Source organism: Eleutherodactylus coqui, chromosome 1 (genome assembly GCF_035609145.1).
Source record: "Eleutherodactylus coqui strain aEleCoq1 chromosome 1, aEleCoq1.hap1, whole genome shotgun sequence".
NCBI lineage: Eukaryota > Metazoa > Chordata > Amphibia > Anura > Eleutherodactylidae > Eleutherodactylus > Eleutherodactylus coqui.
The window spans coordinates 101,905,870-101,977,958 of NC_089837.1; the positions used below are offsets into that span (position 1 = coordinate 101,905,870).

The 72,089-nt window shown below is 44.9% G+C and overlaps 2 protein-coding genes across 2 annotated transcripts; both read right to left on the reverse strand.

The window, feature by feature from the left end:
- Positions 1-1,372: 1,372 nt before the first annotated feature.
- LOC136624980 (rab-like protein 3) lies at positions 1,373-2,942 on the reverse strand. Its single transcript, XM_066598932.1, has 2 exons — positions 2,901-2,942; positions 1,373-1,996 (listed from the first exon to the last, which is right to left on the reverse strand). Exons 1-2 carry the CDS (start codon positions 2,940-2,942, stop codon positions 1,373-1,375), a joined length of 666 nt encoding a protein of 221 aa, XP_066455029.1.
- A 15,041-nt stretch (positions 2,943-17,983) lies between these two features.
- KLHL6 (kelch like family member 6) lies at positions 17,984-59,897 on the reverse strand. Its single transcript, XM_066598237.1, has 7 exons — positions 59,586-59,897; positions 55,736-55,901; positions 41,581-42,030; positions 28,790-29,027; positions 26,148-26,350; positions 22,370-22,583; positions 17,984-19,234 (listed from the first exon to the last, which is right to left on the reverse strand). The coding sequence occupies exons 1-7, from the start codon at positions 59,843-59,845 to the stop codon at positions 18,933-18,935; spliced, it is 1,833 nt and encodes a 610-aa protein (XP_066454334.1). The 5' UTR covers positions 59,846-59,897; the 3' UTR covers positions 17,984-18,932.
- Positions 59,898-72,089: the final 12,192 nt, after the last annotated feature.

Genomic DNA, 72,089 nt, shown 5'->3' on the forward strand with positions numbered 1-72,089 from the left:
CCCAGGTGGTGGAGAGTCTAATGGGTTGAGGTAGCAAGTTCCAAAGTATAGGACAGTGGTGGCGAACCTATGGCACGCGTGCCAGAGGTGGCATGCAGGGCCCTCCCTGCTGGCACATGCCACCGTCAGAAGCTCATCACGGCAGTGAATACCGGCAGGGGCCGCGGCTGTGACGCAGCAAGGTCACGTGGGCCGGCGGCGAACCTAGAAGCAAGCGATGAAAGAAGAGGCAAAATTCTGCAATGAAGAATTGGTAAAACTGGAAATCGATGAAAGACGAAGGCGACAAAAGTAGAGGTATGACTGTATCTATAATAGAGGAATCTAAGTAATAAAACAAAAATACATATTTGGTATAATTGTATGATTTGCTATGATCCATAAAAGTCCAATCTATCAAAGTAACGCATTATTTATCCCGCACGATGAACGTCGTCAGAAAAAAAAATAAAGAACAAAAATTTGTTAGCCTGCCTCCAATAAAAAATGCAATAAAAAGCGATCAAAAATCTTATCTATTCTAAAATGGTAGCAACGCAAACTACAGGACGTCCCGCAAAAAACGAGCCCTTGCACAACTATGTCAACGGAAAAATAAAAAAGCTATTGTAGATAAGCACAGTACTAGTCATTAAACAGTTAATTATGGGTGACTTCAAGTGGATGAGGCCTTGGTGATAAACACCTGCAGTCACCATGGCAACTGTGCTGATGTCATCCACAGCTAGGCCTATGTCATAAACTGCCTACACAATAAAACTCCATGACGGAAGGGGATACGGCCAGATGCAGCGTGGTGCTTGGTGTGTCTGGAGACCTGGAGCTTCACCATCTGTGAGGGAGGAGGGGACGCCCGCCTAGCCAGCCAGATCAGCCATATTTACCTAGCCAGCCCAATCAGCCATAACTGCGCAGCCAGCCAGATCATGTATATGATCCCTAGCGATCCATGGGGTGACAGATGCTGCAGCCAGATCTCCGTCATATCCAGTATCCGCTGCCCGGAGAGGTCACATTTGGATATCTCCATTAGGCATCACACGGGGCCTCTGCTTTGCCCTCGCCTTGTTTACTAATAACTGTCATATGTTCTGTTATAGGATGTATTACTGTAAGTATGATGAAATGTATAAACTCTGATAAAATATGCTGTTATATATTGGCATTAACCCCCTAAGCCCGGAGGGAGGGCCGTCCTCCAGCCATGGCTCCCCAGAGGTTTCCTCCACAGGGGGTTTTTCCTCTCCTGAGTGCTGGACGATGACTCTTCGTGAGTCGGAGGTGCGCCATTTTCAGTGTCTTCTTATAGCAATTGGTCTGATCTTAGATTTGAGACTCTGAATAAAAATATGTTATTTCAAATAAAATGTTGTCAATTAAACACCAATGAAAGTGTCCTGTGTATTTGTTTCACAATCTTTGGTTTGGGAGAGGTTGTTTGGGACTCAAGATGCATCACATATGACACAATGATGAAGCCGGACATCCAGTGGGGGCATTTGTAATCCAGATTTATCTCCTCTGAGTTGAAGTCCTTAGACAAAAACGCAGTGCGGGTCAGAGCCTCGTTCTGTTTTGCCTCTGGGATCTGATCTAGTTTGGTGTCGATCACCAGCAGAGGGATCTGGTTGCTTGCAAACTGCTCCCGGTCATAGTCCCTGTTGGTCACCAGCACCCCTGCTGGCAGTAGATGTCGATTCAGGTCTTCTAAGGACAAGCAGTTCAGGTTCTGAGATGTCTTCTTGTTTGTGAGATCATGAACGAGGACAATACCGTTAACACCATTGTAGAACACGGCTCTGGTGCTTTTCATGCTGCTTGCACTGCCCACCAACCCTCCAACGTGCCACAACTCAATATAAAATGTCTCCCGTCCCGTGTTCCTCTCCCGATACTCATGCAGCCAGGCATCCACCGAGCAGCCAACTGTCCATGATTGGTTTCCCAGGACTTGGTCATGACATAGCAAATGGACCAAAGACGATTTTTTCAATACCTGAGTTATCTAGCACCAGTTATTGCAATCATTTTTAACCCCTTAGTGACCAGCCCATAGTGTTTTTATGTCCTGCCTAAATAGGCTTTAATCCCTGAGGACGTAAAAACATGCATCCTGCAGGGATTAAAGCCCCATGGGCTATGGACGTGACAGCTCCATGCTGTCGGTGCCCTGAGGTAGCTGACAACATGGAGCAGTCATTCCATGCTCCGGGGAGCCCCCCCAGCAATGGTATTGGCGCTATCCATTGGATAGCGCCGATCACAATAAAGTGAAAAAAAGTTTTAAAAAAGCTAAAGATTCAGCTGACCTCATGGATCGGATCCATGGAGGCAGCTGAGATTACTCACCCCCATCCTCCGTGCTGTCCCCCGCTGATGTGGTTGCATGCACAGAAGGCCAGGAGCTCTGGCAAATTTGAAATCTCCTGGGTCCCAGCTCCTGAAGGTAGCCGGGAGGTAGGAGATTTTACCGATAGCCGGAAGTCAGGATAAGTCACTGGGGACCACATCCACTGGATAACGGCGATCACGGAAAAGTAAAAAAACGTTTTAAAAAGTTAAAGTTTCCCCTCCCCTCATGGATCAAATCCATGAGGGAGGAGAAAATACTCCCCCTTCCCCCGTCCTCCATGATGACCCTCGAAGATCGGGACCTGCGGCGGGCTTGCCAATGTGGCGCAGAATGCTGGGTCGCCTGGCAAATTCAAAGTCTCCCTGCACCCGTCTGTCAAAGATAGCTGAGTGCAGGGAGATGTGACCGGGGACCGCTGTATGCGGTTCCCGGTCACATGATCACCGTTATCCATCGAAAATAAAAGTGTAAAAAAAAAAGTTTAAAAAGTTAAAGTTTCATCGCCCCTTTCGGATCTTAAGCCATGACGGGAGATGAAATTACATACCCAAGGTCCCTGGATTTGTTCCCCGATGGGATCTTTATCCATGGACCTAACCCCAGCTTCACCGCATGCGCCCGTCAGCATAATGGCGGACGCATGTGCAAAAGTCAGGGATTGCCCGGGAAATTAAAAATCTCCCTGCTCCTGGCTGCCAAAGGTAGCTGAGAGCCTGGAGATGTCACGGGGAGCCACGGTATGTAGTTACTGGTCTTGTGATCGCCATTGTTCAATGGATAATGGCGATCACGTAAAAGTTTTTTAAGAAGTTGAAGTTTCATCTCCCCTCACCGAAGCAATCGGTGAGAGGAGATGAAACATCCCTTCGGAGGTTTCCGCATTTTAATCCAGATGCGATCATCCTCCATGGACCTTTCCAGACACATTCACGGGAGCCCGGGAGATTTTAAATCTCCTTGCTCACGACCACCAACGGTCGCCGAGTGCCTGGAGCAGTGACTGGTGGTCTGGTTGAGCGGTCCCCAGTCACGGGATAAAAAAGTAGTGATCTACCATTAGGCCGGTCTCACATAACCAGATAGAAATTGCAGATTCTGCATGTGTTTGATCAGCGGTAATACGCAGATCAATCGCATTGGATTGCACAATTCCGCTCAACTTAGCGGGTCGGAATTACGTAATCCACTCGCAGAAAACAGAACGCAGTATGTTCTATTTTACCATGGATATCTGCGACATAGAGACTATTGTGCTCCATTGTATATAGGCTGCGGGTGCTGCGGGTACCCGCCTCATCGCTAAGCATCGGCGCAGGAAATATAAACAAATAAAGGTGTACGGCGCATGACTGCCTGTGTGAGTACGCAGTTATGTGCAGTACGCTGCCGTATGCAGGGCCATGGCCGGGCTCAAATCTGGTTAAAAAAAATGAAAGCTTTTCAAATGTGCGTCCAGAATAAAGTAAACAGATGTAAATATATATCTTGTACAGTATTTTGGCACATATTTGATATATTACAATTGAAAATGTGAAAAAATGACAATTTTTATACATTTTTCCTAATTTTGGCGCTTTTAATGAATGTACACAAATTCTATCGGACTATTTTCACCACCTAAATGAAGTACAACATGTGGTGAAAAAACAATGTCAGAATCACTTGGATATGCAAAACCTTTACAGAGATATTCTATGTTAAAGTGACACGTCAGATTTCCAGGATTTGGCCTGGTCATTAATGTGTAAACAGGCTTGGTCACTAAGGGCTCAGTCAGACTAGTGGCGATCCGCATGTATTACCGCGTGGAAAACGTCTGCACCGATTGCGGACGAAAATCCGCATGACCACGTCCATTGCCTCCCACATGTTCTTTCTTTGGCAGGTGCAGATTTTCGTGTGACCGAGTCCTAAGGGCTTAAGTGTTATTTTATTCTTTTCGGACTCCACAAAGTATGGAAGTTTAGCAGTACTTTTTCACAGTTAGGGCTTAAACAGATGGGCGTGATTTAGTCCCGTTATGCATCTGCGTATCAAGATGAAACAAAACCATTTATTTCAATGAAGTCGTTTCCACTAGCGGTATTCTCAGGCGTTAATGCTACACCTGAGTAAAGATACTATGTGCGAGAAAGATAGCGCAGGACCCACATTCCAACCTTTTTTTCAAACTCAAACGGAATAGCGCAGAGTTTGCAAGTTAAAAAAAAGATTTTTACCATGTTCATGCACCGCCACGCTCTGTAGAGGCGAGCGTAGTTGCGTATATGCAGCATGAAGAAGCCCTTAGGGCCCCTTCACACGGCTCTGTTTTCAGAAGCAAAATCTGTGCACGCTAAACACAGAGAATAAAACCGATTGATTTTTATGGATTCGTTCTCATCAGCGTGTTTTGCGCGCGTTTCCTGTGTGCACAAAAAAATAGGACTTTCTCTATCTTCCTGCATTTTGCACATTTATGGCCCCATAGAAGTCTATGGGAGATGCACAAATACGCAAGGGGAAGGGTGAAACACTGCGCAAAAGGCCCGAAAAGAAGCCAGCTGGACCTTATTAGGCTTTAATAGCCAATCAATTCCACGGAAATGGTGTGTGAACTGACCCTGCATGCGCAAATATTACAGTAATATGCGCTGAGATGTGCGCAACAGTCTGATTACGTGGCTCTTCAAACTTTGTTCATGCGCAAATATGCAGTGCTGCGGCAAGTGTATCTGAGCAAACATCTGAAGGAGTGCTTACTAGTAAATTTCAAAAGCTTATTTATTAAGGACTCTTTCAGTTCTTAAATGGATTTTAAGAATCTATATATCAGAAACCCAATTTTAAATCGCCCAATTTTAAAAACTGCACCCCTCAAAGTATTCAAAACAGCATTTAGAATTTTTTTTAGCCCTTTAGATGTTCCACAGGAATTAGTACTTGATCAGCAGGTCAACTCCTCCCATGTACCTATTGTAGTCAAGGGCTCAGTCTGGGGTCTCTATACTGGTCACTGGTACTGGACAAGGGGGTGGTGCTATGGGTGTGCGTTGTGCTCAATATCAGGACATCCCACTTGTCCTTATACTTGGCACATAATACGTTGTTGCTACATACTACCCTGTTCTCACACTTCCTTAGACTTTGCCCAAGCAGTGACTTACGGGGGCTTTTCTGTTTATTTATAATAGTTCCACATGTCACAGTTTTTCTGGAAGCAAAGCTCTGGATTAGGTGAACACTGGTGTAAAAATTATCCAGGTACAGCTGATAACTCTGGTCCAGCAGTGGGGGCACCAATTCCCATATGATTTTTCCTGCAATTCCCAGGAGGTGGGGGGGGGGCATATTTGGTGCTACTCCCTTCATTGGGGTGCAGTATAAGATATCCCTGCTCCAATAGGCCCTAACGTTCGGCTTCTTTGGAACCCCTATAAATAATGCAATGCCCCCAAATTTTGTGATTTCTGATACATCCACAGGGGTCAACTTGTAGGATTTTGCCTAACTGGAGTCGGGTTTTTCTTGGCTGAAATTCTGGGCACATAAATTGGTCTGGGTAACAATGTCAGAAATAAAATCATCCAAAAAAAAACTTAAAAAGTCCACTCCCTCTGCACCCCGCTGTATTAAATTGTACCCCTAAGTTTCCAGTAGAATCAGGGATCTAGGGTCTGAAATTTTCTGTGGTAATCTACTAAGCATCAGATGAATTGGGATCCTCTGACGTGGCATTGGTCACCAGTTCAGACTCACTTGATGAAGAGGATAATGCCAGAAAAGTGGGGTCATCCTTACTACCGTAGCTGAGTCTGACTAAGACACAATAATTGTGTAAGCCGCTCCCACAATTACTGATTGGCTGCTAACTACGTTAGCAGCCATCACTACAGTTTCACCATGATTGCCACCGTGGCAACATTTTAAGCACAAGATGTAAGTGTATACCCTGCTGCTATAAGTACCATGCCCCCCATGACAAAAACTTGTGTCCTGTGTCATTGAGAAACTAAAGGGGTTTTCTGGGACTACACTATTGATGACCTATCCTCAGGATAGGTCATCGATAATTGATCGACTGGGGTCGTCTGCTTAGGATTCCTATCGATCAGTTGATTGAAGAGGTTGCGAAACTTGGTCCTGTGGCCTCTTCTCGGGCCTATGATATCACTTCAATCCGTCACATGGCCGAGAGCAGCTCAGTCCCAATCAGGTGAATGGGACTGAGCTGCAATACCAGGCACAGCCACTATGCAATGTACAGTGCTGTGCCTGGTAGGGACTGAAGTGACATGGTTCTCACCTGAGTACTGCTGTCACTTCAATCAGCTGATCTGTGGGGATTCTGAGTGGCAGATCCTCTCTGATTAACTATTGATGGCCTATCCTGAGGATGTTATCAATAGTTATGGCCTGGAAAACCCCTTTATCAACAAACAATGAAGTGATTGGGGACAGAAGAGAAGCTGTAAGCAACATACAGTCAGCTTTTCATTGGTTTTAGCATGTAGTTTCCAATCAGCAGAGATTAGAATATAGATTATAAACTTGTAAGGGAGAGAGAAGTAGAAAGTTGTATACTGTTACAATGTGTATAATAAAACTGCTTATTGTGCAGATAAAAGTACATTCACATGTACACTTTATTAGTCTTCTTTGTGGCATGGTGTTATCATACAGCAGTGGTTGCGAACCTATCGCACACGTGCCAGAGGCGGCGTGTAGAGCCCTCCCTGCTGGAACACGCCGCCATCAGACGCTCATCATGGCAGTGAATACCAACAGGGGGTGCGGCTCCCTGCCAGTATTAACTCAGCTGCGCTGATCCTGGCGCACACTGTGACTTCAGTCCCCCATCCCCTGATGTCTCCTTTTAGGCTCCGTGAGAGCAGGGGGAGGAGGCGTCTGGCAGCAGACTGATGTCACAGTGTGCACCTAGGATCAGCGCTGCCAGCAGCGCCGAGCAGAGGAGCAGCGGCGCTTCCATGAGTGGGCCTCTGTGGAATGTCACTATTACTACTGGGGGCTGCTGTGGGATATCACTATTACTACTGGGGGCTGCTGTAGGGTGTCACTGTTACTACTGGGGCCACTGTGGGATGTCACTATTACTACTTAGGGCCTCTGTGGGATGTCACTATTACTAGTGGGGCCACTGTGGAATGTCACTATGACCGCTGGGCCACTGTGGGATGTCACTATTACCACTGGGGCCGCTGTGGGATGTCACTATTACAACTGGGGGCTGCTGTGGGATATCACTATTACTACCGGGGGCTGCTGTGGGGTGTCAATTACTACTGGGGCCACTGTGGGATGTCACTATTACTACTGAGGGCCTCTGTGGGATGTCACTATTACTACTGGGGCCACTGTGGAATGTCATTATTACCCCTGGGCCACTGTGGGATGTCACTATTACTACTGGGGGCCGCTGTGGGATGTCACTATTACTACTGGGGGCTGCTATGGGGTGTCACTATTACCGGTAGGCCCACTGTGGAATTTTACTATTACTGCTGGGACCACTGTGGAATGTCACTATTACTACTGGGGCCGCTGTGGGATGTCACTATTACCGCTAGGGCCACTGTGGAATGTCACTATTACTGCTCGGGCCACTGTGGAATGTCACTATTACTACTGAGGCCACTATGGGATGTCATTATTACTACTGCATCTGTGCGATGTCACTATTACCGCTAGGGCCACTGAGGGATGTCACTATTACCACGGGGGGCCACTGTGGGATCTCACTATTACCACTGGGGCCGCTGTGGGGTGCCATTATTACCACTGGGGCTGCTGTGGGATGTCACTATTATCCATTGGGGCTGCTGTGGGATGTCACTATTACCACTGGGGCCGCCATGGGGGTCATCATTACTGCTGGGGTATGTTTGAATGTGGTAGAAATTACCGTGGCAAATTCTACAGCATTTCCGCATCCAAAAAGCAGTCAAAATCTGCACGCTATTTTGAAGCGGCCCTGTCCTTTTTATAACAATGGAGGTAAAAATCATACATTGTGATAAGCCCCCTGAGCTGTTGGCACTTTGTGAAAAATAAGTGGGTTTTGGGTTGCAGTTTGGGCACTCGGTCTCTAAACGATTCGCCATCACTGGTATAGGAGATGCATGGAACAGCAGAAGAGGCAGTCTTGAGAAGACTGACAGTTATGTGTAGGGAGGTATCAGAATATTAGAGATAGCAGAGATGTATAGAAGGGGACATTGTAATATAGTAACATAGTGTGTAAGGCTGAAACAAAGACATATGTGCATCTAGTTCAGCCTATTGTATAACAGGTTGTAGACAGCCTTGTATGTAATTGATAGTACCATGCACTGGATTCTATGGACAATATTCAGCCAGTAAAGGGATTGTCAGAAGGGAGGAGCAAGAGAGTAACGGGGAGCGATGGATAAATTGGGCAGCAGAGTAGAGGATGGATTGGAGGGGCACAAGAGCATTGGGTGGGAGGCCACAGAGAAGGATGTAGCAGTACGAGTTGATACGAGATGAGAGTACGCACTAGCTTTTCAGTCGACTCAGGGTTAAGGAAAGCTCTTATCTAAGAGATGTTTTTCAGCTGGAGATACATTTTGGTTAGAAACATATCATCATTTTTATCACAAAACAGAATGCTCCAATTTATTTATAAAGAAGTGATTTAATTAAGATTCACCAAGTTAGATTTTTCCATCCAAAGAAGACTTATTGCCTTGTGCCAAGAAAGAAATGTGCCGTGTTGTAAACTGCATAACTATAAAAAGGCTTGTTATATTTGTTGCCATAATAAGTAGGATATTTTAGGCCATGTTCTCCCATCCTAAACTAGAATCTGCAATAATCTTAAAGTGATGCTCCACCTTGGAGTTGCTTTAAGTAACCTATTACAGAATTGCATTATCTACTTATTTTGGCTGAATCACCAGGAGTAATTTGGGTACTAGCGACTGACAGGAGCCATTTACTATGCATGAATTCTGTGAATCCATAAAGTAGAGGAGCTTTCACAATGGAGGGCCCCTCTGTACCCAAGCTATTGGGATGTCAGCTTGTGAATAATGTGAACTCCCCTGGGCTGCAATCCTTTAGGATCCTTTCACATGTGGCAGGAACAATTTCAACGCAAAATCCACATCTTATATTTGGTTTTTGATGCAAATTTGCCATGGATTTTGTCATTTGCAAATCTGCATCAAAATCTGTAAAGCAAGACATAGGGATTTTAAAGTGAGACTTGTCCATGATGAGTTTTCCTGCAACATGTGAAAGTACCCTTATACTCCAAATCACTACCATTTATAAAGAAATCATCATGGAGAAGATATATTAGGATATCCCTAGTATTGTAGAGTTTAACCCATTCCCGCTGCAGGGCGTAAGTTTACGTCCTGGCAGCGGGGTACTTCCCGCAACAGGACGTAAACTTACGTCCTGGAGATAGCGCGGGATCATATGTGATCACAGTCAGTCATAGCCGGCGTCCCGCTGCAACAGCGGGGGGACATCGGAGATGCACCCCCCGCTGTTAACCCCTTCCCTGCCGCGATCTAATTAGATCGCGGCAGGGAAAGAGTTCACAGAGGGAGCGGACTCCCTCTGTTTCTCCGGCCGGCTCTCGCGATGTTATCGCGAGAGCCTGGCCTGTCGCCATGGTAAGAGGACGCCAGACACTGGCGTCCTGTAGTACCTATGCCTGTGATCGCTGTATAAGCGATAAGGCATGGCAGAGCAGTAGCTCTGCCATGCCTTATGACAGCGATCATCAGGGCAGTGGTCAAAGTCCCCCAAGGTGACACAAACAGTGTAAAAAAAGCAAAGATAAAAAAAATGAATTAAAAAAAGTAAAAAAAGTAAAAAAAAACATTTTTTTATGCTTTTTGTCAGATTAGCATAAAAAAAGGTAAAAAAAAAATAAAACCCCACATATTTGGTATTGTCGCGTCCGTAACGATGTATACAATAAGATGCATATGCTTTTGACTGTGCATGGAAAAAAACGCAAAAAAACGCTAAAAAACTGAGGCAAAATGCTAATTTTTAGCATTTTGCCTCACTAAAAACGCAATAAAAGTGATCAAAAAAGCCATATGTACCCCAAAATGGTAGCAATAAAAACTACAGCTCGTCTCGCAAAAAATAAGCCTTCACAGAGCTCCGTACATCAAAAAATAAAAAAGTTACAGGACTTTGAATGCAGCGTTTTAGAAAAAAAAAAAGATTTCCAAAAAAAGGGTTTTTATTGCAGAAAAGTGGAAAAAAATTTAAAAAAATGTAAGAATTTTGGTATCGTTGTAACCGTACCGACCCGCAGAAAAAATGGAATGTCTCATTTATGCTGCATGATTAACGCTGTAAAAAAAAAAAAATCTAGGGCAGAATTGATGCGTTTTCTCTTCCTGCTATCATAAAAAAAATAATAAAAGTTTTACAATATAGTTAATGTACCCAAAAATGACGCCGATAAAAACTACAGTTCGCCACGCAAAAAACAAGCTCTTATACGGCCACGTCGACGGAAAAATAAAAAAAGTTATGGCTTTTGATAAACGGAGAAGAAAATCCGCCAAAAATTGTTGCGTCCTTAAGCCCAAAATAGGCCATGTCATGAAGGGGTTAAAGCGACCCTCTAATCCTGGACAAACAAGGATGGCCACATCAGTTTCCTGACTAGCTGAGGCACTCCATGCATTTGTAGTGGCCTGAAAATAGGCACTATATAGCACTGTTTAGCTATGGGGACCAGTACTATACCAGGGTTAATCTGAGTCAGTTTACACAAGGGATGCAGGTAACCTAGCAACCAGTTAGGACGTTTTTATCCAGCTGCACAAGACAAAAAAAATGCATAGAGACTCAGGTGAGGCAGGTAGGCAGATAGTTTGTGATTGGCTCCAGACAAACTGATCAGGTGACAGAGATGATAAATAGTCAGACCATGGTCGCAGGAGCCAGAGTGAGACACACCAGGCAAAGCAAGTGCCAGCGAGTAGAGGCAGGATACGTTTAAGCAATAAGTAAAGATAGTCAAGAGTAGTGAGAAAAGAGGGGTGATAGGCAGAGGAGCGCCAAGAAGAGGAGCACCAGGCAGAGAGGGTGCCAGAAAAAAGAAGCGCCCAACAGGAGAAAAGAAAATGCCAGGCAGGAGAGAGAAATGAAAAGAGACAGAGATCAACCGTGACAGAGAGAGAAAGAGAGAAACAAGAGAAATCTGAGAAATCGGGAGTAACTGCCTTATTTAATAATACCAGTTTTACAACAATTTAAGCAAAATATCTGGCTCCATGTATTATTCCACACCTCACCACTCACAACTGCAAATTGTGCCCAAGGACACTGGCGTCCGAACAAAACAAATCCCAATCAATTGCCAGCCACAAGTAATAATAATAAAATTAGTGCTTTGTGGCAGCACGACACATTAGTATGCATCATTAGTCTAAGACGCTTCACCTGCCTTGATTGGCCGGTGTTGCCCATGTGAGCAGCGTTGGCCAGTAGGACAAGCATGTAGGGTCGTAGACTACCAATACATACTAATACACAATGTGCATCAGGTAGTCAGAAAAGCTGGGTCTTCTTCTGTCATTGATCTGTCCAAGCAGTATAGACTTTTCTTGTTATTCTGTTCGCATTATGTGGCCAAAATGCATGAGCCGGGCCATCTTGTCCTCCAGGAGCCTGAGCCCAGTCATCTTGCCCTCCAGTGATCTATTGAGTCTTATACGATTCAGGACTTCTCTGTTTGTTACTCTCGCCATCCAGGGCATACGCAGCAGCTTTCTCCAGTACCACAGCTTGAGCGCATCAATCCTCCATCTATCAGCTTTTTCACAGTCCAGCTTTCACATCCATACTTGGCTATGGGGAACACAATGGTTTGCACTATCCTGTGTTTAGTTGCTATGCCGATATCCCTACTTTTCCAGATTTTGTCCATGTTTAGCATCACGCTTCTCCCCAATGCTATCCTACATTTTATCTCTGGCATAGATTCTCCAGCCTGGTCAATTTTTGAGCCAAAGAAGATGAAGTCTCGTACGCATTCTATGGCCTTGTTGTCAATTTTTATTTGGATTTGGAATTTTTTTGCAGTTGTCATAATTTTAGTCTTCTTTAAATTCAGGTAGTGGCCAATTTTTCACTTTCACTTTTAATCTTACATATCAGCTGCTTCTGTTTCTGCAACAGAGTTGTGTCATCCACGTAACGGAGATTGTTGATGTTCCTGCCACCTATTTTCTTCCTGGTTTCCAATTCATCTACAGGAAAGCACCCCTGTAGAGGTTGTCCTAATTGGAAAACCCATCTATACAGTATTCCCCAAGATGTCATTAAAAGTTTGAATTTCTATTTTGGATTAAATGTAGAAGGCTGGGTTCTTATGAATGTCTTTTTAATAGGTAAGCAGAAAATATTTCTAAGGAAAAAATGGATTTGTGCACTAAAAACATTGTGCTTGGTTTTATAGATGTCTACCACCCTGTCCCAATGAACAAGTCTAAAGTTCCAAGGAGTCCAAGTCACCAAAAAATGAATAGAAGCTTTATCCCATCATCAAAGACAATAATGCATAGGCCCTTGTATTATTTTTATGAGTGCATAAAGCCTTAACTATTTTATTCAGTGCCTTGGACTTCTTTGTGCTTTAAATGTGTTGGATGTTTACAGCATCGGTGCCAATTGGATACTTGTCCTATTGGATCATTGGAATTCATGACTTGCACTGCCACAAGAAGCACAGCTCTGGTATATTTTATTGTTGAATTTTTTTTTATATCACATAACTTTGACATAATTTATAATAATTTGTGATTCAAGTCCTTAAAGCGGCCATGAATACCCTGCGGCCTGGAGAAACAAAGATGGCCGCACCAGCTTCTCTAACCACCTGCTGCTGCACACTGTGCACTACTATGCATCATTAGTCTAAGACACTACACCTGTTTGATTAACCAGTGTGCCCATGTCAGCAGCACTGGCCAGTCAAATCAGCATGTAGAGTCTTAGATACCAATGCATATTATACTTAATGTGCAACATGTAGTCAGAGAAGCGCGTGCAGCCATCTTTGTTTCTCCAGGCCCGAAGGGTCGCTTTAAACATTTTAAACAGTACCCTACAGAATTAATGAAAATTCACGTTCCTGCATGTCTCTAAATTTCCAGGCAAAAATAACAATAATTTTATGTGAACTGTTCCATACTTGAATATCAAATGAAACAGCCGCCTCGGGGTTGTACAGAGCCGTAATACAGCGCTCTTAGAAGTTTATTATAAGTCTGATTACAGATTTATTTCCCTTTTCCATATTAATAAGGCTGCCCAGAAGTCACATTCAGCTCAGAAATAATGTAGTAAGTAACATAGTATATAAGGCTGAAAAAAGACATATGTCTATCCAGTTCAGCCTATTACCCCGCAATGTTGATCCAGAGGAAGGAAAAAAAAAACCAATGAGGTAGAAGCCAATTTTCCTCATTCAAGGACAAAATCCAGCAATCAGAATACTCCCCAGATCAACAACCAGTGACTATAACATATAATGTTATTACACAAGAAAGGCGTCCAGGTCCCTCTTGTACTCTTTTAGCAAGTTCACCACCCTCACATCCTTAGGCAGAGAGTTCCACAGTCTCACTGCTCTTACAGTAAAGAATTTCCCATGGCTGATATATAACATGGCTCAAAAGCACTACATGGTGGTGTGAAATATGTATATGGTCCAGCTCACAGCAGGAAATTCAAGCACAATCTAAAGAACCAATCATCGTAGTAATATAGTAACATAGTTCGTAAGGCCGAATGAAGACAATGTCCATCTAGTCCAGCCTGTCTATCTTCCTGTGTTGTTGATCCAGAGGAAGGCAAAAAAAAACCAAGAGCAGAAGCCAATTAGCCCTTTTGGGGAAAAAAATTCCTTCCCGACTCCCTAATGGCAATCAGACGGTTCCCTGGATCAACCCCTAATAGTTCCTACCTGCCTGTATACCCGGATTAACAAATAACCTAAGATTTATATCCTGTAATATCCTTCCTCTCCAGAAAGACATCAAGTCCCCTTTTAAACTCTTCTATGGATTTTGCCATCACCACATCCTCAGGCAGTGAGTTTCACAGTCTAACTGCTCTTACAGTAAAGAACCCTTTCTATGTTGGTGATGAAACCTGCTTTCCTCCCTATCATCTCATTTATGTGCAGCAAACCCTGTGTATTTACAGAATCATGCTGTATGTGCAAATATATGGAACTAATGGGGCAGGAAAGGGGAAGTTCCATGTTACAAAGTCAAATCCACAAATTTATTAGAACAACACGAATGACAAGCCAACGCATTTCAAACTTTTCATTTTCAATCATAGCCCAAAAGACCGGGTGAAAGCACCTACTATTTAAAATGAACTAAGCCTATGGGACGTTGGACAAATTGATTGGCTGAAACGTTTAACTCTCAATGTATCAAAGTACACATGAATAAAATAGCCTTGACATATGAGTGCTGACTACTTGTAGGTGTGAATACCCATAAAATGTATGATATGAGATCTCCTATGTATATTTCACAATTTTTGGCTAGTTTAACATTATATTGATATATATTAATCCCTAATGTGTAAGATAAACATCATAAGCAATTATAAACTCTTGGCCACAATTGGGGCGAAATGCCCCATTAAAATAAGTTTATTAAATGGATGTTCATGATAAGGAATGGATATACAGACATCTGTTTATGACCAAACTGAATGAACGCATTAATGAAAACAGAGCCTAGCTTGCCTCCAGTTCATACCGTGCAGCAGAGGCGTAACTTGAAGCTCCCGGGCCCCGATTCAAAACCTGTAACAGGTCTCCAACTATAATGCTTTATTCATACTACTGAGCTCCCTATATGGAGGAGAGAGGCCTTATGGGCCCCCTAAGGCTCCTGGACCCGGGTGCAACCGCATCCCCTGCATCCTCTATAGTTACGCCCCTGCCGTGCAGTATTCTGGTATTGCATTTCAAGATCCATGGGGCTTCATGAGTATACAAGAAGTGTTGCCAATCACTCCATCTTACTGGCTTGTTGACCCGTTCCCTGGCATAAAAAGAGAATGCTGTAACATCTTGGGCATGTTTTTCAATAAAATTCTGTGCCACTTCTGATGAAGGAGATGGTTGTTTAGAGATATCAGACAATGTTCCGCTATTCTGGACGCGGAGTACAGCCGATGTATTTGATGTTGCGCTCTCTGCAGTTGATACAGTAAACATTGTGGTCAGTTTTGCAATTCAAGGAAGAATCTATTATAGTTTTTTGGCCACTATGAGTTGTAAAAGATACTGTGCAATTGACGGCATATTTACAAGAACTGCATTGTCTTTGGCCACAACTATAGAAGCCTTCGACAGATAACCACATGTCCCATGCTTATAGAGTGCAAAAATCACTATTCGATAGGGTCTGGGCTAGCATTTTCCCGCTTTTGGCTACCAATCTACAACTTGCATTAAGGATAGAAAAGAACTTGTCATCCTAATATAATATGGGCAGGTTGTTGGAAATAAAATAGTTCTAATCTGATTAATGTTATCACTGAAGGCCATAGAAAGTATGGGAAGTGGCTTAGACTGTGGTTTCTATGTGACTGATAATAGACTATATCTAGTTCTTTTATCCGCCATACTTGATGTCCTATCTAGCATCCATGGTTTGAAATTCCTGCCCAGTCTGTATTTATTTAAGTGCTGAATATAGTGTTCATAAGTAGAAGTGTCTGAAGACGATCTTTTAACTATAAGGCCTCGTTCACACAATTGTGGTTTTAGTGCATTAGAGGCGCGTGAAAAGATCCCGTCTAAGGCCTCATGTCCACGGGGAAAATCAGGCCCGCTACGGATTTTACATGTAGAATCTGCAGCGGGTCCCTCCTGCCCCGCGGTCATAAGCGCTGAAAATAAGAATTTAAAAGAATTTACCCATCCGTAGCGGGCGGGGAAGGTCTGCTCTTCCTCACGGCCGGATCTTCTTTTTCGGCCGGCGGATGAATTCGTCACGCCGGCGGCACGTCGCCGGCACGTCGTCGACGTGCCGCGCGCATGCGCCGGGCACATCCGCCGAGCCGAAGCAAGAAAGATCCGGCCGTGAGGAAAAGAAGACCTTCCCGGTCCGCTCCGGATGGGTAAATACTTTTAAATTCCTATTTTAGGTCTCCCGCGGATCCGGACGGCTTCCATAGGCTTCAATAGAAGCCCGCGGAAGCCGTCCCCGCGGGAGACCCGCACGAAAATGGAGCATGGTCCAGATTTTTTCATGCTCCATTTTTTTTAAAATCCCTTTTATTGACCATCCGCGGGTATTTATCTACCCGCGGGTGGTCAATGCATCCCTATGGGATGCGGATCCGCATGCGGGAGATCCGCTGCGGATCTTAAATCATATTTTGCCCGTGGACATGAGCCCTAATAGAACCAATGGTTTCCTATAGAAACGTTCAGACGAAGGAATTTTAGAGGCACAAAAAGCTTGCACCTAACAAAGATAGGATATATGACTGCAATGCGCACATCTAAGGTCTGTGCTGCGTGAAAAGATAGGACCTGACCTAACTTTAGTGCACACTGCGCAGGAGTCTCCATTGTCTCCTATGGGAGCAGGATAACACGCACCATGCAGCTCCCAATCGTGTGAATGGGCAATGTCACTGCTAATTAAGCTTGAGACTTAATAGCCGGAAATTGTCTGTTCGCGTTATTTTTCCCTGAGCGTTATGTGATTTTTTTTTGTGATGCTATTAATGTGAAAACAGCGTTTGTGTGAACAAGGCCTAAGGTATTCACCTACAAGGACCAATCTCATGATGTGCTTTAGGATGACTAGAATTCATGGAATGGTATTGGATGAAAGAGATTTTCTGTTTCGTACTTTGAGAATTTTGGTCAATCAATATATCCAATTTCCCATAGGTGCCGTTTGTTTTAAAGAGTAGGTGCTTTCACCCGGTCTTCTGTACCACGATTAATAACTGAAACGCGTTGCACTATATTGAAAGTGGAGGTCTGCCGACCATCATTCATGTTTTTAAGATTGTTTTAATAAATTTGTAGATTTGACTTCGTAACCTGGAACGTCTCTCTCCTGCTCCTGAGTACCACACCCAAGCCAGAGTCTATCCAGGTTGACGTCTATCTGGAAGGGAAAATTGATGCCACACGAGTTGTACAGGTACTTTAATTCTACTTTTAACGAATGGTCCTTCTACATGGGCCAATTTTTCAGCCCAATGAAATGAATCCCGATCAACACGCATGTCAATAAGTGTTCATTTCAGTCCCTTTTACAAAGGTTGAGATGAACAAACTCTACTATGATCATTCAATCCCAAAGGTCAGCTATACATCCCCCTGTCACAAGGGGAAATGTATCACCGATCACAGAGCTGGCTGAGCATTGGTTCCTATAGATGACCCAACTGTTGGGTGAACAAGTATTCAGAGGAACATTCAAGCTCCATAACTGGCCCATGTAAAAGGACCTTTTTTGTAGTATTAGCCTATACTTTCTTACCTCGGATGAACCGAAATGCAAACTCTATGTCTCAGAGTCTGTTTTTTATAACATTAACCACTTTTATTGTTGTATTCCTCATTTTTATTTAATTTTAATACAATATAAAATTCAGTATAAAAAACATTACAAAAAACAAAAGTGAACATTGGAGAAATAGGAAAACTTCTATGATACAATTGTACAATTTTATACAAAATACACATTTTTGTGTGAGCAGATGAAACCATGGACATGACAAGTGTAATAGAACAAAACATATCTGTGCTCACGAATGCCTGTAGATACAGGAAGTTACAGCAGCCATTTTTGAAGCTAAGGAGGTATGTTTTTCCCTCTCGCTCTCATCTCACCATGTCAGTGAATTTACATATCTACATGTTTCTTCTATAGAACACCCCAACACAGTACCCTTTAGGTCTATCTGGATTCGTACACAGGGGGAAAGCACTCCTACATTCGGAATTGAAGTAAACCACCAGAGCAGCAGGCGATCATCCTTCGGCCCGGACTCTGACACAACAATATGCCCCAAAGATCTAGCAGAAGAGCTGACCTGGAGTCAGTCACTTACCATCAGAGTCTATCTCTTATTAGTTGATTCACAGATGATTTGTCCTGTGAGTACAGCGATATCAAAGTGGGCATACACCTATGCTGTATAATATAGGGCCCAAGGAACCAAAGTCTGACACTGCCTACATTATCCACATGATCACCCATATGTGTTTTGGAACTATTCCCTTTCCTTAGCATCTCCGTTGATTTCAAAAAGTTTCAAAAACTGGAAAACAGATGCTATAAAATGGAAAAACATATCCAATTTCCAAATAGAAAACATTATTTTGAGCAAATTAATGGAAATATAGACAAAAAATAAAGCCATCGTGGCCAGTTCTTGTGACGAAGCATTCAGATTCCAGTATCTAAATAACATTTTATGCCTTGTACTTCGTGATACTAATGTATCAGTGATTACAATAAATTAAAAAATAATTTAAACATTAGACAGTGCTAGAACAACGACCCCTCGGAGATCAGACAGAAACAGCTCCCGCAACTATCCTACGAATGTGAGTGTACGATTTTCTTATCGTGACGCTGCTATGATGGGAAACCCCTCGAGGGAGGACACATTCCTCAGTCAGTTTTCCTGCCTCCATGTCCCAGCACAGAACAGTAGCGATCACCTCGTTCCTCTCGTCTCGGCCGCCCGTGATGAATATTTTATTGCAGCATGCAGCAATCCCGCAGCTTGCTCGTTCATGGCTGAACTTTGTTACTAAACTCCAAGAGTCTTCTAGAGGGTTGTATGCGTATAACGCCTTCATCGCTCCACCTGTACAGACAGAAGGCAGATATTAACAGACAGGTAAAGCCACATTCCCATCTGCGCTTGCTTTTTCATTTGGAGAGTCGATTTCCTGATCCATTATAGCGGGAAAACAAAATCCCGGAATCCTCCCATGGCGAAATCAGACAGCTGTTTCTGGCATTGCAATGAATCGGGATAAGCTGTAATACCAAACATGGCTAAATGACAAGAGAGGCACAGTTTGGCCGCCTGCCCACGGGTAGGTCAGATTCTGCATGCCGAATCCCACAGCGGAATCCGAGGGCCGCACAGCGATCCGTCGGAAATACTCAGTATATTTTTTTTTTTTTAAATCCTGGCTTTTCCAGCAGCGGTGCTGGGCGATAATGCCAAATCTGCGACCTTTCCACAATGTCATTGCGGAAGGGCTGCGGATCGGACGGCTTCCATTGACTTAATTGGAAGCCGTTCATGCGGAATCCGCACAGAAATGGAGCATGCTGAGATTTCTCCTCCGCGAGTGGAAATCCGGGGGCGGACGTCTGCCCGGATTTCACAATGCAAATCCACCTGTGTGCAGCCAGCCTTTATTAGATCCTTTTACTAGGCTGATAGAACCCCTTTAAGATATTGTCCTTCACCCTCAACCAAACCCTCTTTCCTACTATCGTGGGAAAAGGAGTTAAACATCACCCTCTCCTCAAGCGACACTCAGTCAATTCTGAACACTTTGTTCGGCTTATCTCCTTGTGTATTGGCTCAAGAAAGCCACTACAAACTGCTTGTCAGGTGGTATAAAACGCCACAATGGCTCCACGCTTACAAACTAGCTTCGCATGGGAGATGCTGGAGATGTGACAAGGATCCAGGCTCATACCTACATATCTGGTGGAGTTGCTCAGTGTTGGCACCCTTTTGGAGGGAGGTGGAGGGGGTCGTGAGGAAACTTGCCCCGGCTGTGCACCTCTCCCCCGAGATGATTTTCTTATGGAGACCGTCTCCTGCGTTTCACCCAAAGAAGAATAGGCTCATCGCCTTCCTGATAGACGCCGCCAAAGCCTTGATACCTACTCTGTGGCTCCAAAAAACTACCCCTTCGGCAGCTCAATGGTTGGCAAAGGTGGACGGTATCTGCAATTTAGAGGAACTCTCTAGTTGGTCCAATGGAGCTTACGATAAGTTCCTTCACATATGGGGCCCTTGGAGAGAGCTGAGACGTACCTCGCTTGATCTAAGTCACTAAACAACCCAGTAGAGCATTCCATCTGGCCCGCTATAAGGAGCTCTCCGCTCCCCCCCTCCCCCCCCCCCCCCCCCCCCCCGCCACGGGAGGGAATCCATACCGACTCCGTCTTTCCCGGAAAGACATTAACACAGGTCATTACTATGAGCAGGAACCCCGGCTCAACCCCTGTTTACAAAAATATAACTGCATGCACTCCGCGGGACTGACTATCATTCAGAGGACGGACCCACCCTGCATAGACTGGACGATTACCCCCCCCCCCCCCAGTCTCCCCCCCCCCCCACCCTTCCCCTCATGTCTGCTCACTTTGCTTTATCCCATCTCGCTATAATATTTCTATACTGTGCTACCCTTCCCTTTTGTGTCGTATGTCTCGTGTCTGTTATCATAGGATGTTAATGTTTCATTGGAGCGCAGACCTCGGATGGGGCTCCTGCTTTTGGGACCCCTGGTTTATAAAGCTATCAGATCAGTCTCTGATGCTTCTCAAGGAGGGATTCCTCAAGGTTACCTCCAGAAAATGTTACAGTACAGGTTGTATCTGCGGCCTACGACAATTTGTTTGTCTGCCTTCATATGTCATTGTTGCTGTATTATTTGTGAATTTACTCAAAAACCTTAATAAAACTTGATTTAATAAAAAAAAAAAAAAAAAAAGATATTGTCCTTCAACTACTGACAATGGTTTTCCTTGTGTTGGATGCCAAATCTGTAGATGAAATTGAGACGGATCAACTCCATGATCATGCATCTATTAGAAGCACAGCATGAGGACATTCTAATAACCCAGAGAGCAGTGTTTCTCAACTCCAGTCTTCAAGTCCCCCCAACAGGTCATGTTTTTAGGATTTCCTTAGTATTTCACAAATGATCCCTTTATTACCAATGCCACAGGTATTCTCTCCACAGGATATGCTTAGATCATGACCTGTGGTGGTACTTGAGGAGTAGAGTTGAAAACCACTGCTCTAGGGCACATGTACTATGGGTTGAGAACTTAGAACTAAGGCCCATCCCCCCGGCACAAACGTTTTGCGGATCCGAAAAACGTATAATGCATTTTAAGCGCACGTTTACATTTTTAATCCCTTCTTGATATGTGATGTACAGGTAAGGTGCAGAGGGGCAGGAATTCCTGCACTGCGCTGTACATGTATGGTGCGTATTTCAGTCGCGCAAAAAAATGCTGCATGTTTTATTTTAATGCGCATTGTGGACAATAATAGCACATACTAAACTAATTATACTTAATTGCCCATTGAAATCAAAGGGAGCATGCTAGCGTGTTTTTTTGCATGCGCAAATATGCAGGCCATGCCCATGCAAAAATACAGTAAAATAGGCACACATGCGTGCAAAAACGTAATGCCCAACGATCAAATGAGCACTTAAATATGCTTACGCCCTGGTGATGCCGGCCTAGATTGCAAGCCCTGTGCACTCTATTGAGGGAGCATCCGCACAGTGTTTTGTACTACGCCGTGGGATTACGTTTGGGGGCTCCATCACAGCTGCAGACAACAGTATTGTTATGGTGGAACCCCATACAGTAAAAAACGGAACCATTCCCATGCATTAGTGAAACGAACATCACTTTGGTTTCCGTTTTGCAAGCATTCCGTTCATTTCCATTATAGTCGGAGTATAGAATAGTGTAGTGATCTATGTACCCAAAATGTGACGGAAATGAATGGAAGCCATGTAAAATAGGCACCAAAGCCATGTTCGTTTCACTAATGCATGTGAATGGTTGCGTTAGTTTGGTTCGGGAGTTCCGTTTTCGGCAGCTGTGACAAACGCCCCTGGCATAATCCCATAAAAACGCTGTCCCTAAGATAGACAATGCCAAGGTGAGATGACCTGCCCGACATGTTGCTTTGTCCTAAAGACCGTAAAATGATGAAACGACTTACCAACGACATAGAGGTGATCATGGAAGCTGACAGCATTGATACATTTAGCCTCGACTGGCATTGGTGACTTTAAGCTCCACTTGTTGGTAGAAGGGTCGTAGCACTGAGTTTTATCCGTGGCCAGTTTCCCATTGGGTCCACCCCCAATAACATAAAGCTTGTTTTTGTGATTTGCTGCAGCAAATGAACTCACGCTGATTATTAATGGCGCCACCTATAGGAACACAAGGAGAGTGGATAGAGATTGTAATGGGGTGTAGTGAGGAAATGTAAAATGTTACAAATTATCTTGCATTACTATTAGAGATGAGCGAGTATACTCGCTAAGGCATATTACTCGAGCGAGTAGTGCCTTAGCCGAGTATCTCCGCACTTGTCTCTAAAGATTCGGGGGCCAGCGTGGGTGACAGGTGAGTTTAGGCGGGGAGTGGGGAGGAGCGGGGGGGGGGAGAGGGAGAGAGAGATCTCCCCCCCCCCTTTCCTCCCTGCTCTCCCCTGCTGCTCCCCGCGGCCCGCCGGCCCCTGAATCTTTAGAGATGAGCGGGGAGATACTCGGCTAAGGCAGTACTCGCTCGAGTAATGTGCCTTAGCGAGTATACGTGCTCATCTCTAATTACTATCTATGAGTATTTTTAGTCTTCTATGCAAGGGCTTTCCAATTTTACATCCAAGTCTATGGAGCCATACACTATCTCCCTGGGTGCTACAGAAGTCAAAGGCAGTGGTCACCCAGGGACTCTGGGGTACACGGTTCTCATGATCCCGGGGGTCCAGTGGTCAGACTCCTAACGATCAAACATTTATTACCTATGCTGTGATCGCAATGCCAGTCTCTTAAATGTTAATGACCCCATTGCATCAGAGTGACACAGTTGGATCTTGGCGTTTGTTTGCCGTAACCCAGCAGTTACAGATATGCAGAAGTCTTCAGATCACTGTAATTCTGTATACTCAATCCACTCATGCACGAACAGCAAACATCACCACTGCTAATAATGGCCACTAAAAACCAATGAATCTTTGGACATTATTATATAATACCGGCATGCGTTCTGCTTGTTTGAAGCGCCGATCATAAGCCTATATTTCATCATTGCCACTTTAATATGTCTTCACCGGTCTCCTTTGAAAAGAATAAAGGATGGTTTCACATCTGCATTGCGGATTTCACTTTCCTGCTCCATTCGGGATCAGGAAAGGGGAATACCCACGGCCGAACGGGTCAATCTCTGGACGGAACCAAACAGTGGCAGTCGGACCCCATTGACTTTAATAGGGTCTGCCCGCTTTCCGCGCAGTGGCCCGCCTTTTGGGTGGACAAAAAAGTGCTACATGCAGCGCTTTTTCTTCCAGTATTTTCAGCCGGATCAGCGATGGAACCTCCAACCGGAGTTTCTGATGCAGATGTGAAGCCGGACTAACTTACTGTGCTTTGCTTTCCATTGTTTAATGTTCAGATCTGTGGGGCAGATACACTTAGAGAGACTCTGTCACCATCTTTTTGGACCCCTCTCTGAGATCATCATAAGGTGGTGCCAGTCACACTGATTACAGCGATATGCCTGCTGTATGAATCTGTGCAGTAGCCTTGGAGAAACTTGCAGTGTATCAGTAGCAGCTCATGGATAGAGGACTACTTCAAGTAGTCCAGGATATTCATAAGCTGCAGGTTAGCTACACCCCCTGCCCTCCAGCCAATGACTGACTGCTATCTGCCTATTACTGTATAGAGAGAGATCTGTCAATCATTGGCTGGAGGGAGGGGTGGGTGTGGCCAGCCTGCAGCTCATTAATATGCAGGACTACTTCTGTGCCTGGATGCTACTAATCAAATGAAAGTTTCTCCTAAACTACTGCACAGAGACATACGGCTGTTGAGCAAGCTGTTTTTGCCTGTGAAGCAGAATGATGATGTGTATGGCGCGGCAGTGACAGACGGAGGTGGGGCAGACATTTTATAAAATTAACTTTTACTGAAACGAAAACAAGGGTTAAGTAATACGAAAACTCAACCGGTTTCACATTACAAACGTGCCTGGACCTCTGACTGGCAAGGCACTTCAGTCTCTCTTATAACTCTCCATCATATTACTACATACTTCGTTGACTAAGGTCCGTGGCATTACTCTATCTTCGCGGCCTTAGTGCACTGCAGTTGACAGAGTAAATCATATTCTTGGAGACCCGTGTCAACAAGGACTAAATGCCCCATAGGTGCAAGACGTTTCCATTTCAGCGCTCCTGTCTCACGTACACCATAATAATTGTGCATAACGCTGCTCCTCCAATGTGCCTTGTTATCCCCGGTTTAAAGCATCACCGCGTCACATCATTATTTATATATGAACCCCTATTGCAATATACTTTTACACCCTGCGTCATTACACATCACACCGCTCACCAACTATACCACACACGGCATCGCTCACTAACTCAGTAAATGTCAGCATTACGTTATAACCCTGGCTTAATGCTGTCATAGTCCCTAGTCTGTAGACACTACATAGTCGTTGGATGGTCTTAAGTGTTCGGCAGCTTGCGCTGTCCTTGTCCCGGATCCTTGGCGCTGTCAGCTTCTTCTTCCCCTGTGGGAAGGGAGTCTCCCTCTCATTCCATGCAAGTTGTCATTTTCGGCCCCCAGTTCATCAGGGCTTTCTGGTCACTTGGTCTCTGGCCGAGTCCCTCCAGCATGGGTGAACGATCACACGTATGGCTTGTGGCGTTAACAGTCTCTTCAGACAATTCATAGCCTCTTAACTGCTCCTAGACTACTGCAGCTTTCTTGTCTTTTCCCTACTCAACAGTCCCCACCACATAAATGCTGGTTCTGTGCAGCCCCAGCTATCTCTCTTCTGGGCTACATCTTCCCTGTGCCTTTCTGTGTACTGCTAAGCCACACACCACTGCCATCCTCTGCCTGGTGCTGCCCCCCACTGGAGCTGTAACGTAGTTCCTTATCTTAAATACGACACCTGCAGAGCATCTGGAACATTCTCCAATATTTGAGGAGGTGGCTTTGCCATTGTTTATGCATATGTGTGCAATTAAATATTTGCACAGGAGCACAAATATTCGCCCATGCGTTTGCATGGTCCCACTTACACCTGCCCAAAACATACAAATAGCTAATGAATGAGCATTTTACTTGTTCATTGGCTGATTGCCTGCATAATCAGGTGGACCGATGATCAGGCAAACGAATGTTCATATGGACATCCATGCCCCATCATCAGACCATGTAAAAAGGTCATTATTGTTGGCTATATTGCTTTGCTATATAGACATATTTAAAGGGGTTGCTTTGCTGCAGGAAGCAGACAGCTCCGTACACTGTACAGTGGTCCGTATTGGTACTGCAGGCTGAACTTTATTTGCGTCAATAAGACTCAACCTGCAGTACCATCCTTAGCCACTGCACAATGTAAGGAACTGTCTGCAGCTAAACTACTAGAAGTGGGACGTCCCTTTTAATGCTAGCTATACACAGTAATCTAATGTGTATAGGAGCAGACGACTGTTGTCTGACAGAAAACCTTTTGGATCCTTCTCCTCTAGTGTAAGCGGTGCCATAGGTGCTCGGCAGCTGCCTCTCTCTATGCGACAATTAACATTTTTAAACTCACAGAATGTCAATTTCTCTTGTGGATTTCACCTTTCTCGATGTAGCTGCGTGAAATCCGCTGTAAATCCTCAGCAAAATCTGTATATTACATATATTTGAACCTGAACATCACACGGAAGTAATAAAGGTCTGCAATAAGTAATAATGGTGACACACCTCAGTCCAGCAATTGTGGAATGCATCATAAGCTTCAACACTGTAAATCCGTTGGGTGCCATCAAAACCACCAACAGCATACACCTTGCCACACAGTGCCGCCATCTTGTGCCTCCATCTGCCCACACTTAAATACTCGATCTGTATCCACTTGTTAATAGAGGAATTATATTTCCATACTTCATGCTGTGTTTCTTTACCACCTATAAAATAACATTTTTATGCCATTTTTCATCATTTACATACATTGTTTCTATTGGTTAGTATGACAAAATGTGTTTTCATACTGTATGTATGATGGTTGCTATTTTAGACATATATGGCATATCTATAGGATAAGCCCTAACTGTCTGATGGAGAGGTTTCACAGAAAGTCCCTAGACCCCTGTTCACTCACGCAAAACTGCGAATCCATGTGAAGTTAAAGGGGATGTCCGGTTACTTTTTGAAAATGTAATGTCAGGTGCGAATGTATGAAAATAACAATACATCAGCATTTATCCATCATTGACTCCAGTGATCCAGTGTTGCAGCCCCGCAGTTATCCCAGTCTTTGTTGGTGGTGGAAGTCAGGTGACCGATGCCTGCCAATCTGCTGTCGACAGAGACCAGGATAACCTCAGGGCGGCACTGATGGATCGGCAGGGATGATAATGGGTAAGTACTGTTGTATTTCTTTTTTCTCACACATCTGCACCTGCCAATACATTTTCAAAAAGTAAACGGACAACCCCTTTTAGGGGGCTCCCCACTTATGACATGCATTCCCAGTCTACAGTATAGGTGATAAATATCTGATTGCTGGGGATCCAATTGCAGGGACCCCAGTGATTCAGTCATCTGTGCACCCCAAATTCCCTATGTGAATGGAGCAGTGGTGTGTGTGACTGCCTCTCCATTTTATGGAATGGAGAGGCATTGATTTGCTCAGTAATCTTCCTCTGTCCCATAGAAGTGAATAGAGCGATAGTTTCACACACACACATCACTGCTGCATTCACATAGGCAGCTTGTGGTGCACAGATGAGGGAACCACTGGTCGGACTGCCAGGAATTACAATAATAATTTTTATTTGGATAGCGCCAACATATTCCGCAACGGGGAATACAGAAAGAGAAAAGTACAAAAATTACAGAACCACGGTTACATAGTAATCAGCTGATGGAAATAGTAGGCGTGCGGGTCCTGCTCCAACGAGCTTACATACTACAAGTAATGGGGTGATACAAAAGGTAAAGGGCTGGAGCTGTGCACGGTATGGCGAGGTGGAGAGTGAGGGATGATACACACATAGACAATGGTCAGACATTTGGCCGTGTGACGGCAGAAACGGTATGACTGCAGGGGTAATTGATGGTGGCTAGCAGGGATTGCAGTCAGTAGGTCAGGGAGCATGTTATCAGGCGGAGTAGAGGGGTTTGTTTAGGGAATGCGGTATGCCCCCCTGAAGACGTGCGTTTTTAGAGCACGCCTGAAGTTCTGCGAGTCCTGGATTGCCCGGATAGCCTTTGGTAGTGCATTCCAGAGGACCGGTGCTGCTCTGGAGTAGTCTTGGAGGCGGGAATGAGAAGTTCAAATTAGAGGGGCGCGCAGTCTTGTTTCATTAGCAGAGTGGAGAGCCCATGCTGGGCGATGGATTGAGGTGAGGGAGGCAATATGGGGGGGGAGCGCTGCTCTGTGGAGGGCTTTGTGGATGAAGGCAGCGAGTTTAAATTGAATTCTGTATTTGACGGGCAGCCAGTGCAGTGACTGGCACAGGGCAGAGGCATCCGAGTAGCGGTTGGACAGGAAGATGAGCCTGGCTGCTGCATTCACAGTCGATTGGAAGGGGTGGAGTTTGGGAGGCCGATCAGCAACGAGTTCCAATAATCGAGCCGAGAGTGGACGAGGGCAACAATAAGCATTTTTAGCGTGTCCACGGTGAGAAAAGAGCGGATTCTTGCAATGTTCTTGAGGTGCAGCTGACATGTTCGGGCGAGAGATTGAATGTAGGGGGTAAATGATAGATCAGAGTCGAATATGACCCCAAGGCAGCGGGCATGTTGTCTAGGCGTTATGGTGGCGCCACACACTGAGATGGAGATGTGAGGATGAGGTTGGTTAGTGGAGGGTGGAAATACCAGTAGGTCAGTCTTAGAGAGGTTTAGTTTTAGGTAGAGAGAGTAGACAGACAGTCGGTGGCGTTCTGGAGGACTATTGCTGTGATGTCACGGGAAGAGGTGTATAACTGGGTGTTGTCAGCGTAGAGGTGGTATTGGAGACCAAAACTCCTGATGGTTTGTCCAATAGGGCCAGAGAAAAGGAGGGGGCCGAGGACCAAGCCCTGGGAGACCCCAACAGCCAGGGGAAGAGGAGGGGAGGTAGAGCCAGCAAAGGAGAAGCTGAAAGAGCAGTCAGGTAGATAGACATTTATCGCCTATACTCTGGATAGGGAATAATGTCATTAGTGGGAAAACCCTTTTAAAGAAGATGTAGCCACACAAGTGTGTGGCTTCCTTCATTGATGTCTGTGGGAGTTAAACAACCAAGCTCCCAGAGGCGGGACCCCCTGCTGTTAGACATTCATCACATATTCTGTTAACCCATTTAAGAAGAAATAAGACTTCGGAGATAACAACTACCTATCCATCCCTGCACATACCTGATATGTAGACCTCATTTTTGAAAGTTATACATGCAAATTCCACCCATTTCTTCAGTTCACTGTCCCCTTCTTGCTCGCACATGGGCAATTTTGCCACTTCTAGGCGGCTTCTTCTTAAAGGATCAAGGCAAGTAACCTCAGTAACAAACTTCTCATCTTTTGTGCAACCTCCGATTATCATAAAGACTTCAGACTGAAATTCATGAATCCGCGGTTTTGTTCTCTCTGAAATGATCTACATAGCCGGGGAAATAGTGTTACAAGGTGTTTACAGAGGGATCAAAACAATCACAGCAAACTTCTGTTGATGCAACAAATTCTTTTGAAATGTCAGGGTTGATACATGTTACATTGTAGATTGTAACCATTTCTGTACAGAATCCTTGGCAACACTTCACTATGATACTAAATACTCTTGTAATAAAAGACAGAAGTATCAGGGAGGTGACACCTTTACTGGTTAGCTAAAAAATGCTGTATCACGCTTTTGTAGCTTCTAGGCCTCTTTATCAGGCTGGTATAACACCATGTAACTGAAGGAATATAGATATACATACCGGTAACAGAGCACAGACACATGGTGTGATGAATTGACATTTAAAAAGTTGGAAAGAGACACTGAGAGGTAGAGCGCAGCATTTATTACGTGAATGTAATTTTATTGCGTATTAAGCGTGCAATGTAGACGTGTGTAATACATGGTGAATGGAGTCAATGAAAGTAGATCGATTTTCATTGATCCATTCACACTTGCGTATATCTAGTACGTATAATACACTCGTAAAGGAAATGTAACAAGCTCTATTTTACCTTTTTTTAGGGCTTCTTCAGATGGTCGCCGACGCAAATACACTCGCCGCTGCGAAGCGTATTAGTGTATGGACCTGTCAAAAGTCTTTTTTTCCCCTACAGTTCATACTTCACACTATTGCGCGCAGGCAAAAAAAGAAGCAGGAAGATAGGTCCCGCCCTATCTTTTATCGCATGTGGACAAACTACATGCAAGAAAGATAGGGCAAGAGTTATTTTATTCACGTGTAAGAAACACGGCCGTGAACCACAAAACCATTAAAATCAATGGCTTCGCTTCGTCAGGAGCATGATTTTCAGGTCTGCAACACATGAAGAAATCACGGTAGTCTGTTTAAGCCTTTATGCGCAATATTGTTCTCCACTGGTACGTAATAAACGCTGCACATGCGCAATTATATTGTGTATGTGCGGCATTTATATGCAATAGCGCATACATTTTACTACTTTTGCACAATAGTAATACTTTTGTTATTTAATCGTATTTGCATTATCGCATTCAATTTTTCCGCCAACTTGCCCGTGAGAGGTCTGGTTTATTGCAAGGCAAGTTCTAGTTTCCATTGGTACCATTTCAAGCTACATGAGACGTTTTGATCACTTTTTATGACATTTTTTGGCAGGCAGCTGAATAGCAATGATTCTCTCCGTGTCTAGTTTTTTTGTTACACTATTCATTGTGGGGTATACCGGACATGATATTTTTATAGTGCAGGTCTTTATGAACGCGACGATACCAAACGTGTATTTTTTTTCATAAGAAAGGGAGTTTTCTAAGGAAATTTTTTTTTTATTTAAACTTTACCCTTTTTACTTGTCCCTCGTGTGACTTGAAGATGCAATTATCCAATTGCTGGTATACTACACTGCACTACTTGTGCATGTGTCTCAACCATCCCAGATTTGGCCTCTATTCCTGTGAGGGGATCACTGAAGAGTATGGATACAGGATACAGAGGTCAAGGCTTAGCATTAGAGGAGCACCTAAGGATATCAGTGTACACATGCAGATTTTAGTGCAGAGTCTTTAGGCCGCCTGCAGACAGCCGGGTCGGATCCCGCTGCGAGAATTCTCGCAACGGGATGTGGACCCAGGTCCCTGCAGAGGCCTGCGGCTCACCTGCTCCCAGCGTCCTGCATCTCTGCTATGCGCCAGCTGCCCGCCAGCCGGCGTATACGCAGAGCGGAGACGGCCAGGCAGTACTGACATTTCTGTGCTGGGCCTCTGCGAAAATGGCACATAAATAAAACATGCCGCGATTTGTTTTCCGCGTGTGTTTTCACGTGGACAGATCGCGGCCGTATGCATAGGATTGCGTTTTGTAATGCAATCCTATGCAGGCGGGCACAGGTGGAAATTCTGCGGGAAATCCCACTGCAGTATTTCCGCCCATGTGCAGGAGGCCTTAGGTACATCTTGCAGAAATATTCTGCATGTATGAAAGGTCCCTTAGGGTGGAATTACACACAGCATTTTTGGAACACACTTGCAGTTTTTGAAGTGGTTTTATGAGCCAAAACCAGAAGTGGATCCAGCAGGAAGTAGATGTCCTTCATTTATAGTTCTTATTCTCTTTTAATCCACTCCAGGTTTTGGCTTTTTGGCTTAAATAACTGCATCAAAAACTGCAAGTACATTTTCCCAAAAATGCTGTATGTTGTGCCACCTTTAGGCTGGGTTCACACTGGGAGGACTTTCACCGGAATTCTTGCGGAATGATCGCACCGAGAATTCTGCTGGAAAAGCACAGCTTCAAAACCTGCGGGTTTTGGAGCGGTTTCACTGCCGGCATTCCGCTGCAGCTTTCTCTCCCCAACGAGAGGGGAGAGGCTGCAGCGGAAACGAAAAAAGAATTGACATGCCGCGGAATGGAATTCCGCGGCAATTCCGCCCTGTGTGAACCCAGCCTTATGCTTTGACTCCGATAAGATAGATCAAGTAGAAAAACAATGTGATTTAAATAGATTGTGACCCAATCGGATGAAGGTGACCTCGCTGTGGAAAGGATGAGGACTTGCGGAGAGTCCTGGCATAAATATAAAGTTGGACGACATGCAAGAGGCATAGCGGTGTGTAATCTCTGACTGCTCAGCAGCCCCTCCTTCCATGCCGGTTGCCAGTTTAGTGACAGATCTGTTTTTGTGCTGACCAGGCATGAAGACGAGGAATGCTTTCTGGCATCTGGACAGTTGTGTATCACATTATCTCATGTTTCCGTCTTCATACACAACATTGGAACAAAACCATGGATGGAAAAGAACATGAGTTGTAAACTGGATACAAAAGGAGTTAATAATATTTTCAAGGGTACGGCCACACATATCAGCCGCGGTTCAGCCAAAGTGTGGCGGCAACGTGACCGATAGCTGCACCCGCATGTGGGCTTATCAAATCATCACAGTATTGTCATGCTTGTCTATGTCCGCATGGAAATATCTGCTCTGAGCAGCAGTACATTCGCTCCTAATATTTGCAGTTTCTCTTTTTTCTATCCTTGTGTGATAAGTCCGGTATAAATTACATCTCCTGCAAGATCATGCTGACTTTTCTCATCAATTTTAGCAAGAGTGAAACTTGCTAAATGATCAATGCCGCTTAAAACATTGTGGATCTTATAGCAAAAAGTAGCATAAACTGAGTACTGTATAAATAAATAGACCACTTAGACTTCATTAACACGACCGTATGTGTAAAGCGGCAAAGAGCCGTCAGCCGTTCATGCGCAGTGTGTTTCATAGCGCGGTTGCATATGTTTTGCCACCCATACACAATGTATTGCGTATGGAGAGTGTTGTATACGCTGCCCATACAAAGGTATAGGGCTCACGCTGCGTGGTATGCGGGTAGATAGAGCATGCTGCCATCTTTTTCTCGCACATATCCACACACTGTTTATACGCTAATGGTAATGGATCAATGAAAGCCCATGTACTTTCACTGAACACATTCACCGCATGTCACGTCGCCATGTATTGCAGGCGTAATACACGCTGAAATCACGGTTGTGTGAATAAGCCGTATACACAACTATTGCCGGTATCTTTTTTTGCCCATACAATTAATAGGCAAGAATACCGTTAATGAAGACGAAACCATTGAAATCAATGCTTTTGTATTGTCCCGTTGGGAGAAAAACATGTCCATGTGTTTAAGCGGTAAGGTTGCTCTCCCGCAGGCGTTTGACAGCGGTTTTTAATGCACCCCATCATTTTAGGTTTTACGAATGGGGTCATACAGATGACCGATGTTTTCCCACATGGCACTGCGTTGAAATGTTGGAAGCAAATGGTGGCTTGTTCTATCTTGTGCGTGCTCTCGCATTGCAGCCCCATTGTTCTCTGGTTAGGTGTCAGCTAATACGGTCTGAACTAAACTTTTTGCAAAACTGCGGCAAACTTGCCATACCAAATATTTCAAAAGCTCAAACACTGGTTGCCGGGTTCGCTGTCAGTGCAGTCAGCGCTAGAAGCAGACGGGCAGGGTCAACATTGCAGCCGCCCGGTTTGGCACTGCAGGCACAGCTCCTATTGAACTGAAACCAGGCCGCTGCAATACGGACAGTGAAAAAGAGTCAAAAACACAACTTTGGCACATTTTTTCCCAAAATGTTTACACAGTAAAGAATATTGTTTCAAGCTGATTATGTAATATATGGAGGAGCAATAATCAACAGCTGCCCCATCTGGCGCAACACATACTTCCTTTTTGACCATGGGAGACCAACTGACTTCCTGCCAGTTCAAGACGTTATTACTTCATTTTTTTTTTATGTGACAGACAAATAATGAGATCAGTTTATTACAGCCTCAATGATTATACCACATCCTCTCACGCTTCATGGTTGATTAAACATAAAAATAGATGGTCTTCTGTGCCCCCTGCTAACAGGCTCGAAACTACCTGGATTGCTAAGGAACTCATGGTGAGAACACACCGCATGTATGCAGCTGCACAGGGGCCCAACAGGCAAGGGGGCCAATGTTAATAACAGTGCTCCTTGCTGTCTATTAGATGACATGGAAGGGACTACCTCAGGTGACTCACAACTGCTAGACTAGTCATCCAGTGCCTGAAACAAGGCAATAACCTAAACTTGTGATTGAAGAATATATTCACTACTAGGGATTTAGAAAGACTCTATAATAAAATGGATTGTCCAAGGAGCTTAAATACTTACATAGACCCACGGTGTCAGAACCAGGCTTGGACTGACCCACAGGGGAGCAGATGAATTCCCCAATGGGTCTTGAACCATGGTGGGCTTGCATGAGCTACACATAAGATGTGCACATATTGGGTAAATGGGAGTCTACTAATTCCTTCTCGCTGCATTCTCCACCCTTTATTGGAAACAGGGCCGCATGCAAATGTAGCCACCATTCTATTGAAGTATATGGAGAATGCAGCGGAGAGGAATTTGTGAACAGGGATCAGGTAATATTCGCATGTAGCTACACAGTGGGCTCCCAGAATGAATTTTACTGGAGGGCCCTGGGTAACCCCCTCTGACACTGGTTAGTACCTCTACTTCCAGCCTGTTTCTGACACAGGGTCTTCTCTCTATGCCCATCATGTTATTAAAGGGACTGGTTGTTGAATAACTAAGCTAGCCCCCTTCTCTGTTATGACTGATGTAGAGGAAGAGAAGAGGTCTGGCTTAGTTATTAAGATGAGCCGAACAGCCAGCCCACTTGATGGCATGACAGGCAAAGAGAGAGGGGCCATACAATATGACACACTGTTGAAAGGGGCCAGAAGTGGAGGTTCTGACACTGCAGGTCCCTGAACAACCCCTTTAAAAATTAAAATGGTAAGGGTTTTATTTTATTGGAGTTGTACTGCTCCATTGACAGAACCAGGAGTGAGACAGTTCTCCTTCATGAGATAAAGGAGACCTAGGAGGGCAAGATGGAACTGCTGTCCAGGCTGAGTACCCCAGCCTGTATACTAATCCTAGCTGGAGCAGAGCTTTGGTCCCTGTGGCTTCGGTAATCAGGTACAGAACCAGCAAAAACCTTCCTCCTGCTTAGGCAGTGACGATGGTGGCAGAGCATAGTGCACGGGAGGAGAGCGAGTCTTCCTCCCCCAGGTGTACCACCAAAGACAACAAATTACAACCGCTGCAGTGATGACCAGGCTGCAGACTGGAGACTATGGCACATCAACCTTTCCTGAGACCAGATATGCAATAGCAAGGTGATCAGTGAAAAAGCCAGAACTAAACAGTAACAAGAGGGCATCCTCTACAACTAGAAGAACTAAGGTTTCATCACCAACATAGATGGGGGTTGCTTACTGTAAGAGCAGTGAGACTGTGGAACTCTCTGCCTGAGGACGTGGTGATGGCAAAATCAATGGAGGAGTTTAGGAGGGGACTAGACATCTATCTAGAGTGCTATGGTATTACAGGATATAGACATTAAATAATCAGTGGCGTTGTTCATCCGGGTCTTGTAGTCAGGTGGGAACTTTCAAAACATTGATCCAGGAATAATTCTGACTGTCATTATGGAGTCAGGAAGGATTTTTTCCCCCAAATGGGCTAAATTGGCTTCTGCCTCATTGGGTTTTTTTTGTCTTCCTCTGGATCAACAAGGGAAAGTGGAAACAGGCTGAACTAGATGGAAATTTTCTCCCTTAAGCATAATTTACTATGTTTCTATGTAAAAACGGTCAACTGGTAAGTGATCTCCAGGGAAAAGTACTTGTGATGGTGGGAATCTGGTTTGGCGGTGGGTTGAATATTGCCTGGGGCTTCCTTGTGGCCCAGAAGAAGGTACTCTAGCAGTTTGTGAGGCTGGCCGTGATGCAAGGGTGGAGAGGAGCTTCTCTGCAAGGAGTGCAGCCCAGGCACATTGAGACCCAGTAGGGAAAGTGACAATATGGCAGTCATCCTTTGTGGAGCAACACCTCTCTATATCAGTCCCCCTAGGGACTAGGACTTTGAGAGCCACCACTATCATCCTATTTTGAAGCAACTGTAAAACTTGTCAGCCTTTGACAGTCCTGCCTGTTGTCCTGTGTGGGCCGGGAGTGTTGAGCAACGTAGTTGTTCCCTCCAGTGAAGTGTACAAATGTGAGTAAACGTACAATAAAAGATCTTGTATCTTGCAAATTGAACTTTGCCTCCCCTTTCTTCATTTATGCACCATTACCCTCCACTGACATTACTGGAGTTTCCCCTCTAACCATTGACAACTGACAAATGAGTTTTACTATAAGTAGCTATTGGAAAAGATGAATACAAAATAGGAAGATTTGCTGTAGAACATTATTAGCTATTTTGGCAAGACTGAACATTTGCACTTGTTCTTTCAGTTTGTGGTGTTCCCCTTCGCAGAGTCATGTATTTGGAAATTTTGATGATGTACATAAGAGATGGAAACAAACAGACATACAGATGTACAATAAGTCAGCTGCAGAAAAGAGGAAGAGCCAGAGTCTAGACGCTTAGAATTTGTGCACATGCCCCTCGAGGTTACAAATGAGGAAGTGGCAATATTTTTAGTGTAAAAAGCCTACACTTTTCTATAATGATGGTGATTGACTGGGGCACATCCGATTGATATGATGGTTTTATATAATTAAACAGTACTCAAACATTACTTCTGGTTCACATTGCTGTAGTGCTGATGTAATGTCCCAGAATGTCATCCTGGTTCCCTCCATAAATGTCATACATGGTTCTCCTATGTTGATGCACTGTGCAAAACTGTCTTGTTATTTCCAGTATGTATGTTGCACAGCTGCAGCACTTGAGAGGTTAAAGGGGTTGTCTCGTGAAAGCAAGTGGGGTTCAGCACTTCTGTATGGCCATATTAATGCACTTTGTAATATACATCGTGCATTAAATATGAGCCATACAGAAGTTATTCACTTACCTGCTCCGTTACTGGCGTCCCCGTCTCCATGGCTCCGTCTAATTTCAGCGTCTAATCACCCGATTAGACGCGCTTGCGCAGAAGGGTCTTCTCCCTTCTGGTCGGTCCGGGCATGATCGGCGTTCTGGCTCCGCCCCCTTCTACGCATCATCGCGTAGCTCCACCCCGTCACGTGTGCCGATTCCAGCCAATCAGGAGGCTGGAATCGGCAATGGACCGCACAGAGCCCATGGTGCACCAAGGGAGAAGACCCGTGGTGCACCATGGGAGAAAACCGCGGTGCATCATTGGGAAAGGACCGGCGGCCATCTTTAAAAGAAGAAAAGAAGATGCTGCGCGAACTGGGAAGGAGGTAAGCGATTTTTTTTTTTTTAAATTACAAACGGTATTGATTTTAACGGGGCAGAATGCGGGGGTAGGTTGAAAAAAAATTGCATTTCGCCGCGGGACAACCCCTTTAATGTCTGCTAAAATCCAAAGCCTGCATGTAAATGTATCAAGTCTGTCATGTCATGTGGTATGAGATAAGGTATAAATAGGAGTGATTGAGAGCGGGAAAGGAGTCCATGTCTTCAGGAATGTTGCTGTGCAGGAGGTCCAGGTACATGGGGACACCTTTAGTCCTCATGTACTTAAGCATGGAAAAGGGGAAGAGATATCCCATACTGCTTGTGAGCTGGATGTAAGAGGAGTGAGCCCCCAAGTGTGAGAGAGCATTTGTAAGTAACTACTTCTTTTCAAGGCCAATGCAGAGGTACTAATAAATCCTCTAATTTACCTACGCGGCCGTCCTGAGCCTGGATCATGGCATAGAGGCACACCCTTTAATTGTCACACCCACGCAGCTCCAAAGGTGGGTGGAGGTACTGCAAGAAAATAATTTTTGTCAGAGTGTCTGTGGAGTGACCCTACCCCTATCCTTCTCTGGAGTGCTCCCTTTCCAGGAGCGGTTCCTGGCAGATAACGTGGACTGCAGGACCGGTGTCATTTGGAGTTTCCTCCCTGACCTCAAATCTTTTGTCTTGCCTGCACTGTAAAGACTTTAACTGAACTGCCTTGAATTACCTGTTTAAAGTTTTCCAAGTAAAGTTTATACCAGGCTCTAACTGTTCCTAGAGACCAGTGGTACTCAAGAACTGTTTGTGGCTGCATTTATTCTCCGCCGAGGGTCATACCAGTGTGTGAAGGAACTGTGGCGTCACCTGTGACAACTACAAGCCCTGTTATCCTGTTTTGTGGACATCTCCCTATCCTAGGGGTGTCCCCGGTGGCCTGCAGTGATACTCTGGCCTTGGCTGAGTGTTTCCTCCGGGAAGGAGCCTGGTAAGTGCCACCGTGACATGTCAGCACTATACCCTCCCAGCTCCCCACGTATGTCAGGTGTCCAGGGTCCCCCTATGGGACACAGCACTGAGGTGTGACTATGCCGCTTAAGAGTTACATTTGCGGACCTTTAAAATCAAATCACTTTTCCCTCAAAAACCTCTCATATCCGTCCATCATAACAAAATGATAATGCACAGACTGTCATCAATTAAACACTGAACTGTATGTCGTTATGAATATAATGGGAGCTTTGCCTGCAATACCACCCCAGGACACTGCAATACGGACAGCACTATCTGTGTACTGCGCTGTCAATACTGACAGAGGCGCCAGAACTATGCTGATCCCAAGCGGAGGACCACCACTGATCAATAGAAAAAAAAATCTCATTTTAGGACAACCCCTATGAATGGGCTATACTGATTTACTTTAGATCAATGACTTAAAACATACATTGTTAATAGAGTTGCTGGGCTATCTGGCAGTGGCTTATTACCCTTTTAGCAATCAGAACATCAGCCAAGAAATTATGTATACGGGCAACATGATGGGTAGCGCTTTAGATTTGTTCCATTATGCCTGAAGAAGGACCCTGAGAGGTTCGAAAGCTCGCTATAACATCATGTATTTTTGTTAGCCATTAAAAGGTATCATATCTACAAGATTACTTGGTGTCTCTTACTAAGAACAATCACACATATAAATTAAGATAATTAAGGATTGGAAAAGGCAGATTTCTAAAATGAATGGCCAGCTTGACTGTTTGATTTATCTCCTGGATAGGATTGCTTCACAACCCTGGGTCAACAAAAATGCTATACTGCATGCCCTCATCATCTCCCATATAGAGTACTGTAGCATCCTTCTCTCAAGCCTCCCACCCAACAGTCTAGCTATAGCTTCCATCCATGAGACTGCTACAGCTGCCAGAGCTGTGGAGCAGCTCAATGGACAGAGAGGAGGGCACTTCTGCTACAAGCCCCGCCTCCAGAGCACTTGCGTCAGCACAAGACGCAAAATAAAATTTAATTTTACTGCTGCTCACAATATGAGAAGATTCACAAAGGTTTTATTACAATCCATCCCCCTGATCCTACATAGAACTGCCTGCTGTTCTCCATTGGCAAAACTGCTGACAGACTTCCTTTAACAAGTTTCAGAGATATGCTATATAGCAGTCTCATGAACCATAGGAATCCGTACTGTTACTATTCATTGACTTCTATGGAAGAGCATTGTGGACATGCTCTGTGACCTGTGCAGAGGTCACTGTGCAGGGAGAGGGAGGAGGAGGTGAGCTGTGACCTTGACCTATTGTAATTGGTGTATCCTGTGTTTTCTATATATAGGGGACAACTTTCATTGTAATTCTGCCTACGATGATAATGAAATAACTACTGAGAAGTACACTACAGAACAGGAAATGTCAGACTATTATTAGACTGCAGGATTTCAGGACTTTTTTATATGGAGGAACCAAAAATTCTTAAAACATATGTTTACAAAAAAAAAAGAATTGTGATTTATTCCACTAATACTCTTGTGGTTGGTACATGTGCATCCCGCTGTGTGAATTCTTCATTCTTGTCTCAGAGAATGAGTAAAGGGCTTACTGTATACCTTATATTGTAGATTAATAAAATGCATTGATGTTAGTCAAACTATCCTACCAAAAGTAATTGGATACCTGAACAAGAATCAAAAGTAATATTTATTTCCATTTGTTAATACGTTTTGGGGCCTCTTTTGGCCCTAATGACGTGAGATACACTCTGTGGCATACTCTCTACTAACATCTGATACACTTCAGTTGGTATTTCCCTCCATTCATCCTGCAAACATCTGGTGAGAATCACTAGGGCAGAGGAATCAGATATATTCTCATACCTTTTACTGAATTGACTCCTAAAACATCACTTTTATTTTATATATCTAAAAACTGGTAGGCTTCAAAAACAAACAAACATAAATCAAACAAAATTAGTGGTTGTAACACCAAACCACCCCTTATACGGTATCTGTAGTTATGTAGACCCAGAGACTGCAGAATCGGAAAAGTACACCTATTAAAGTGTATGTTAAAAATTACGGATGGGTCCTAGTCTGTAAGAAAAAATGAAAATTACATCATCCAGGATAAGATATCCTATCAGTGTGCTCAAAAATAATGTGTCGAGGCACACTGAGACGGTGCTGATGCCTGTAATTGTAATGGATGTGAGTGCGCTCATTCCACGTCATACCCCAATATGCACATAGGCTTTTAGTTGTAGAAGCTGCTAGATGATCCTCTTCAATAGATTAGGGGTTTCAAGATGTTTTTCGTGTATTGGTGGTATTAGCACTGGTTCTTGAATTCCCCTATCGGGGAGATATTCCATCACAACTTGGTCACTAAGTTGCTGACAGCCTCAAAGTCACTCCTGCCATCCTTCAGTCTCAGAACAGAATGTAAGTGATACTCCACACTTTCCTACAATTTTGTAGAGACCTATCAGACGGGACAGAATAGGCCACACAACATACAGCAGGCCGCGGTAAATTCAACACCCAAATCTGTAGACTACCTACGGACTTTGGTGTAGAATTGAAAATGGCTTAATACCTGCCAAAATCCACACAGAGCTGTAGATTTTGGTATCGAATTCCACAGATGCAGATTTGGTGGCGTCTTGCAACAATGTGGCAATACTCTTTAAATGGTCAGCAATACTTCCAACAAGACAACGTGCCTTGTCACAAATCCAACGCTGTTTTACGCTAGTTTGAGGATATAGATATTGCATGATTGGGCTGGCCGGCACAGAGTCCTGACCTGCCTGAAGCCAACTGAACATCTTTAGGACAAACTGGAACATTTGGGTAGGAAATATGATTAGTGTCCATTTTCTTTAAGAAACATTTGCAGGATGAATGGAGGGAAATACCAGCTGAAGTGTATCAGACGTTAGTAGAAAGTATACCAAGGAGAGTGCATGATGTCATTCAGGCCAAAGGAGCCCCACTAAGTATTAACACATTAAATAAATACTGACACGTTTCCCCGAAAATAAGACACTGTCTTATATAAATTTTTGCCCCAAAAGAGGCACAGTGTCTTATTCTTTTGTTTTTTTTGGGGGGAGAGGGTGTTATACTCACCTGGTCCACGGCATCTGGGTCCCTGGCACTGCTGATTTCCGGCGGCAATGCGGCAGGCTGCAATGTCCTCTGTGTTCACACAGAACTCTCCTTCTGGTGATGAGGCTTTGAATACCCCTCCTCCAGCAAGCGAGCGCTGTGATTGGCTCACAAGTGCTGTGGGTCAGCCAATCAGAGCTGGCACTCAATGAGCCAATCACAGCCACTCAGGGATGTCATTCACTGAATGGCTGTGAATGATCAAGCACCAGCTCTGATCGGCTGGCGCTCGAACCAATCATAGCACTTGCTTGCTGGAGGCGGGATATTCAAAGCCTCGTCACCAGAAGGAGAGTTTTGGGTCAGTGCACAGGACACGGCAGCCTACTGCAGCCCTGGCGACCAGCACAAGAGACTCAGATGCTGCTGGCTAAGTGAGTATTGATGTTTTTTTTATTAAATCAATTTGCTAGGGCTTATTTTCAGGGGAGGGCTTATATCTCAACCCCCCTGCAAATAGGGGTATGGCTTATCATGGGGTAGGGCTTGTTTTCGGGGAAAACCGGTACTTTTGCATAGGTGGCCATATACTTTGGTAGGATAGTAAATACACAGGTAATTTAGAAACTATTGGCTATGGAATCACTCACCTCATTACCAGTTAGATAATACATGCGTGCTTCTTGCATTAAATGGAATACATCGGGGCACTCTCTTATCAGTTCATTTGTTTCCACAGTACCAACAAGATACCAGGGATCCAACAAGGGTAGTCGGACACATTCTAACATTTTTGGTAGAAGAGAAATTCTTGCTGATTGTTTGTACCGCACCCATTTTATTACAGTCTCAAAGACTTGTGCTTCCTCCGTCACATACAGCTCGTCGCACTTCAGAATATGAAACAGAATGTCAGAGGACAACTCAAGGAATTCTTCATGGTTTAAAACCTGAGAAAAGTTCTGGATGATATAGTTCTGGACTTGTAACTTCAACAAGTCCAAGCAATGTGTATCCGCAAGTCTTAAAACTCCAACACAGTTTTCAGGGTGAAGAGCTTCTGTAAGGAAACTGGAACATGCATCCACCATCCGAAGGAACTGAAAGAAAAACAGGAAGTTGGGAAACTTTAGCAGCTTTTACATCAGTTGATGTGGAGACATAGTATAACAGGATATGGTGGGCTCTACGTTACATCTGCAGGCTGTTACTGAGATGAGGTGTTATTATGGGGAGCACATGCTGACTGATGGGATAAGATTTGGCAAGACGTCTTCCACACTACATTTTGAAAAAGATAAAAGATTACACAATACAGTATTCTTATAATGTGGAAGTGAAAATGTTTGTTCACTAATAGAGATGAGCGAACACCAAAATGTTCGGGTGTTCGTTATTCGTAACGAACTTCCCGTGATGCTCGAGGGTTCGTTTCGAACAACGAACCCCATTGAAGTCAATGGGCGACCGGAACATTTTTGTATTTCGCCGATGCTCGCTAAGGTTTTCATGTGTGAAAATCTGGGCAATTCAGGAAAGTGATGGGAATGACACAGTGACGGATAGGGCAGGCGAGGGGCTACATGGTGGGCTGCATCTCAAGTTCACAGGTCCCACTATTAAGCCACAATAGCGGCAAGAGTGCCCCCCCCCCCCCCCCCCCCACTGTCAGCATAAAGATCGTCCTCCTCTGGCACAGCTGTAACAGCTGTAGCAGAGAAGAACGATGTTTGCCCATTGAATTCAATGGAACCGGCAATACAGCCGACTCCACTGAATGCAATGGGCTGCCGGCGATCGCAGGATGAATGGTCGGAAAGGGGTTAAATATATAACCCCTTTCCTGCAATTCATCCAGAAATGTGTTACACTAAAAATATATACCGGCGTATAAGGCGACGGGGCGTATAAGACGACCCCCCAACTGTCACCTTATACGCCGGTAATACAGTGGAGCAAAGAATAAAAAGCATTACTTACGTTTTTAGATGATCTGCGGCGCTCCTGCAGGCTGTCACTCCCTCCTGGTCCACGGCAGACAAGCTTTCTCCACGAAAGACTTTAAATCCCTGCCTCCAGAAGCACATGTGCCTTCAGCCAATCACAGCCAATGACAATGATGTCATTGAATGGCTGTGATTGGCTGTGTTTCTGGAGGCGGGGATTTCAAGCCTTGAAATCCCCGCCTCCAGAAACACAGCCAATCACAGCCATTCAATGACATCATTGTCATTGGCTGTGATTGGCTGAAGGCACGTGTCTTTCTGGAGGCAGGGATTTAAAGTCTTTCGTGGAGAAAGGAATACTCTGCCGTGGATTAGGAGGGAGCGACAGCCTGCAGGAGCGCCGCAGATCATCTAAAAACGTAAGTAATGCTTTTTATTCTTTTCTCCACTGTATTACCGGCGTATAAGGTGACAGTTGGGGGGTCGTCTTATACGCCCGGTCGCCTTATACGCCGGTATATATTTTTAGTGTAACACATTTCTGGATGAATTGCAGGAAAGGGGTTATATATTTAACCCCTTTCCGACCATTCATCCTGCGATCGCCGGCAGCCCATTGCATTCAGTGGAGTCGGCTGTATTGCCGGTTCCATTGAATTCAATGGGCAAACATCGTTCTTCTCTGCTACAGCTGTTACAGCTGTGCCAGAGAAGAAGGATTTGTCTTCTATATGTTCTCAATGGGGTCAGCGCTGCTGCCGCTGGCCCCATTGAGCGCATATAGAATGCATCCATAGCGAGCAGCGGGAGGGGCAGACTTTCATATCAGGCGGACACCTTATCTCCCCAGCCACTCACAGCAGGGGGGTGGTATAGGGCTTAAACGTTGCAGGGGGAAGTTGTAATGCCTTCCCTGTCTTTATATTGGCCAAAAAAAAGCGCTAACGTCTCAGGGAAGAAAGTTTAATTTACCAGAACACCGCATGGTGTTCGTTACGAATAACGAACATCCCGAACACCCTAATATTCGCACGAATAGCAAGCTCGGACGAACGCGTTCGCTCATCTCTATTCACTAACTAAATGAACTTCACGCTTACTAAACTGGACATATTACATACTCCTGCATTGGGGTATTCAAACAAGCATTATTCACGCACGTATTTTTTTGCTCATGACCCCCCCCCCCCCCCACAGTATGTCCTATTTTGGTCTGAGCATTAAAGTAACGCAGTGAATATGCATGATACATGTGTATTCATGGTGTAACTTATGCAGGGCAGGAGAAATCCTTTGGTCTTCCTTGGGTATTTTTTGCATTCGCCACACACATGCGCAAAAAAAGAAAACAAGGACCAAAATACACAGTAAATACAAGCAGTTTCGGTCCATGAATATGCTGCATATTTCATGGACTGAAATTGCTTACAACCGTGTGAGTGAGTCCTTACTCATAAATTAACATCTGTAACATGCTGCAGGACTGCACAGTATATAAGCTACAGTAGTGATGAAGAAAGCAGTCACATGATGCATCATGTAACCACTGTGACTTTAGCATCCCTTTGTCTGTGTCACAGATGAAGGTATGGCAGTGCAAGGTTCAGGAGACGATGCAGCAGACGGAGTAACCAAATGTAAAATATTTATTCCAGAAGCAGAAATAAAAGTAAACAATAAAATGTTAGTAAGCAACCGGATTTTCATATTTGATTATCTAGACACTATAGGCTATTAACTATACCATACTAATACCTTGAAACATAACACACAGTCTCTCTCTGCATAAAGACCTATACGGCTCTACTGTTGTTTTCAATTTCCCTTTTTATGAAGTATCTCAGTCCTGGATTACAGAGCTTTTTACGCTCTCCCTAGTGCGTAACGCAGTTCAGTCTCTCCCAAAGCAAGTAGTGATCAGTCCAGCAGGCCCCCTGGCTTATTTTTACCTATCCCTATTTGAGTGCACAAGTTTCTTCTGAGGCTGGCCTCACTTACACTTTGATACATAGGAGTTGCAGCTTTGACTGACCTCGGCTTTCCCATAGCATTGTCCAGGTTCAGGAGTGCTTTTCTCTGCTACTTTCTTCATCTGACCCTTGTTGCAGCTGCTGCACTACACTGTTCCTCTCGGTCCCAGGCTGCACCATCTCCAGCTTCCTCTACCTTTCTTCTTATATCAGCACAGCTCACTACGCAGTAAAAATTGCCTGAGAGCATCATTGTATAAAATAGGCATTCTTAGTCCAGCTATGCTAAATTTTTGAGCACCACCTGATTTTAGGCACAATTTTGAGAGCATCATTTTCATTATACCTCAATGACAATCATATGCAACAACATGAGTCCATATGCATTAGTGTGGGTCCAAACATCTGAGTAGGCATCGGGCAAGTAATGGACTAGAGGACTCTATGGATTATGGGGTAACCAATGAAGACCACTTATGAGTAAATCATGTAACTTTTAAAGGGGTTATCCAGGATATAAAAATTGTTGGCTTACCCTTAGAGGTTTGATGTATAAATATGAACCTGTGTTTTTGTTATATCACTGAACCTGATGAAAGGAACTGTTTCTTGCAGAAATGTGTTGCCCAATATACATTCTGTTGTGGTAGTCCAAGTGTATGTAAGTCAATACCCTTCAGTCTTCACCTTTAAATACTTTCATCTATGCAGTCGTAGGGACTGTTTGAGTCCCAGAGAAATGCAGCAATCTTGGAATTTTCTTTGTGCCTTCACTAGACTTGTGCCTACATTTATACAGCCTCTAGAGGTAGGTCTCATGCCCACAGCCGTATCGGTAAAATGCTGTGGATCCCCCCGCAGTGTTTTACGAATATTTGTAAATAGCGGGTCAACCGACAGAGACTGCGTAAGGCTGTGAGTATACTGTGCATGCCCACATATAACACACCCGCGGTCATGTATAGAGCTTAAGCTGCATGATATGCCGAGAAATAGAGCATGCTGCGATCTAATTTTCGTGCTTATCAACACAGTGTTTCCACATATATGTACACGGATCAATGAAATTCCATTGACTTTCATTGACTCTATTCACCCCGTATCACATGGCCGTGCAACACATGCATAATACGTCCGTGGACATGAGCCTGTAAGTATTGATTTGGCTGTTCATCATATACTTTCATCATGTTCAGTATAAACTACCCTATGGTGCACATGTATTTCTTTTCTTACAATTGATGACAGGCTACTTGACTGTCTCCAGATTTGTGAACAGAGTTATGAACTATAATAAAAGTTTTATGGGATTGAGCCCATACACCTTAGATAGGTGTGGCACTAATTTTCATTTGTCTGACGGAAATTCCTTTCAACTTCCCTATACATATATATACATTTGGCTGAACATGCATGTGTTCTCACTGGGAGATGGGAATAGAGGCCCTTTTACACAAGCCGATAATCGTTCAGATTCTTATGATCCACTATATACTCAATTGGAACTGTCAGGTTCCATTGGCGTCCAGCATTTGCTGGATCTGGTTCCATTGTTCTGCCTGTAAAAAGTGGTGGAGTAAAGGCTGATTATTGCTCAAAAGTCACTCAAATTATGTCTTCTGAGCGTTTATCGTGTGGTGTAAATGCTCCCATCGTTTGCTTTTCTGCTGAATGATGGATTTCATGTGAGCATGAAACCCATTGTTCGTGATAGCAGGGACCGTACACGGAGTTCTCCAGAACTAACAACATTGTATTCAGCTGCAATCCTGTGGCAGAACAAAGGGACTGTATGCAGATAACAGACCACCTGCTGTTATCTGCATACAGCGAAGGGAGCCTCATTTACATGCAAACGAAGCTAATAAGCTACTAATGGGCATTAGTTCCCATTAGCAGCTTATGCAAAATGATCGCTCAAACTGTCATTCTCCCTATCTTTTGAACAAATTTTGAGCGATCATCTTTGTGTGTAACAAAGTTTTTAATGGCAATGTGAATGAGCCATAACCATACATGAAGTCTCATCGACTCCTATGATTGTCACTATCAGATCGAAGACTGCAAGGGGGTGTAAGATGTAATTGCAGAATTAGAGATTACTAACTTATAAGAAAATATATAATATGTTCAGCCTTTTGTCTCTTTGCCCTTATTTTTAGCCCAAGCATTCAATCAGACCAGAAATACCTCACCATGTAATGTCGCTGTGAGACTGTTAAATGGCGAACTATCTTCGACTATCTTCTTTATCTAAAGACTAGCTGATATACCCGGCTTCGCGCGAGTTAATTTGGTACTGGTGTTTATCTGGTGTTCACACGGAAAAGCTTATGAAGTCGTGGTTACTTTAGAGATACTGAGGAAAAACATATGTTCACCATTTTGCATAGTTCTCTGCGTTACCCAGGAAATACCACGGGGAGGTAACCCTGCGATGTTTCCTTTATATAAAATGACATCAGGAAGTGAGAGAATTAGATTACATACGTAAAATTTGGACACTAATTCTTTTGCGATTAGAATTGAATAATCGAGTTGGGACCCATTAGTTTTTCCTATTTATGACATAATCAATGCTCGTGCCAAATTTCCCGTTTCTATGACACCGGAAAGTGAAAAAATTACATTCCGCACATAAAATTTCGACGCCTATTCTTTTGCGCTAGAATCGAATAATCGCGTTGAGACCCATTAGCATTTCCTATTTATGACATAATCAATGCTTGTGCCAAATTTCACATTTCTATGACACCGGAAAGTGAAAAAATTACATTCCGTACGTAAAATTTGGACGCTAATTATTTTGCGCATAGAATTGAATAATGGAGTTGGGACCCATTAGCTTTTTCTATTTATGACATAATCAACGCTCGTGCCAAATTTCACGTTTCTATGACACCGGAAAGTGAAAAAATTACATTCCGCATGTAAAATTTCGACGCCAATTCTTTTGCACTACAATTTAATAATCGAGTTGGGACCCATTAGATTTTCCTATTTATGACATATCCAATGCCCGTGCCAAATTTTAAGTTTCTAAGGCATTGGGAAGTGACAGATTTAGATTATGTACGTAAAATTTCAACGCCAATTCTTTTGCGCTAGAATTGAATAATCGAGTTGGGACCCAATTACTTTTCCTATTTTGGAGATAATCTATGCTTGCGCCAAAATTCATGTTTCTACGATATCGGGAAGTTGGAGAACTTTTGGCGAGTCAGTCAGTCAGTCAGTGAGTGAGTCAGTGAGTCAGTGAGGGCTTTCAGTTTTATATATATAGATTATCTCATTATGTCTTTTATCAAGTATTTGCTCTATAAACATAAATGGAAGAGGTATGATTCCCCCTCTGCGCTGGGGCTCGCTTTAGTGTCTTGACATTCTCCTTTACTTATCTAAAATTGGGTGAATTTCAACATGAATTTTATTTTAACTCTGTGTTTTAATAGCTAAATGCATTCTGGCAACATATACCAGCTGGATGATTCCCCTGCATGATGAGATTCAGCTTGTGGAGCCGTACTAATGGATTTTTCTATCAGCTCTTCTAAGCTTATCCCACCCTGACATAGGGTCCTTTTAGATCAGCTGATTCTCATTTGGACGAGCGAATGCGCAAGTGACTTTTCCCTGAGGAAGCTGGGCAGAGTCCCAGCGATATGCGTGAGATGTGGATGTAGTGGGGTACTTAGGTCTATTTATTTTATAGACCCTCACCAGGGACACGCAGCAACATCTTTTACTTGATGATTGAGGATGGGTATGGCATTGTACATTAGGCTCTTTTATACTATTTCTTGCATTATGCCAGCAGCTGCCTTTTTTGAATGACTCTTTATACCTGACTAATGTGTTTGTGCGGCGGGCGAAGAGTGTGCCCATGGTTGAGGAGATGGCGGGGATTAAGATGTCACTCGTCACGGTTGCTCTACCATCTCCTACCCCGTAAAGGAAGAACATTCCCCTTCCAGGCCACCGCAAGCGATGTTGAAGAACTTACAGTTCAATGTCACATAACGCCACCGTTCCTTCCTCTGCGGTGGCGGTCCACACACACAGAGTATAGATGAAAACAAAGCCGGGAATGGTCGGCAATGTTGCTTTACTGAAATATGTCAACTTCAAACAGTCCAGCAATAATTAGGCCAAAGCTTAGCACGGGTGCAGGCAGTGTGAATGATGAGACAGGTAGGCAAAACACAGGACGGCTATCGGGCCCACAGTCCAAGTTATCTGTGCAGCTCCTCTCCAAAACAAATGAACTTGTTTCTTCTCCAAACTCTAATCCTGTCAACACTCACTCTTTTAGACGCGTCACAGCTCTTTTTGGCGATTTCTTCTTCTTAGTTTAGTAGGAATGACGCCTGGAAGTAGTAGGCCCAGGGCAACTCACAGGATATCGCTCCGCCTCTTCCATTCTCCAACTACTCTCTCAGCCTACTCACTCACTGACTGATTACTCCTGCTGACTTGCGAACTTGCAAACACATATATGAAGCATGATCACATCCAGACTTCCAAACTCACAACAGTTAGATTGATGAGTGGCAGATGCTCATTGCCCCCGTCCACCTCGCAGCACAATCACTGTGTCAGGATACACCGTCTGCTGCTCGCTCCCCTGGTCGTTCCTGCTGCCTGGGCCTTACTGCTGTATCTTGTCTCCCAATCTAAAGCTAGGGGCATGACAGGGGTGTTTACTCCTGGTGACAGCTGTCAGACCCCTAGCTTCCGGTGTCGACAAGATACATCCCTAGCATCGTTGGCTCGTTCAAATGAGAATCGTTCAATCCCTGTATAAGCCAAAAGAGGGTCTTAAGGAGAAATGTTTAAACCGAATGATAAACGAACGAGCCAACGATGATTTTATTCCTGCAGAAAATGAATGACGAACGAAAAGCGAATGATTGTTCACTTTCGCTTGTTTGAACGATAATTGTTACGTCTAAAAGCACCCATAATCATACAATCAATACAGATAAGAATGTAGCACAGCTATACAAATATTGCCTGAACACACACAGATAGCTGGCTGAAGTGGAGAGCAACAGTATAGCAAGTGATGCATTTAAAATATGATCTGAATTAATGGTTTGTGGAAAACTCTTATAATTCTGTGCTTAAAAATTATTTAGCAATCCAAAAAAATGCTAATTATTCTGAAAAGCTCCAAGAACACCCTTCTGTAGAAACAAGCTGTTGTAAAATTTGTGTCCAACAGTCTACTAAGCAATATGCTAACATGATAACTGGGCTTTCACATGTTAAAAACACAGATGTTAAAATTCAATTCTTAAAATCATCTTAGAATCCCCTAAAAAGCCAAAAAGCATACTTTCCAATCATCTCAAAATGTTTTACTGTATAAAGGGGGCTTCAAAATATCATAAAACAAGAGCTCTAACTAGTGAAAATCCCTGTCGCCTATAAGACTCTCACCATATTCACCGCTGACCTCTAAAGGTGCATTTACACTCAAAGATGACCGCTCAAAAGATGGCTTTTGAGTGATCATTTTGCATAAACTACTACTTGGTACTAATGCCTATTAGTACCAATTAGTAGCCTGTGAGCCACCAGGAGCTGTATTCAGAGAACAGACCACCCGCTGTTCTCTGAATAAATTCCCTTTGTTCTGCCAAGGGGCTGAGAGCTGAGACAAATGTAATCAGCGCTCCCCGGGCAGAACACAGTGAAGGGTCCTTCTTATCAGCTGTTCTTCCGAATAATGGCTTTCAAGCCGAACTGACATTCATCGTTAGACAGGAAAGTGAAAAATGGGCACATTTACACACAACGATTATCGCTCAAAAGATGGCTTTTCACCGAAGTGCCCAAAAGTCGTCCCGTGTGATAGGGGCTTTATTCATTTATTCATCGTTTTACCTTTTAGTTGTTTTGTCTTAATAACCACATTATTGATTTCCCCATGAAGACTATAGAGAGTAGTGATATTTGGATAATGGGGCAGAAGTTTTTATTTGATTTATTTTTCAACTGATGACCTACTCCTAAATGACACACGTCTGGCAGAACCTAATCTCCCAGCATAATACCAAGTCCGATCATAGCTTTTGGTGGCATCTGATGTTGAACGACTAGTAGAACACACCAATACAAATCAGGCTCTCTTCACACCTGGTTTGGTTTATACACCCAGCATATATGCTAGGCAAATCTACCAACATATAGGTCATACATATCCGATTTTTGGCATAAGTGTAAACTGGTGTACATGGGCATAGCTTTATTTCACCCAAACTGGAATATGCAAAGGCATCCTGGAATAATACGGTGTATTGCGGATTCTGTGAACGTATAATCCGTAGTAACACTTGGGCAATCAAATGCATTGACTTATGCAGTTCTGATCACAGTGTGTTGGAGTTGCATAATCCGCGAGCGGAAAATAAAACGCAGCATGTTCTATTTTACCGCGGATATCCGTGACAAAGAGCACACTGTTCTCTATGGTTGCGTACATATCCACAGCCCATACGCAATTACATGGTGTTTTGGCTGTGGGTATCCGCATCATTGCTAAGTGACTTCGCCGGAAATTTAAACAAAAAAAACAAAACAGATGCACTGCACCTTACTACCTGCGTGAGTACACTGTCATGTGCAGTACAATTCCACGGCTGTACGCAAGGTTACGGCCAGGCTCACTGCCGTAATCCACTGCAGGAAGCCCCCAGCAGATTCTGCTTACGGCCATGTGAGCTCGGCCTGAAAGGCCTAGGTCTGGGCCATATGTCTGACCAATATGTCTAGAGATTTCCTTGACAGGGTGTGAACAGAGCTGAAGCTTGACAGCAAGAAATAATGAACAGCAAGGGGCTGTATATAATACATGCTGAAATTGAAACGTTTCAAAATGTGCCATCTACATGTTCTGCTTACATTAAGAAGAAATTACTTTTTTGCAAGGTAAATGTAGTAATTAATTTCTTATGAAACAAACACCAAGCAATACCAAGTAGGACACTCAGCTGTATAACAAGAGGTATAACCAGTAGAAAGAGGGAGATTGTGATCCCACTGCATAGAGCTCTGGTGAGACCACATCTAGAATACTGTGTTCAGTTCTGGAGACCTCATCCACAGAAAGACATTGATAAAATAGAACAAGTCCAAAGATGGGCTACAAAAATGGTGGAAAGTCTCAAGAATGAAACTTATCAGGAAAGACTTACAGAAGTTAATATAAATAGCCTGGAGGAAAGAAGGGAGAGGGGGAATCATTGAAACATGTAAATATGTTGAAGGTATAGTTAAGGTTCAGGAGGGAAGAAACTAAACACTAGAACAAGGGGCTCAATCTGATATAAAGGTAGGAGGAAGATCAGAAGCAATGTCAGAAAATATTGTATTACTGAAAGAGTAGTAGATGCTTGGAACAAACTTCCAGCAGACGTGGTTGGAAAATCAACAATAAATGATTTTAAGTAAGCCTGGGATAAGCATAGATCTATTATAAGAGAGAATTCACAAGGAAATGTAGTTCCCGCCATCGGAGGTGTAACGTGAAGCTCCCGGGCCCCGATGCAAAACTTGTAACAGGGCCCCCAACTGTAATGCTTTATTCATAGTACTGGGTTCCCTATTTGGAGAAGAGAGGACTTATGGGCCCCCTAAGGGCTCATGTCCACGGGCAAAATGTGATTTAAAATCCGCAGCGGATCTCCCGCGCGCGGATCCGCACCCCATAGGGATGCATTGACCACCCGCGGGTAGATAAATACCCGCGGATCGTCAATAAAAGGCATTTAAAAAAAAATGGAGCATGAAAAAATCTGGACCATGCTCCATTTTCATGCGGGTCTCCCGCGGGGACGGCTCCCGCGGGCTTCTATTGAAGCCTATGGAAGCCGTCCGGATCCGCGGGAGACCTAAAATAGGAATTAAAAGCATTTACTCACCCGCAGCGGACCGCGAAGCTCTGCTCTTCCTCACGGCCGCATCTCCCTTGCTTCGGCTCGGCGGATGTGCCCGGCGCATGCGCGCGGCACGTCGACGACGTGCCGGCGACGTGCCGCCGGCGTCAGGAATTCATCCGCCGGCCGAAAATGAAGATCCGGCCGTGAGGAACAGCTGACCTTCGCCGCCCGCTACGGACAGGTAAATGCTTTTAAATTTCTATTTTCAGCGCTCATGTCCGCGGGGCAGGAGGGACCCGCTGCAGATTCTACATGTAGAATCTGCAGCGGATCTGATTTTCCCCGTGGACATGAGGCCTAAGGCTCCTGGGCCCGGGTGCAACCACATCCCTTGCATTCTCTATAGTTACGCCCCTGCCCGCCATCAATTTTATGTTTCTAAGTTTCTCTTCTAGCAACTGTTGCACACAGCCTGCACTGCCTAGATATAGCAGCATGTGTAGCTTCCTTGGCACCAGTCGGAGGTTCTATTGTGCAACACAGAAACCAGAAATTCTGCAATATTCTTATTTTCCCACAAGAGTAGTATTTAGAATTGTTTGCTCTTGAACACTACATGACTTAGTATTTCATAGGGTCAAGCCATTTACTGCAGTTTGCTCATTGGCATTTATGGCCACCAGTGAGAAAAAATGCCAATGTCAGCAGGAGGTATTTACAGAAGCTTTGCCTATATCGCATTCATCATCAGGGCATAACTGCAGCGTCTCTTACGAAGAAACACTGCAAGAAAATAGAAAAAAGTTTCATCTGAATACATCTATGCACATTTTTGCGCCCATATTACGGCTACATTGCTGGGTCAGCAGAGCGTCTAATGACTTCAACTAATTCCTCCACGAGAGAAAAGATAGGACTTTCCCTATCTTTCTGCGTTTTACGCAGCAAGCTGACAGAGTCTATGGCAGGTTGAAAAAAGCAAGGGGAAGGGTTATTTAAAGCCAAATTAGGGCCAGCTGACTTCTTTTGTCTCCGTTGTCCGCAGGGTCAATGGGTTCTATTCGTCACGTTTTATACAGGGCTGAGTGTCACGTGCGCAAACATGTTCATCTGCTTAAAGGGGTTTTCCAGTGAAATACAATTGATAACCTATCAGCAGAATAGGTCATCAATAGTTGATCGGCCCAGTGTCCATTGCTCAGGACCCTAAACGATCAGCTGAGCGAGCGCACGCTATCAGCGCAGCAAAAACACAGTGGTCGAAGCGTAAGCTTTCGCGCCAACCTCTGTGTAGTGGCCAATGCTTGTAACTGCAGGCACGACTCCCATTGAAATCAATGGGAGCGTGCCTGCAGTTACAAGTGCCGGCCATGATAAGGAGGTTGGCGCTGAGCCTTCCGCTCCGATCTCTTAGTAATTGAAGTTGAAGTCTCTGCGCCAACCTCCCATGTAGTGGCCGGCGCTTGTAACTGCAGGCACGGCTCCCATTGATTTCAGTGAGACCCATGGCTGCAGTTACAAGAGACAGCCACTACGCAGAGGTCAGCGTGGAGGCCTCCGCTCCGACCTCTGTTTTATTGCGGCTCTGACAGCTTGCGCCCACTCAGCTGATCGGTCGGGGTCCCAAGTGACAGATCCCGACCAATAAACTATTGATGACCTATTTTGATGATAGGTCATCAATTGCATTTGACTGAAAACCCCCTTTAAGCCCTCATCTGCATGGGGCATGGAGAAATGTATGTACATGCGGCAGAAACAACCCCCTTCAGGTATACAGAATCACTTTTTAGTCTACATCAAATCTACAAAAGTGTGATCATACCCTTCCGGTGCGGTATGCAAATAACCAGCCTCTTATGACAGCCACGTAAGGTGTTTACTGCACTTGCACACAATATGGAAAAAGCTCTGAAGGTTGAAAAGTCCCGCTTGTGACTTTATGAGCGATGATGCGGGAAGGAGCATTAGGGCTTCTGCAGATGAACGTAAACGCAAATCTGCTTGCTCCTGCGCAATTTATATGTGCAGTGAACAAGTCTTTTTTTGTGCACATAACAGTGTGTATATATATATATATATTTTTTTTTCCTTCACAATAGCTGCGTATTTGCACACGTTTTTAAAACAGGGCTGTCAATGCAGTCTGACTTAAACAATGTTCCTGCTCTGTTGTTTAGCGACGGTACATATAGAGGCTGCACATACGCAATGTAATTTCCTATGTACAGCTTTTAGTACGCACCCATAGAGAACAATGGGCTCTATCACGCATAATACGCAGTAAATTAGAACATGCTGCATTTTTTTTACTTGTGTATATACACAAGTGTGAAGGGATCAATGAAAATCAATGTACTTTCATTGACTTAATTCTCCACGTATTAAGCGTGCATGCGTAAGACGCTGGTAAATTACTCTCGTGTGAGCCTGACCTTAGAGTCAGGGTGAGCTATACTTTACATTGAGGAATTAAAATAACACATTTACCACTTTCTTCATAAAGAATATCATCTAAAACATCAAAAACACCGAGATAAGACATTAAAAAATGACATGTAATATGCGGACACATGCAAGAGATAAGTAGTTTTCCCCTCAGTGTGGTTGGCATATGGCTCCCCTTGCCACAGGCATGACATAAACCTTTATCACAGTGGAGGGATAAGATTACCAAATTTACCAAGATTACCCGATATATCACTGGAGGGGGAGACGACTGGGCTCAGGTTCACAGAGGACTAGATGGCCCGACTCAGACTCACATATTTTGGCCATATAATGCGAGCAGAGTCGCTAGAAAAATCTATAATGCTTGGACAGATCAGAGGCAAAAGACCTGGCTGCCAAAGGACACGACGGCTGATACTGTCAGAGCTGATACTGGCATGGGTATCACACAACTGAAAGAAGCAGTGAAAAACCGAAAAACATGGAGGAGGGGAGCCTTTAGGGTTGATAAGGGTCGTGAACGACTAAACGGCTAACAACAACAATAACACTTACCTGAAAAAGACTGGCAGCCTCTAATATTTTCTGCACATTTTGCTTAGTGATGACTACTTTGCTAGTGTAAGTATAATCCAAGATAGTCTGCATAGTCTCAGCTTCCACCCCTTGAATTATAATCTTTTCCTCATATTTTTCTTTAAGATCATTGCAGAACATGGCTCTAAGGAACAAAGACACGGCTGTGTCAGGAAAAGCAGCATCAATGCATATTGTAAAAAAGACGGTCTCAAAATTATTAGTTATTTTAGGGTGATGTACAAATAAAGAATTGGGGTTAAACTACATAATATATACTACAACATATATAACCATATTACATATATAACAATGGGAATGGTAGACATCGACTGAATGACTAACAAATTGATATGGAGTTAGAGAGCTCCCTGCCTGCAAGGGTTTACGGGCTACAAGCGAGGGGGATGGAGACAGTAGGTAAGGGCACAAGGTGCAGTGCTGACAGCAGGGTTACTGTTGTAGGCTTTTCAGAAGAAATGGGTTTTCTGGTTCCTTTTGAAGCTTTCCCAGATGGTGGAGAGTCTGATGACTGAGTTCCAAAGTATAGGGGATGGGAGAAATTCTGGAACCAATTATGTGAGGAGCACCTTTGGGGACAGCAGAGGAGCAGGTCTAATAAGGAGGAGGTGGAGGTATCGGATATGAGGTGAGAGATATGTGGAGGGAACACGTTGGGGACAGCCTTGTGTGTCATTGATAACTTGAACTGGATTCTCTGGACAATAGGCAGCCAGTAATGGGATTGGCAGAAGCAGAGGCAAGAGAGTAAAGGGGAGAGAGGTGGATAAGCCGGGCAGCAGAGTTGAGGATGGATTGGAGGGGCACAAGAGCTTTCAGTGGGAGGCCACAGAGCAGAATGTTGCAATAGTCTAAATGGGAAATGATGAGAGTATGACCTAGCATTTCTGTTGGTTTGGGGTTGAGGAAAGACTGTATCCAAGAGATACTAAAAATGACTCAAAAACTCCTTTCAGAGTCTACTCACGGGTGAAGGAAAAGTTATGGGCTTTCCACAGCTGAACTGGTTGTGGAAAATACACAGCATTTTACAGTATACAAGCCATGTGGATGAGATTTCAAGAAATTTCATATACATGCTGTGGAAAAAAAATCTGCAGTATAAATTGATCTACAGTGTGGATTTTAAACCCACAACATGCCAATTTAGCAGTGCTGACAATGCACCCCATTCATTTCAATGGGCAAAGCATCACGTTTTAAAATGCAAAAACGCATGAAAATAAAACAGATAAACGGGGAGACGTCAATCAATGACAACTATGTGGGGATGAACGATTGTATTACTGATCAGCCATCCCCATATAAAGTATACACGAAGGGATCGAGTGCTCATTGTCGGTAAGGGGTCCTTGGCACTATCGAATGATCTGCCCTTGTAAAGCATCCTTAGATTAGTTCTGGTAGAATGCATTGCTGATGTATGAGCGTCTTTCTTCCCTGATGCTTGCGCTGATTGTAAATACCCGACATGCGCAGATAAAGAAAAAGTTTTTACAGGATGTTTTTTAATTTCTTCTATTACTAATTTATTTGATTTGCTTTATATTTTTTTAACGCCTTAAAGGGATTTTGATGACTTTATTTTACCACTATAATGTGCTGGCATACATGTGCTATGCATATGGGTACCAGTACCAGTGTTTCTGGTGGTGCAGTAGTAATATAATATAGTGTAATTTGCAGTAGAACTCTATTCTACATCCATAGGCACTCAGTTTGGCCTCCATAAAGCAGTAATGTTTCGAGGGGAGAATATAACACTTTTTTGCCTAATGGATTCTATATGAAGTCATGAGGAAAAAAAGATCACCCCCCCCCCTTGTCACATGTACAGCAGACATGGATGTGGTATAGACAAGTGTAGATGTGATGTTAGATAACCAGCCTCTATTATCTCAGCAGTTCAGTTCTGCTGTCTCATCAATATGTTATCTGGATAGCACCAGACATGAAGAGCGGTCACTTCTACCAGTGACTATTCTGCTCTTGTACATCCAAATCCTTTTGCTTTTCTCATCATGTAATGCTGCAGATCTGCCAAGGATTCCAATTCATTCTCTTCCCATATAAAACTATTGGCAGCAGCAGATGGGAAAATACTTTGTGGATTGTAACTAAATGCAATTGATACTTAGATTGCTTATTCATAATGTATTTAGTATCTGCTGCTACATTAGCAATAACTGAGAAATTAGAGACAAAAAGAGATTAGGATTAAAAAGGTTGTCCAGTTGTAAACTGCTGACGGCCCATGCTCAACATAGGACATCAATAGTAAGTCAGCAGCAGTCTGCTGCATGGGACCCCCTGCCATCAACTGTTCTCTGGGCTGCTGAACTGAGCTGATTTCTGTAGGAAGCAGACAGCTCTGTTCTCATTGCAGTGACCAGGCTTGGTATTGCAGGCTAAATTCCCAGTTAAATAAATGGGCTACAGCCTGCAATACCATGCCAGGCCACTGCATTGGGAACAGAGCTGTCTGCTTCCAACAGAAATAAGCTGCATGCATGGCCCAGTGAACTGATGATTCCTGACAATGGACCCCCTCTGATCTACTATTGGTGACCTATTCTGAAATCAAGCTGTGAACAGTTTACTACATGACAACGCTTTTAAGATGACAAAGGAGAGCAAATGTTACTAGGTACAAATGATCCACTGCAAAGTTTGTTTCTTAGGCCCCCCTCACACAGACGCTTTTAACCGTGATTGAAAGCTCAGAACGCCACGCTGATTGCGGTATAACGCTCCCATTGCTTTCAATGGAGCCTCTCAGACAGCTGCTCGGAGCCGTTTTTATTTTTTGACGTATAGCGCTCCTCAACAGATGATCCCATTAATCAAATGATCACCAGATTGATTTGCTTTGGAGAAGAGATTCTCTAATTAGGGGAAGACCTTTAAATGTATATGTTAAGGCCTCCTTCACACGACCGTATGCGTTTATACGTTCGCCGTATGCACCATATAATCACATGAATAAAGCATTGCAGCGATCAAGTCCCGAACTTTAACCGCGTATTTTCAGCCATTCACACGGGCCGCTGCTGTGTATTGGCAGCAATTACTGTAAAATGCTTGGAATGACCAATAATGCTTAAATTGGGCCAGCTGGGTTCTTTTCCCGGTGTTGTACGCAATGTATCTCCCTCACCCTCCCTTTTTTCAGCTACCATTGAAGTCCATGGGAGCTTCCTGCGTATCTCAGCAAAACATATCTTTTCACGCCGCGTACGAAGCACAAGAATCTAAAGGATTGGCTTCATAATCATATTATACTATGTGCCATCCTTATTATTCCATACAACTATGGATAGTCTTAGCCTCTTTTGAGACTCAACTTTTGGACACTCACTCACAGACCATATGGACCTCCGATATGGTTTGTCATTCAAGCCTACTTTATGTTTTTGGGTAAAGGACTAAGCAAACTGAGTGCTGAGCACATGTAGTCACCACATGCTCAAAGTTTGCCAAATAACTATGTCAAAACTTGGTCCTCAAGAGCTCATCCTCACGACCATGGCTGCTGTGTGATGGTATAGCAATGCTTAGATATCCAGAATTTGCTATTTGGACACACTTCGTAGACTGATCACGCTCCTTTAATATTGCTTTGCCAAATCAGTACAGTGATATTTCCAAAAACCAAACTCATCATAGATGTCATGGCTATGTTATACACAGAACTAAGTAGATTCTTATTCACACTTTTTTTTAAATTAACTTTTAACTTTTTCTCCTCAAAAACCATGGAATTATCTATTACTAAAATATCAATATCTTAGCTGAAGGCATCTCTTACCTGAAGTAATTACTGGCAGCGGCCAGTACGACGCGGTGACACGAGAATGCGCTATTGCCAACGCACAACATTACATCCGTCAACGAATTCTCCAGCCTCAGGTTTTCTAGCCCATTCTGAAGAGACAAGGTAAATCCGGTGTCATCAAATCTTCGGATATCTCCAGTGGATTTTTCAATGAGTTCCCCCAATTCTTTGGGACATTCTCTGTTGAGCGAAATAATAAAAGCATCACTGCTGTTTTCCAGGGATTCTCCCATAATTGTGACCTGGAGGTAACTCAAGAGTGTCTACTTCTATGCTGCTAATGCAGTTAGGTCACACTTTACAAGTGAGGCGGATTTCCTGCCCATGACTCTAAACTTATCTAAAACTGTCACACGCAAAACAGGAAATCTTAAACTTTCTCAGTTGACAGCAAAAATAGATCAATCTTATTGGTTCATGCAGCTTGTGGTGGAGTACAAAGCACAGCATGGCCATGTTACATGCACAGGAGATAATCCAGCCGGTCGTCGTAAAGGAGAATATACACGAATTAAGTAACTAACTTACTGGAATAAACTATCAATTCAGTACAGGAGTATTAATCACAGTGATGTTGCATACAGGGATAATCGTCATTGTCACAATATATCACTGTACAGGGAGTAATGTGCAAAGTGAAGTTGTGACCCGGTGGATCCTTGGCCGCTGTCCAGACCCGAGAAGTGATCACTTGGACTCCATGCTGAAGATTTTTTTTGCAATTAACCGCAACGAAATTAAGTCTCTTAGTTACAGTTCTGCAGATACAATTGGCTGTGATGGTAGTACTTTCAGCCTGGAATCACTTGGGCCTGACTGATATTGATACACATTCTCCCGGCGTTTGCTTCTGGCAAGAATTGGACACTGATCTCTGCCCTCACAGATTACCACTATTCAGTGGAGTATCTCACAATTTGAAGTTTGCTATGTTGTGCTACTTGATGCCTACTACCACACCACCTTGAACATGTCTTATCTCTGGGAGTTAAGCTGGGTCAGGCCTGGTTAGTACTTGGATCGTAGACCGCCTAGGGATATTTGGTGTTAGTACCATACTGTTTCTTCATGCTACTTGCTGTCACTCTACTTGTCACACCCTAACCAACTTCAAGATCCAAGAACGGGACCTGTATAGATAAACCCTTGGAACATGTGAGCAGCTTGACCTGGCGGCTTTCATGTCCTCAAATTGCTCTTCCCACTATTGCGATATTATAGCAAATTTCGGCCACATTTTACCCAGCCTACTCATGCCATGCCTTAAAATGTTGTTTTACCCATTTATACTTGTAAATCACAAGGTAACGCATACTAATAAAGTTCACTGTTACAAAATCCATGGAAGTAATTTCCGCCACTTTACATTGGCAGAAAATGGTACACTATATTAAAAGGGTATTGCCCTCTCAGGAAGTTATTCACTATCCACAGAATAAGGGATAACTTGCTGATTGGTGGCAGTCCGATTGCTGGGATCTCGCTGATCCTAAGATCTAACCCCTGGCATGCCTTGAAGGTTTGGCAGGGCTGGACACACATCCAATCACTTTAATAGAACCAACAGATATTACCACCACTGCCAGAACTTGCGGCAGGGATGAAATCCTAGGATGGGACAAGCGCTTTAAATACAGTAAAGTGATAGGGAAGTATATGAGTATATCACGGTGTACATTATTATCATACAATGAGGTCACAGAATAGGAAAAATAAACATAATACTGTCACAACCAATGGCTAAAGAGAGGACCATAGTGATGTCACTGACAAGTATAATATGAAAAGCATCCTAATACATGGATAATGCATTCAATGATGTCACTGCTTTCGGGTATTAAACAGCATCCGAATGCAAGAATAATACACACAATGATGTCACAGTACAAGGATGATGAGCAGAAGTGTCACTGTACGGAGATAAAAACACCAACATGAAAAATACTTTTTTGAGTAGCCATTCCATTGGGCCTCGGACCTCTTTAGGTTCTACAGCCCAAATGTAACTGCAAACTCTGCATCCACTGTAGTTACATTGTTGTGATTCGTTTCAGGCCTTCTTCCGATCCAAAAACATTTTCCATTTTTTTATATCTCTTGCTGGCAGATCACCTAATTTTGTCCTCGGTAAAGAATTGCTGTGATCATTGTCACAAATAAGGTGCATCTGTTAAAGGGTAGAGATGAGCGAACGCGTTCGTCCGAGCTTGATATTCGTGCGAATATTAGGGTGTTCGGGATGTTCGTTATTCGTGACGAACACCATGCGGTGTTCTGGTTACTTTCACTTCCTTCCCTGAGACGTTAGCGCGCTTTTCTGGCCAATTGAAAGACAGGGAAGGCATTACAACTTCCCCCTGCAACGTTTAAGCCCTATACCACCCCCCTGCTGTGAGTGGCTGGCGAGATCAGGTGTTCGCCTAATATAAAAGTCGGCCCCTCCCGCGGCTCGCCTCAGATGCGGTGTGAGTTAGATGAGGGACAGTGCTGTTTATACCGGAGCTGCTGTAGGGAAAGAATTGGTAGTTAGTGTAGGCTTCAAGACCCCCCAAAGGTCCTTATTAGGGCCACTGATAGCTGTGTGTTGGCTGCTGTTAGCAGTGGGATTTTTTTTTCTTTCTCAAAATCGCCTCTGCAGACCGTTGCACCTGGCATTAGGGACAGAAGTGCTGCATAGGCAGGGAGAGTGTTAGGAGTGAGTGTAGCCTTCAAGAACCTCAACGGTCCTTTCTAGGGCCATATTTATCCGTGTGCAGTACTGTCCAGGCTGCTGTTGGCTGTGCTGCATTTTTTTTGGGCTTCTCAAAATCGCCTCTGCAGAGCATTGCACCCTCCATTGATACTGCAGGGAAAGAATTGTATAGGCAGGGCCACAACACAGTTATTATTCATAGAATATACGCAGTGCTGCCTGTTGGTGGGAAAAAACTGAAAAGAAATCTATTTGTCCAGCCTGTGTCCGTCCTTACGCCTGTGTAGACGTGTGAGCTGCGTGAAAAACATTGCTAAATCATACGCAGCCAGCTACGCTTTACTGCTGGGTTCGCCATTTGCTTTCCTTAATTGGGGAAAAAAATACCTGCTCTCCAAGAGTTATAATAACTCTGCTACCCTCACGTTCTGTGACACATAAGCAGGGACACAGCGCAGTTATTAAACTTCGCAGGTTCATTGAATATACGCAGTGCTGCCTGTTGGTGGGAAAAAACTGAAAACAAATCTATTTGTCCAGCCTGTGTCCGTCCTTACGCCTGTGGAGACGTGTGAGCTGCGTGAAAAACATTGCTAAATCATACGCAGCCAGCTACGCTTTACTGCTGGGTTCGCCATTTGCTTTCCTTAATTGGGAAAAAAAATACCTGCTCTCCAAGAGTTATAATAACTCTGCTACCCTCACGTTCTGTGACACATAAGCAGGGACACAGCGCAGTTATTAAACTTCGCAGGTTCATTGAATATACGCAGTGCTGCCTGTTGGTGGGAAAAAACTGAAAAGAAATCTATTTGTCCAGCCTGTGTCCGTCCTTACGCCTGTGTAGACGTGTGAGCTGCGTGAAAAACATTGCTAAATCATACGCAGCCAGCTACGCTTTACTGCTGGGTTCGCCATTTGCTTTCCTTAATTGGGGAAAAAAATACCTGCTCTCCAAGAGTTATAATAACTCTGCTACCCTCACGTTCTGTGACACATAAGCAGGGACACAGCGCAGTTATTAAACTTCGCAGGTTCATTGAATATACGCAGTGCTGCCTGTTGGTGGGAAAAAACTGAAAACAAATCTATTTGTCCAGCCTGTGTCCGTCCTTACGCCTGTGTAGACGTGTGAGCTGCGTGAAAAACATTGCTAAATCATACGCAGCCAGCTACGCTTTACTGCTGGGTTCGCCATTTGCTTTCCTTAATTGGGAAAAAAAATACCTGCTCTCCAAGAGTTATAATAACTCTGCTACCCTCACGTTCTGTGACACATAAGCAGGGACACAGCGCAGTTATTAAACTTCGCAGGTTCATTGAATATACGCAGTGCTGCCTGTTGGTGGGAAAAAACTGAAAAGAAATCTATTTGTCCAGCCTGTGTCCGTCCTTACGCCTGTGTAGACGTGTGAGCTGCGTGAAAAACATTGCTAAATCATACGCAGCCAGCTACGCTTTACTGCTGGGTTCGCCATTTGCTTTCCTTAATTGGGGAAAAAAATACCTGCTCTCCAAGAGTTATAATAACTCTGCTACCCTCACGTTCTGTGACACATAAGCAGGGACACAGCGCAGTTATTAAACTTCGCAGGTTCATTGAATATACGCAGTGCTGCCTGTTGGTGGGAAAAAACTGAAAACAAATCTATTTGTCCAGCCTGTGTCCGTCCTTACGCCTGTGTAGACGTGTGAGCTGCGTGAAAAACATTGCTAAATCATACGCAGCCAGCTACGCTTTACTGCTGGGTTCGCCATTTGCTTTCCTTAATTGGGAAAAAAAATACCTGCTCTCCAAGAGTTATAATAACTCTGCTACCCTCACGTTCTGTGACACATAAGCAGGGACACAGCGCAGTTATTAAACTTCGCAGGTTCATTGAATATACGCAGTGCTGCCTGTTGGTGGGAAAAAACTGAAAAGAAATCTATTTGTCCAGCCTGTGTCCGTCCTTACGCCTGTGTAGACGTGTGAGCTGCGTGAAAAACATTGCTAAATCATACGCAGCCAGCTACGCTTTACTGCTGGGTTCGCCATTTGCTTTCCTTAATTGGGGAAAAAAATACCTGCTCTCCAAGAGTTATAATAACTCTGCTACCCTCACGTTCTGTGACACATAAGCAGGGACACAGCGCAGTTATTAAACTTAGATAATTCATTCACTAGAGGCAGTGGGGCCTTTCGTTTTCCAAAAAGGGCAAAAATTATATTTGGCCTGCAGTCTTGCGCCAATTTATTTCCTGCCTGGGAAATCTAATCACTGGTAATACAGCATGCTGAGGGGTAGGGGTAAGCCTAGAGGACGTGGACGTGGACGTGGCCGAGGACGCGGAGGGCCAAGTGAGGGTGTGGGCACAGGCCAAGCTCCTGATCCAGGTGTGTCGCAGCTGTCTGCTGCGCGATTAGGAGAGAGGCACGTTTCTGGCGTCCCCACATTCATCGCCCAATTAATGGGTCCACGCGGGAGACGGTTATTAGAAAATGAGCAGTGTGAGCAGGTCCTGTCCTGGATGGCAGAAAGTGCTTCGAGCAACCTATCGTCTACCCGCAGTTCTGCGCCGTCCACTGCTGCCAATCCGAATCCTCTGTCTGCTGCTCCTCCTTCCTCCCAGCCTCCTCAGTCCACTACAATGACACCTGCTCAGGAGCGGGAACACTCCCAGGAACTGTTCTCGGGCCCCTGCTTAGATTGGGCAGCAGCGGTTCCTCTCCCACCAGAGGAGTTTATCGTCACTGATGCCCAACCATTCGAAAGTTCCCGGGGTCCGGGGGAAGAGGCTGGGGACTTCCGCCAACTGTCTCAACAACTTTCTGTGGGTGAGGAGGACGATGACGATCAGACACAGTTGTCTTGCAGTGAGGTAGTAGTAAGGGCAGTAAGTCCCAGGGAGCAGCGCACAGAGGATTCGGAGGAAGAGCAGCAGGACGATGAGGTGACTGACCCCACCTGGTGTGCAACGCTTACTCAGGAGGACAGGTCTTCAGAGGGGGAGTCAAGGGCATCAGCAGGGCAGGTTGCAAGAGGCAGTGCGGTGGCCAGGGGTAGAGGCAGGGCCAGACCGAATAATCCACCAAGTGTTTCCCAAAGCGCCCCCTCGCGCCATGCCACCCTGCGTAGGCCGAGGTGCTCTAAGGTCTGGCAGTTTTTCACAGAGACGCCTGACGACCGACGAACAGTGGTGTGCAACCTTTGTCGCGCAAAGCTCAGCCGGGGAGCCAACACCAACAGCCTCACCACCACCACCATGCGCAGACATATGATGGCCAAGCACCCCGCAAGGTGGGACAAAGGCCGTTCACCGTCTCCGGTTTGCACCCCTGCCTCTCCCCCTGTGCCCCAACCTGCCACTGAGATGCAACCCCCCTCTCAGGACACAGGCACTACCGCCTCATGGCCTGCACCCACACCCTCATCTCCGCTGTCCTCGGCCCCATCCAGCAGTGTAGTTCAGCGCACCGTTCAGCCGTCGCTTGCGCAAGTGTTCGAGCGCAAGCGCAAGTACGCCGCCACGCACCCGCACGCTCAAACGTTAACCGTCCGCATCGCAAAATTCATCAGCCTTGAGATGCTGCCGTATAGGGTTGTGGAAACGGAGTCCTTCAAAAGTATCATGGAGGCGGCGGCCCCGCGCTACTCAGTTCCCAGTCGCCACTACTTTTCCCGATGTGCCGTCCCAGCCCTGCACGACCACGTCTCCCGCAACATTGTGCGCGCCCTCACCAACGCGGTTACTGCCACGGTCCACTTAACTACGGACACGTGGACAAGCACAGGCGGGCAGGGCCACTACATCTCCCTGACGGCACATTGGGTGAATTTAGTGGAGGCTGGGACAGAGTCAGAGCCTGGGACCGCTCACGTCCTACCCACCCCCAGAATTGCGGGCCCCAGCTCGGTGCTGGTATCTGCGGAGGTGTATGCTTCCTCCACTAAAGCACCCTCCTCCTCCTCCTCCTCCTCTGTCTCACAATCAAGATGTGTTAGCAGCAGCATGTCGCCAGCAGTCGGTGTCGCGCGGTGTGGCAGCACAGCGGTGGGCAAGCGTCAGCAGGCCGTGCTGAAACTACTCAGCTTAGGCGATAAGAGGCACACGGCCCACGAACTGCTGCAGGGTCTGACACAGCAGACCGACCGCTGGCTTGCGCCGCTGAGCCTCCAACCGGGCATGGTCGTGTGTGACAACGGCCGTAACCTGGTGGCGGCTCTGCAGCTTGGCAGCCTCACGCACGTGCCATGCCTGGCCCACGTCTTTAATTTGGTGGTTCAGCGGTTTCTGAAAAGCTACCCACGCTTGTCAGACCTGCTCGTAAAGGCGCGCCGGCTCTGCGCACATTTCCGCAAGTCCCACACGGACGCTGCCACCCTGCGCACCCTGCAACATCACTTTAAGCTGCCAGTGCACCGACTGCTGTGCGACGTGCCCACACGGTGGAACTCTACGCTCCACATGTTGGCCAGGCTCTATGAACAACGGAGAGCTATAGTCGAATACCAACTCCAACATGGGCGGCGCAGTGGGAGTCAGCCTCCTCAATTCCTTTCAGAAGAGTGGGCCTGGTTGGCAGACATCTGCCATGTCCTTGGTAATTTTGAGGAGTCTACCCAGGTGGTGAGCGGCGATGCTACAATCATTAGCGTCACCATTCCTCTGCTATGCATCTTGAGAAATTCCCTGCAAACCATAAAGGCAGCTGCTTTGCGCTCGGAAACGGGGGCGGGGGAAGACAGTATGCCGCTGGATAGTCAGGGCACCCTCCTGTCTATTTCTCAGCGCGTACAGGAGGAGGAGGAGGAGCATGAGGAGGAGGGGGAAGAGACAGCTTGGCCCGCTGCTGACGGTACACCGGCTGATTGCCTGTCATCCTTTCAGCGTGTATGGCCTGAGGAGGAGGAGGAGGAGGAGGATCCTGAAAGTGATCTTCCTAGTGAAGACAGCCATGTGTTGCGTACAGGTACCCTGGCACACATGGCTGACTTCATGTTAGGATGCCTTTCTCGTGACCCTCGCGTTGCACGCATTCTGGCCACTACGGATTACTGGGTGTACACACTGCTCGATCCACGGTATAAGGAGAACCTGCCCACTCTCATTCCCGAAGAGGAAAGGGGTTCGAGAGTGTTGCTATACCACAGGACCCTTGCGGACAAGCTGATGGTAAAATTCCCAGCCGACAGCGCTAGTGGCAGAAGGCGCAGTTCCGAGGGCCATGTTGCAGGGGATGTGCGTAGATCGAGCAGCATGTACATCCCAGGCAGTGCAACAGTCTTTAAGGGCCTGGCCAGCTTTATGGCTCCCCACCAAGACTGTGTCACCGCTCCCCAGTCACGGCTGAGTCGGCGGGAGCACTGCAAAAGGATGGTGAGGGAGTACGTAGCGGATCGCACGACCATCCTTGGTGACGCCTCTGCCCCCTACAACTACTGGGTGTCGAAGCTGGACACGTGGCCTGAACTAGCCCTGTATGCCCTTGAGGTGCTTGCTTGTCCTGCGGCTAGCGTGTTGTCGGAGAGGGTGTTTAGTGCGGCTGGGGGAATCATCACAGATAAGCGTAGCCGCTTGTCAACCGACAGTGCCGACAGGCTAACACTCATCAAGATGAACAAAGGCTGGATTTCGCCAGACTTCTGTTCTCCACCAGCGGACAGCAGCGATACGTAAGCAATACGTAGGCTGCACCCGCGGATGGAAGCTACGTTCTCTCTCACCATCCAAAACGGGGACATTTCTGCTTCATCAATCTGTGTCTAATATTCCTCCTCCTCCTCCTCCTGCTCCTCCTCCTGAAACCTCACGTAATCACGCTGAACGGGCAATTTTTCTTAGGGCCACAAGGCTCACTCAAATAATTTTTCTGAACAATTTTTATAAGTTTCAATGCGCTTAAAAGCATTGGAACTTTAACTTGAACCAATTTTTCGTTACACTGGGCTGCCTCCAGGCCTAGTTACCACTTAAGCCACATTAACCAAAGCGATTAATGGGTTTCACCTGCCCTCTTGGCTGGCCATGGCCAATTTTTGGGATGTACATTAGTACTGTTGATACAGCAATTTTTGTGGGCCCTCGCCTACAGTGTAATCAAATTAATTTTTAGCCCACCTGCATTACAGCTGACGTTACCTCAGCTGTGTTGGGCAATGCAATGGGATATTTTTGTGTACCGCCGGTGGGTTCCAGGGAGCCACCCATGCTGTAGGTGCACACTGAGTTTTTAATACTTCTGTACACTTCTAAAGAACCCGTCTGACTGGGGCATGCAGTGTGGGCCGAAGCCCACCTGTATTACGCACGACATTACTACCTCAGCTGTGTTGGGCAATGCAATGGGATATTTCTATGTACCGCCGGTGGCTTCCTGGCACCCACCCAGGCAGTGGGTCCACAGGGAGTTAAACCTACATGTGTCCACTTGTAAAGAACCCCAGTCTGACTGGGGCATGCAGTGTGGGCCGAAGCCCACCTGCATTACGCACGACATTACTACCTCAGCTGTGTTGGGCAATGCAATGGGATATTTTTGTGTACCGCCGGTGGGTTCCAGGGAGCCACCCATGCTGTAGGTGCACACTGAGTTTTTAATACTTCTGTACACTTCTAAAGAACCCGTCTGACTGGGGCATGCAGTGTGGGCCGAAGCCCACCTGTATTACGCACGACATTACTACCTCAGCTGTGTTGGGCAATGCAATGGGATATTTCTATGTACCGCCGGTGGCTTCCTGGCACCCACCCAGGCAGTGGGTCCACAGGGAGTTAAACCTACATGTGTCCACTTGTAAAGAACCCCAGTCTGACTGGGGCATGCAGTGTGGGCCGAAGCCCACCTGCATTAACCCTTTCCAGTCCACTGTGTGACCTGTGAAGACATTAGGGTTTAAGGCTGTACAGCTCCGTTGTTGGTAGACGTCCGTCGGGGTTCTCTTACTGTATATTGCCAGCCTCTCTGCTGTCGGAGCCTATCCTACGTGTCAGCTCATGCAGTACTGGCTTTAGCCAGCATATAGCGCCGTTGTATAACAGCAGAAAAAGAGTAAGCCCCCTAGGAAAACCATATACAAATTGGATTGGAAAGGGTTAAGCACAACATTACTACCTCAGCTGTGTTGGGCAATGCAATGGGATATTTCTATGTACCGCCGGTGGCTTCCTGGCACCCACCCATGCTGTAGGTGCACACGGAGTTTTTACTACATCTGTACACTTATAAAGAACCCCAGTCAGACTGGGGCATGCAGTGTGGGCCGAAGCCCACCTGCATTAAGCACGACATTACTACCTCAGCTGTGTTGGGCAATGCAATGGGATATTTCTGTGTACCGCCAGTGGGTTCCAGGGAGCCACCCATGCTGTGGGTCGACAGGGACTTCACAATAGGGAGTTGTACCTGCCTGTGTCTATGAATTAAAAAGCCCGGTCTGACTGGGGCATGCAGACACCTTGACAGAATGAATAGTGTGTGGCACATAGGTTCCCCATTGCTATGCCCACGTGTGCAGCTCCTGATGGCGGTGGCACAGGATTCTATTTCTCATTGCTTCTGTACAGCATTGTGGGCTATCGCTCCGCCACTTTTAAAGAGGGTCGCTGCCTAGCCGTGCCAACCTCTGCAGTGTGTGCCTGCGGTCCCTCGTCATGGCAGACGCAATTCTAAATAGACATGAGCGTGGTGTGGCATGAGGGCAGCTGAAGGCTGCGCAGGGACACTTTGGTGTGCGCTGTGGGGGGGAGGGGGGGCGGTTGGGCAGCATGTAACCCAGGAGAAGTGTCAGTGGAGTGTCATGCAGGCAGTGATTGTGCTTTGTTGGAGGTAGTGTGGTGCTTAGCAAAGGTATGCCATGCTAATGAGGGCTTTTCAGAAGTAAAAGTTGTTGGGAGGGGGGGGGCCCACTCTTGCCGGTATTGTGGCTTAATAGTGGGACCTGGGAACTTGAGATGCAGCCCAACATGTAGCCCCTCGCCTGCCCTATCCGTCACTGTGTCATTCCCATCACTTTCCTGAATTGCCCAGATTTTCACACATGAAAACCTTAGCGAGCATCGGCGAAATACAAAAATGTTCTGGTCGCCCATTGACTTCAATGGGGTTCGTTGTTCGAAACGAACCCTCGAGCATCACGGGAAGTTCGTTACGAATAACGAACACCCGAACATTTTGGTGTTCGCTCATCTCTATTAAAGGGGTTTACCAAAATATGAAGTTATCTTCTATCTATAGGGTAGGGGATAACTTTATCATCAGCAGGAGTCTGGCCACTGCTACCCCAACCGATCCTGTTGGTCTTCATAAGAATGAAGTAGAGGATGCATATGCGCACCAGTGCTCCATTAATTTCAATGACAGCGCCAGAGATTGGCAAGTACTGATCATGGCAAGGACTTAGCCATGACTAAAGACACATATGGTGGCAGAAACATGTAGGTGTTGCTTTTTTTTTCAAATGGATAGGTTTTACATATGCATTTAACTAAATTTTGTTACATTTTTTTTAAGCACCAATTTGTTAGTGAAATTATTTGCTGATTGGTATGTTTTCAGGTATCCAAATTGACAGTTAATATTCGAGCATTGAAAAAGCTTACAAATCACACACACTTAGAATGTGATTAGAAGTCATCTGATTTATTCGACAAACCGCAGAGATATTGTATACAAAGACATTTGAAATGAGGCTAGAACATGCCTCACTTGTAATAATTATAATTTATTATAATTCATTTCTTATCATTGGTTGTTAAAAACTCAACAAGAACAGTGACGTCTCTTTGAAGGAAAGACTTCTCTCAGGCCAATTAAAGCTGTTTCTCATGAGATTTCCGTAAATGACCTTGGAAAACAGCCTTGCATTCTTATGATAGCAACAATAATATGAGCTGAAGAAAGACAGTAAAAAGCTGTAATAAGAGCAGCTTACAAGACATGAAACGGAGGATACCAAATCTTAAAGCTTCCCACACACTGAGCTGGACAGCTAGTTGTTTGCAGATTAGTGGCTGCAAGGAGACAGAAACAGTTGTGTCTTATTTCTGTCTTCCCAGTCTTCATATCCTCAGAACTCAGTTAGCACAGTGTATACACTATGAGGAAGCAGTAGTATCATTGCCTCCACTGACTCTGGTAAGCACCTTATATCCCGGCCATCCGTGATGTGACATAGCTTCTTTATATACCCAGAACAGTAACTGAGCTTTCCCTTATATTTATGTCCCATGTGTAGGAGAAGGCATCAATGTGTGATTTTTGGAGGACCAAACCCAGAAATGGAGATGTCCACTTTCAGAGGAACGAAAGGGTTGTGGCCTCTTACTGCAGCTCTGTAAGTAAATAGGGCTCAGCTGGGGCAGTACCAGTCATAGCCATATGGACAAAAGTACTGCTAAGCATGCTACCTTCACGCTGCCAGATAGATCCTAACGAATTCTTCACACAAGTGTATTTGCTTAAAAATTACGAGTGTGAGGGGCGTGGCTTGCCGAGCAGCGGGAAAGTCGCAGGAACCAGGGCTCCTCTGCAGGTTACCACTTCTGGGCACCCACCAGCGAGACGGTTCAAAGGAGAGACCCGGGAAGCAGACAGCAAGCTCCCTAGTGACCGGAGGAGCGGTTTGAGCCGTCCCAAGACCCAATCGGCCACGGAGTGCGGTGCGGCCTGGAGGCCCTGAAGAAGCCGCGGGCTGAAGTACCGGGGCCGCGTCAGCTGGAAGTGAGTGCCGGGAGAATCGGAGGCAGAAGCAGCTGAGGAGGAGAGAAAGGGAACCCCTGCGGCAGCAGAAAAGGACCCCCGG

What these genes read in the sequence shown, in the direction of transcription:
- LOC136624980 (XM_066598932.1), bottom strand. Translation starts at nt 2,942, where the DNA reads ATGGATAAAGATCCCATCGGGGAACAAATCCAGGGACCTTGG. An exon ending in AACAAATCCAGGGACCTTGG is followed by an intron (nt 1,997 to 2,900) that starts GTATGTAATTTC and finishes TAGATAACTCAG; the next exon opens with GTATTGAAAAAATCGTCTTT.
- KLHL6 (XM_066598237.1), bottom strand. Translation starts at nt 59,845, where the DNA reads ATGGGAGAATCCCTGGAAAACAGCAGTGATGCTTTTATTATTTCGCTC. An exon ending in ATTATCTAACTGGTAATGAG is followed by an intron (nt 29,028 to 41,580) that starts GTGAGTGATTCC and finishes CCGGCTATGTAG; the next exon opens with ATCATTTCAGAGAGAACAAA. An exon ending in TGATCACCTCTATGTCGTTG is followed by an intron (nt 19,235 to 22,369) that starts GTAAGTCGTTTC and finishes CTGTCTGTACAG; the next exon opens with GTGGAGCGATGAAGGCGTTA.